This window comes from Dermatophagoides farinae, unplaced genomic scaffold (assembly GCF_024713945.1).
Source record: "Dermatophagoides farinae isolate YC_2012a unplaced genomic scaffold, ASM2471394v1 contig1, whole genome shotgun sequence".
In the NCBI taxonomy this organism is placed as follows: Eukaryota; Metazoa; Arthropoda; class Arachnida; order Sarcoptiformes; family Pyroglyphidae; genus Dermatophagoides; species Dermatophagoides farinae.
The window spans coordinates 169138-227640 of NW_027461514.1; the positions used below are offsets into that span (position 1 = coordinate 169138).

Sequence of the window (58503 nt, forward strand, 5' to 3'; positions counted from 1 at the left end):
CATACTGGTAACTTTCGTTTGCATTTTTTGTTTCGCATAACTTTTTAATGAAGTAGCATTCTAAGTCAAATGTTTTCTTATTTTCCAATTGCAACGAAAAACTTCCTTTCCAAATGGGGAAAGTATCTCCACAAAGCAACAAAGCTTTATCCACTTCCCAGTTTCCTAGCTCATTCACGTTTCCAACCATGTAGATGGAATTCCCAAATACGGTTGAATCACACGTTAACTTGATCGAAATATTGATGCTTAAAGTATCACTTGACATAATATCTACGTCAACTTTTAGACAAAGAAATCTTAATTGTTTTTATCTTTAAAAACGCATAGTAATAACAATTGCGGGAAGATCCTTAATCTAAATTTTATTTTGTTATTATTTTTAATTAGCTAATATCACACTAATTTATTATTGAGCCTGCGTTGGTAGGCCTTGTAGAGCTTATCGTATTTTTCTTTGGACATCTTGTTGATGTTCTTGTCAATGTAGGACTTAATTATCTTACTCTCCCCTTTGAATTTATCAATGACTGGCTGATAATTAGCTTTAAATCGCTCGACTATTTCTTTCTGATCAGCTACACAGTCAAAACGAGGGTCCACGGGTTTGAAACTATGCTTTGTGTTTTTGTCAGTTATAAACGCAACAGGTTTGTCAGTGGGATAATAATGTCTGAAATTTTTTAATTTTAGAAACTTACTTAGAACTTTTAAAGTTTTTGTCCAGCGGCAATTTATCGTTTACTTTAACATTTAACCTCGATTTTTCGTTTTTTTGATTTACCGTATTTGTCGATTTTTTTTTCTGCAACTTAATTAGTTCTCTCAGTGACACAGGCATTGAAACGACTTATAAATCTTTTATATACAAACAGCAGTCCTATAAATATATTTTATTCAAACTTTATAAGCAACAAAATTTTTAGATAAGAATATTTTTTTATTTGAAAAAATAGACAGTTATGATATCAGCCACTGAGAAAACCAAAACATCTCATTCCAACTAATTACTTCTGCTTCAATTTTGCTTTCCGGGTAATCTGTGTTTATATACGTTCCTTTCGAGCTTTGCAAAAAACCGTGTTCTCTTCTGTGCCTGTTATCTCGAACTTTACAGATTCTGGGCAGGTCTATGATATCGCGCCGATACAGCACGCAGCCCAAAAGTTTATTTATATCGTCATGTCGTCCTAATATATAATTTCCGACGTTGCCGTAAATGCCTGTTATAACACTTTTTTGATGTTCAGCTTGAATAAGCTTGTTTTCCAATTCGAATTTTTTCGCGCTTACACGAGAGTAAAACAGTTCTGCACTCTTTTTCATGGAATGATAGTCTTTTTTAGTTTTATTCGAGTAGTTGTTCAGCATGCTCAAATATTTTTTCCAGTCAGACGAGTTCCAGCCGGGTGGAAACCAATTCTTGTTACCATAACACACCCATTCTGGCCGTATTCCGTTTGGAACAATAAACGAACGTGGATTGATAGGATCAGGTAAAATTCCACCATCGTCAAAATATCTTAGTAAAAACTTCGTCGTTATTGGACACTCATTGCATATGTAGTCGACACAGTCCCAAAGCAAGCTTCGCAAATCGAGGTCCGGTCGAATGGGAAGCGAACTAAGCGAGTGAGCCACGCCGTTGCTTATTTTTATGTCTTTATCGATTATGGCTTTGCCCTCAATCAAAATCAGATCTTCCAATTGCAATTCTGGTTTTTTGTCAAAACTAAACTCAACGTAATATTTCAGATCGGGAGATTCTGGTAGCAGTTTTTCGTTGTCATTAATTATGTCTTGTATCTTGTTCCAGTAGTTTGTGTTAATGTGAGTCACAAACAACTGTGGGCCCTGATTGTTCAATACCCATTGAAGCTTTTGCAAGTCTTTATAATAAAATAACCCGGGAGCACTCATCCATTTCAAAATTTTAACTAATATCTCTCGGTTTTCGGAGCGCGCTAACGCTCTAAAAAAACAGTCTGGTAGTTTCACTGGGCCAATACGCCAATTTTCGTCTTTTATGATAAAGACGGTGACGGGTCCTAACGGTTCAAGCCAGTCATCGAAAAGCTTAGACTTCTGAAGAAGAAAGTATAGCTTTGAGTATTCTGGGTTATTTTGCAAATACTTCAACAATGTTGGAGAGTTATCGTGGAAATCCGGGAAAATTGGCTTATCTAATTTATAAATATATCCTCTTTTACAACTAATAACTTCGATCACTTTAGCTCCGTTAACCCACAGATATTTGTTATCTTCTGGGTATAGACCATATTCACTTTCCGATATTTGCTTTGCAGATAAATCACTGCACGCCTTATCGTTCCATTCCGTGCCAAAGAAAACACAAAGCTTTCGTTGTTTATAGTCGCTCGTAAGTTCAATCATTCCTTTGGCGATAACGGATTCCGGTGAAAGAGCTCGTTTAGTGTATGATCGAATAACCACAGGTTCAAAACTATCCATAATTTTTTCTTTTATCTTGTTACTATCAGATATTAAACCTTCATTTTGAAACAGTAGCTCTGAATGCGTTCTGTTTACATGTATGTTTGTTTGTTTATTTGTCAACTCAGGTATGTCTAAAGGTAGCTTTTCCAATGCTTTGTCTACTGGTACAAAGAGTGTTCCATTGAACGATTTCAGAAATTCGAAACGCTTGCTAGCCTTGAGAAGTTTGGTAAATAAACGTAATGTGGGGTCAGTTTCGACGTACTCAAACGGTCTGAGCAACGGAGATTTATTGTATTTAAATAAGATGTGGCTTTCTACATCGATGCTTGTATCGTATTCAATCTTGACGGATTTGTTCATTTCGACTTCTTCAATTCTCTCAGTCTCGACTAAAATTTCATCAACTACTGAAATCGTCGAATTTTCCCTTTTAGATAGTATTAGTTTTGCGATATTTTTAGTAAATAAACTAGTCTTTTCATCATGTTTAATGTCTTTGTCATTCTCATCAGAATTACCATTTTCAAGATTATAAAACAGCGGTTGGTCGCAATAGTGCATTTTGAAATGGTTTTTTACAGCTCTATGGATTTCACAAAAACCTATATCATAGTAAAAATCTTTCTTTTCAGCTTTATTTGAAGCGTGTTTCTCTGAATAATTCGATGTCTTTATTTCTTTTTTGGGAGCATCGTGATTAATCAACGTGTCTGCAAAATACCCTTTTTCAATTAGTTTGGCAGTTTCGGTTTCCTCAACGGTATCTACATGTTTTTTTAACGATTCATCGCTGATGTTCTCCATAGTTGTTTTACCGGATTTATCTCTAGAAAAAAGCGAATACAGCCAGCTACCAAGATCAGTTGCAAAATAAGACGACTCTAATTGTCGATTCAAAGACGCATTCTGTTCGTTTAAACCTCGACCAGAAAAACTATTTAGCTGGGCATAACAAAATAATGAGCGATTACAAATGAAGTAACAGGCACAGCATAGTCTATAATATTTATTATTGATCATAATAGCATCGAATGTTATCTTTACACATAAAAGTTAATTAGTCAGAGTGAAAACCGGTACGTAAATAAAGAACCATAAAGCTCTGGCAATCTAATCAACGGTATTATACACTACTAGCTTAAATTATTGAAATATATATTTTAGATGATTTTATTTGAATAAAATATTTACTATCGGTTGTTTAAAGCTCTGGAGGCTTCTAACCATAAATCTTGCAGCTTAGACTCGATTTGCATCATTTGTTTAATTCTTTTCAAATAAGGCCAGGATTTTCGCTCACCAGATTTAATAGCGTACAAAATATCGTTGATAGTAGGAGATTTGGTCAACTTCCAAAAATCTGAACTCGATGTAGGCACAATTGTGCAGTGCCCATCAGCAGACTGGAGTAGAAAAGACGAAATATCTTGACCTTTAATTTTTGGAACTATTGATAACAACAGCAAACGAGCATAATGGTAGTGAATATCAAGTTTGATGTAGTCCCAGATATTAATTAATAAATGCGATATATATTTGCATGTTTCCCTTGAGTCTTGCAACTGTTCAATGAACGGAGTCATGTGTGGATTTGCCTGACTAACCAAGAACGATTTGATGTTGAATAATGTTTGTAATTCGTCGTACGGAATGTCTGAAAGTATACTTCCATCAACATATCGCATATTATTGGGCGCGTACGATCTGATGTTTTTTGATATATGTCGATAATACATTGATTCTAAATAAGAATTGCCTATACAGCTTGACTTTATTTCTAATTTGTCCGAAACAATTTCGTTACAACGTTCTACTTCGTTTGCGTTAGAGTTAACGTCAGAAGTCGAACCGCTATTGACTGTGGAATTGTTCAGTTCGTCTTCTGTTTCTTCAACTTTATTTAATAGTGATAGCTTGTTTTCATTATATATATCTTGCTGAGGTTTTTCAGATTCCTCGTTGATATTATTTTGAGCACGAATTCTACTGTATAATTTCTCAAAAACGTTTAAAACGAATATTTTAAAACGCTTCAACAGTGTTAGCAATTTTAAAAAATAGCTAATAAGTCGGTTTTGCTTAGCATTAGTCATAACAAGTTCTTGTGTCAGCTCATCTTTTACTCGATTCGTTGTAGATACTCTGTCTTTGGCAGAATTATAGTCAGTCACGACAGACATAATGCGGTTATCATATTCGTGATGAGCAACATCGTCAGTATTGAAAAATTTGGATTCAGAGTACGATTTGTCGTTGCTGTTGATATTATCCGGGATTATATTTGGATGTGAATTACCAGTATAATTTAAAAAAGGTACATTGTATTTAACATTATTGTTTACCTCGCCTTGATTTTTATTTAGACTAGAAGCTGAATACAAACCGTCTTTGGTTGATTTGGAGTATAACACAGTGGGAGACAATATCAACGGCAAGCTGCACGAAGCGCAAACAGCACTCCAGATCAGCACGTTAGGAGTATTTATAACGTTGCAAACGAGCGGATCGCCACTTGAAGTCACTCCTGCAGGGGTGGTTGTAATATTGACGAATCTTCCAGTCCGATCAAAAGCTGTTGCAAACGTAAAATCTCCAAAAACGTCTTGCATGATATCATGGAACTCCTGCTTAGAGATCATGTAACCGGTTTTAAAAAAATTTCTAAACTGGTCTTCAAAGGGCGGCACAATGTCTTCAAACAATTTGATTTTTTCCGTATTTTGCATGAAATCTAGAAATTCTTCGTTGGTATGTATTGCTAACAGCCCAACTAAAATGCTCCCACCACTGGATCCACTTATGACATTAGGCATGTAGTTATGTTCGATTAACATCTTTATGACACCCAGATGATAAATTGCTAGACCACCACCTCCGCTTAAACATAATGCAGTACGACCTAAAAACAAGCGCAGGTCGTATAAAAAAGCAATATATTTTTCTAGTATCAACCAATTTTCGGTGTTCATATGTGTGTTTAAAACAAACGAATGAATTTCATCGAGTGAGCTGATAGTTTCGTGAATATATTCTTGTACGATATCTTTCGTACGAATAAAAGAATGAAAATACAATAGCGGACTGCGTAACCCACAAAAGTCTCTGTTAAATCCAACACGAAGTAAAAATTCCATCTCGTCAATGTTCTTGGATTCTCGGGCAAATTTCAATTCTTTTATATACTGACGCAGCGTTTTGAAGTCGCATTCACCGGTATCTTCTTCTTTAGCCCATTTATCCGTATTAGTCAGAATGTCGCGTTCTTTTTGTAGTTTGTACCATTCTTCATACGTCTCCGCTCGCTTCGCTTTCCGGTCTATTTGGCGAATTTTGCTGTGTTTTTTGCTAAACAGACTTAGCATCGCCACGACCAAGAAGCCATTGCACAAGCGACTTATAATGTGAATTAAAAATAGTTTTATTATGGCAATCCATATCAAGCTGATTTCAATTATGGCCAGTAGCCCCGAAAAAAGCCTGATAGGATTTATTTCAATGAGTTTTATGGATTTTCGGACATTGCTTATTATCCTCGCTCTATTTTTAAAAGTCGAAATCATTTATAACACCACTATTGCCTAAGCACACGTTAGATTTTTTTATTCATAACCGCAAATAAAAATACAACTATTTGGCAATAAATAACTACATTCTTAAAACACAGATGCAATGTAGTCTCGTAAACTATCATTAAATCTTAGAATATTTAGATTAATATAAGCATGATTTTTTGCATCGATAAATTATTTACTTATTTCGTGATTTTCCTCGTTTTCGATGTCAGATTGAAGGACCTCAAAAATTTCCTCTCCGTCGGATTTTTCTTCGTCCTGACCAGAATTGAAGTCAGCTTCGTTTGAATCGAGCTCTGATAAGTTTAGTTCAGCTTGAATGTCAGCCCAAGTTGGAATCTGATCCAAAACATATTTGAACCTACGTTCGAAAAACAATTTAATGGACATCGAGTCACGGTCGAAATATTCAGGCGCGGCATGGTGACTGGTCTTAAGACACTGTGGAAAATCAATAATCGTGATAGAATTTGCTGATACAACATTTTCTTCGTCAACGATAATGTTGAACTCGTTGTAATCACCATGGACGTAACCGAGTTTGGCTATGTCAATAAGAATCTGATACAAGTTATTTACGAGATGCTCAATTTCGTGCTGTTCGAGCTCTCGAATTTTATTTAACTGAACCCCCTTTGCGAATTCCATCAACACAACATGTCTGTTATGATCGATAGGCTCTGGGATAGGTAGGTTTTCAGTTTTTAGCAGTTTCATGTGTTTAAATTCTTGCTCTGCAGATTTGGCTGACAGATGAATCCAGCCTTGGTGGCGAGAACCCTTGCGCAAATAGTCTCTGTTTTTTCTAACTGATCGGAAACTGGTTCTTCCAAGTCTGTGAATTTTCAGTGCGAGAGACGTTTCGTTGTTATAAACAATGTGAATATCTGCCTCTTTTCCAATGCCTATACGGGGGCCAACCGAAGTAATCAAACCTGCCCCAATAATGTGATGCAAAGCTAAATAGTCAAAGCCCTTCCATGTAAGCCTATAGCCTTGATGCACTTTTACTCCTTCGTAAGTTAACAAGTCGAAGTTCAAAAGATCTCCAAGCAACTGTTTTAAAGGTAGTTTGCGCAATTTGATATTGCTTTGTAGCGCTGATTTAGGCGCAAATTCGTACTTGAGCATAATGTGCTCGATTGATTTCAAAACCAACCAATGACTGTTGGTTACAAATTGGTAAGCAGCGATGTTAAGCTCCATAAACGTCAAACTATATACATCTCTGTCTAAATAAAATTAACACTATGTTTGTTGAAGTACTCTTGAAAATGTAAGGCTGTAGAACAAAAAAAAATTTTTTATTATCGAAAAAAAACTCGGAGACTCAGTACCTTAAAATAATGCAGGCATTTTTCGCTCTACAAGCCATTAAACAGCTCTACGATAATTTTACCAACTATTTTTGTTTAAAACTAAAGCTTGCTCATTATGTGTGGAAAAGTCGTCTCCATCAATTTATATAATTTTGATGCCGGGGGACGCAGGTTGGGTTTGGGGTCCGTCATATCCAAAATGAGTTTCGCCCAAAAACTTAGGTCCTGTGTTAGCATACCTTTTGGTAGTCGTCTGTAAAACTTTAATGAATTTATGATGCTTACGCGTTCTTGGTTTGATTGGAATTTTTTATAAAACAGCTCTAACAAAATGATTCCTAATGCATAGATATCGCTTTTTTGGCTGTAAGAAGGTTGAGGTTCCATATATATAGGCGTGCCGCATTGCACACCCGCAACAGTTAAATCGTCTTCTATAAGCAGCTTACTTAGACCGAAGTCACCAATTTTTGAAACAGACTTTTGAAATAATATGTTTTCGGGTTTTAAGTCTCTGTGAATTATGTTGACTTCATGTATTTCGCAAACACCTTTTAATATCATACCAAACAAACTAATTATGTATTCATATTGACTAGTAGAGTATTGTAATGAGTTTTTAGCATTTTCTTGATTTACTATGCTGATGTGCGTGTCAGAACATTGTTTCGACGGAACTTTCACACTTAATTCTGGAGTATTGACGGTTCTTTCGATAAACTCAACGAGCTGAGTGCTTTCATAGTCGTAAGGTACATTTTGTACATATCGTATTTGTTCGCTCAGTTCATGTTTGTCTGAACTTTCGTCACTGGACGAAGAATCGAAAGCCTCATTTTCCAGTCTTGAAAAAAGCCATTGCCGCAACGTTTCGCCTTCGCAGTATTCCATTTGAATGTACAACTTGATGTTCATCAGTCCGGAATCGATATCTTCATTTGGATTGTTATATATATTTGTCAGGTGACTCGTCAAATCGCTTGATAAGTCACTTGCTGATTGAATCCACCATGTATAATAGCGCACAACGTATTTAGATAGCAAATTTTTACAGGCAGAGATTTCTCGAAAAACAACAGGATCTAAAAATGTAGATGAGTAAACATTTAAAACTGTTTTAATAACTTTAATTGCGTAATAACTCTCGTTCGGTTCGTAACGATGCAACGCTTTGTAGACAGCACCAAAGCCGCCACTTCCAATCAGCTCACATTTTTTGAAGTTTTTTTTAAAGCGATTTTCATCGAAAATCGAAAGTAACGAGTTTATTCGGCTTGAATTATTCATGTAAGCCGATTTCCCCGAGTTGTTTTCTAACTCGACTGGGCTCGGACAAACAGAAGTGTTTAGTTTAGTTCCGTGTAAAGGCTGCTTGCTTCGGCGAACTGTTTTGCCGGAGAGCGTCTTAGATTTGGTTTCATATGTACTTAGTTTTGACTTTATAGCAAACAAAACTGATTTAATTACTTTGTCTTGAATTACTCGACTAATTCCTTTGTACAAACTGTTAACCTTTTTATCATCGAACGAAATTGAATTAACCAGTGGAGGAGCGGAGCCGATGTTACTTTGGCTGTCAAATTTTTTATCATGTTCGTTGGATGAAAACAAAATTTCTTCAGAGTAATACCTCAATTTTTTAGGTGAATCAACATTTTTATATGGCTTATGTAAAAAGCCGTTTGAAACTTGATCCGAGTTGTTGTTTACATACAAAGTCGAGTTGCCTGGGCGATGATTTAAAAGTAAACTTTCGTTGTTAGAGTATGAGAGCGTATTTTGTTTTTCTACTCTCGGAACTGTACTCTTGGCGTCATTATTTTCGTTTTGGCATTTTGAGTATTTAATTCTTGAATAAAAAGGTCTCAGTAAAGCTAATATAAATATAACGCAAATGAAAATAATGTGAAACGTCAAAACGAACCCTTTGTTAGGAGAGGATCTAGTAATGTAACTGGCAAACAGCGGATCTTGAACTATGTCGTGGTAGCAATACGCTTGTGTCGCATTGGAAGGCGCGTTGTCACTTACTAAATCAATTTCATTATCGATATAATGTTGAGTCACAGGCTTGTTGATTAAGTTTTGGCTGGGATTCGGTTTTGGAATAATATCAGTATTTATGTTCAATATAGAACTGAGATTAGTTTCAGGTTTCTGTTTATATTCTTGTCCGTAGAAATATTCTTTCTCGTCAATGGCTGAATAATCATTAAACACAAATTCCAATTTTTTTATCATAGAGTTATTAGCGTTTATATCAAAGAAATTTTTGTATTCTGCTTTCTGTAAAATATTTTCCTGAAAACACGAATACTTTAGCCCGTTAACAAAGTTGACAATTTTATAAACATTGGAATTATAATCAGTAATGTCAATGTTATATCTTTTATCATTTTTTTCATTGTCTGTATCTGGATTGTTGTGAACTATATTTGATTTCATGTAATAGACATTGGTCAGCTTACTTCCAAGCGTGAAAGTCGTGTTGTCGAGCGCTTCAACCGTCCAAGCTGTCAATACAGGTTCATTGAGTAGTTGATATTTCGTTAAAGTACGCATGTTTGTACATTCATTTTTATAAAGTGACGTGATTTCATCAAGTGTAAGTAGCGGTTGGTCCGAGTAGTTGTTTTTGTAAGACTGTTGCATAATCTCAAAAATGTTTTTCACGCTGTTGAACTGAATTATGTTACCGATAATATTGCAAAAATCAACGTACACGCGATTTTGATTGATAGTGATGCTGTCTAGCAAGAACTGAAGCATAACTTTATCAGGTATCAGCGTGTAATTGCCGAACGGCACTTGTTCAACTATATTTAATTTTTTCTGATAGCTTAAACCGTCGAAGTAATTGTTAATGATTCGCCACCGTTCTACGTGATCTACCATGTACTGTAAAGAAGTTTTTTTCAGAGAGATTTTGAATTCAAACACGGTTTTGTTATTGAAAACAGACCCTAAATTGTAGTCTAAATTCAATAAAGAACTTTCTTTCGAAGCTTGCAAATATCCTGGAACTATATATTTATGAGTGATGGGTGCTGTATTGATAGCTTTTTTAAAAGTCAGTCCTTGAATAGGAAGTATGACATTTGTATAATCTGAAAAAACAATGTTTTCTTCGCTGTCAACGAATAAACCGACACTTGCACGTTTAATAGCCGATTCTAAAATTAAGTTTTTAAGTTTTCCTACAAACCCGTCAAACTTATCTTGTAGTGTCGCCAAGATATCCAAGATTGCCCTGGGACACTCAATAGGCGTATTAAGTATGAACCTCTGAAGAAAAAGAGGGGATTTCGTGTTGAACTGAGAGGTCCATTTTATTTCGCCAGAAATCCAGTCAAATTTCAAAACTGATTCGGAATCGGTTAAAATAATAATCTAAAATCGTTTAGATTCGCCTACAACTTACGCTTTGCAGATGTATTGGGAACAAGTAACGAAAAAATGTTTCCAGCAATATATCACTATCTGCATAATTCATCACAAACGATTGTGCATGGTATAGGGTATTAATAAGAAATATTAGTGAGAATGGTAAATAATTCGTTGAAAAATAAAGAAAAATGCAAAATAAATAGCTTAAATAATATGCATCTAAATACAAAAGCGGCTCAGAACTATTGACTTGTGGAAACTTTAAATGACTCAGATATAGACGAAAAACAAAAGATGATCATCAGTCATTTTACGGCTAGAAAGGCTTAAGATATTTAGTGAAAATGCATGTGAACCCGTTTACAATAATCCAGGCCGATGAAAAGAAACGCACGACAAACACAGTAGGGTCTACGGCACTTTCATTAATAGGTCTGCCGATAAAATTAGTTAATATGTTGTCGGAATATTTGGTAAAAAACATATTGAGTGGAAAAGATAAACGTTGGTTGTTGGGCGTCGTACGCCACATCGACTCAGGGAAGATCAAAAGAGGAATAGATGAGAGTTTGTATATGTAGCCAGTCAAATAATGCACACAAACCCACAGCAACAACAAGTGAGCAATTCTAATTGCCCCATCCGGCTTAACAGACAAAGACAAAAAGACGTTTCGGATCTTTGGACTGGACAACAAGCATTTCTCAAAAATGTTTAAAGTCGGATAAAGAGCTTGGAACCATTTGTGACCATGTTCATTTATCTCACACATTATTTTGGAATAACTTTCTACGCTCGTGCAGTGACCTAAAGAAGCTTTTAAATTTGCAATGGAATTCTTGTACTTCTGCGCGGCGACATTAGAAGAACACTTTTTCAAAAACTGCTCGAAGTATTTTCCAATCAAATGAAAAAGTAGAATGAGTAATACTTCAACGATGAATATTTTGTCAAATAACTGCATTAGTCACGGTGATTTCTTCTTCTATTGCGATCAAAGTGAGTTACAATATATTTAATTGTTTTTATATTTCGTTGCATTATAAAATATATTTAATTAAAAATAAAATACATTGTGCCAGCATGTAACACGTTCAATAGCAACAGTCACAGTCAAAAGGACACAAGCGAGTGTTTTTGGATTGGCCCAACTTGAGCTCTTCTTCTGTGTATACTTTCCAACCTTCTTCCGTGTAAGATCTCGGTTGTCCATCCTCGCGTAGATCGCCGAGGCTGAGGTCTGAAATTAAATCAGGTTTTAAAAAAGGCTTAGTTACTTTATTTGAACTTTTCTTTTTACTCGCAGGTTTTGCAGCGACAACGACTTTTTTTTTGTCAGTTTTACTTTTTTTTTTTGGTATTTTTTTTAATAATTCTTGGCAATTTTTTAGCAGCGCTTCTTTGCTTTTTAACGCTGCTTTTTCGGCAGACATTAATTAAACCAAGAAATGTAGGTGCTTGGAACAGACAAATTTTCAAATTAATTTTTAACTTTTATAATAATCCCTAAATTGATTGTTTTGTCTAATTTCTGATTTATACTTCGTTAGCTAATAACAAAACTTACAAAAATGGTAAAGAAAACCTCGAAGAAAAACGAAACTAACACTACCCAAAAGCTGAAGCTCGTTATGAGTTCTGGTAAATGCGCTCTTGGGTATAAAGAGACTCTTCACGCTCTCAGAACCCAAGCTGCCAAGCTCTTAATCATTTCCAACAACACCCCAGCAATTCGAAGATCAGAACTCGAATACTACGCCATTCTTGCTAGATGCGGAGTGCACGCTTTCCCCGGAAACAATGTAGACCTCGGAACTGCCTGCGGTAAGATGTTTAGAGTCGGTGTTGCCGCTATCATCGATCCAGGTGACTCTGACATCATCAAAATGCACTAAGTTTTTATATAGTAACATTTTTTTCGCATTGCTTTTGGTTTCCAATATAAATAAAATTGATAACACGTATTAATTATGCCTATATAAATGTTTTCCACACAATCTTAAAAATTAAGTCGAAGCCTGGTTTTTATATAAGTTTACGGCTAGCAAATAAAGAATTTTACCTTTATTGAAAAAATTTAAATTGAACGAATCACAAGAAATGGATCTTAAATAAAACTCGTCGCTAACGGCACTGGGCCCTTGGACTATGTTAGAATTTTCATCGAAGATCAGCCGCGCAGACAGACGAGCTGGGACTAGGTTTATTGAATCGGGAATTTCTGTGTCGTCGTTGTTTAGAGAATACATTTCTTTACGAAGCTTGTTTTCTTTCCTGATTCTTTCAAAAAGATCAACGTCTGAATTTGTAATGGTAATCAATATTGGCGTATAATTTTTATAGATATTTTCAACTGGAAAACGCATATCGGTTATTATAGATTTGGTTCGTACCACATCCAAATTGATGGGGAAGATGATGGAGAAAGAAATACCCACAGGTACGTTTGGGTTATAATTTCTGTCAATCGTCTTCAGACGAACAACCTCGACAAAAATCGAATAGTCTCGATATATCTCGTCTTTTTTTATATTTTTAACACAATAAGTGATGGGAAACGGGTTGACAAACTTGTTCAGCTCGATAATTTCGTCAGTATTGTCGGTCGAACTATTATCAATGCCTCCATTCTTCATGAAAAAGTTTTCTTTCAAAAAGAAATCGAGCTATAATAGGATTGCACCTAGCAAATATTTATTTTTTCATTAGTATAATAAGCAGATACGCGTTGTATCTGATTAAATTTTCAAGGAGAAGTATCCTGCGCATCGACCAAACTAATTAGATTTTTTCTGCACATTGGGCATGTGAAGTTATGAATCAGCCATTGGCTGATACATCTACCGTGGAAATAGTGCAGCCTGGGATTACACGGTAGTTGCACAATCAAGTCTGATTCTTCCAATTTGCTAACGCAAATTGCACAAAAGTAACTTTCCGTGTTAGCAGGCTTCGTCGAAGGCTTAATATTGATTTTAATATCTTCGACTTTTTCGTCTGAGACCTGTGAGTCTTTCGGGTTTTGTCCGTCGTCGGGAACAACCGTTTCAACATTTTTTGCAATTTGCTCATTGGATAATCGAGCGGTTGATTCAATTTGGTGAGAATAATTGATGTCCACGTTATTCGGTGTTCTAGAAATTTTTCTACCACCAATGGAAACATTCTCTGCAGACACTTCACGAGAAAAATAGTCGCCAGACCCGTCAATTTCGTTGTTTTCTATCAATGTTTTCAAAGTTGACTTTTTGAGCTTTTTTAGCAATTCTGCATTTCGTAAAACCAAATTTATATCACGAGACCCTACTAGAAGGGGGAACAAACGTTCGCGGATCACTGGAAACCTGAAAAATAACAACAACAAAGGAGCTATGAAAATTATCAGTAAGCACGGGTAGAGGTAGGAGAGTGCCATTTGCATCCAACCAAACAAGCTCCAATAGTAAGCAATAGTGCGGCAATTCTCTTGTTGAACGAAGTCGTTGAAATTGATAAACAAACCATAAATGAAATGAGTTAATAAAATTAGTTGAAACCCTGGGTGTCGGTACATCAAGTTATCCGTTGCAAGTCCGTTTTCAATTGAAAAATTTTTCAAACGATGATAAAATGAATAGGCTTTAGATATTGAAAGAAACGAGGATAGCAATATCCACACAGTACTCCATATCTTGTAGTCTAAGTCACAGGCCTGGTTCCAAGTTGGGAAAAATTGGTACTGCATAACTAAAAATAAACTGATAAATACTATTGAAAGCAGAACTGAAAACACAAACTGAAATTTCAAACCTCTTAGCAGTATCGCAGAGTTTTGTTGTAACTCATCATTTGTAGCTGTGTTGTTCGTTTCATTAGCGGTAACGGGAGGTGCTTCAGGAACTTGATCGTTAGTGATCGGATTTTCACTCATTCTTTTCTCTGTTTTATCAACGTATACTGGGTAGCCTGCAATATACACTCAGCGTACAAAATTTAACAAAACATTATTCAATTAATAATTACAAGATTATTACTTTCAAATACACCGTAAAGTTTTTATAAAACAAATGTGCATGTAACAGAATTAATTTTTTCATTAATAAATAATAAAATAAATTCATAAATAAACATGATTCACAGTTTAACCGCAAATTTGCCTTTTCTTTATTACAAATTTTGTAAACTTTTCAAATTTTTTTTTCAAAAAAATGAAAAAAAGTGATAAATCCAAAAGATTGGCGCGAATCATTTCTAAACCCACAGTGCAGAAACTCCAAAAAAAAGCGGAAATCCGCAAACAACGCCATGAGGCTTTAATTAATAATCTAATTGCAAAAAAAAAACTCTTGACCCATGAAAGCAATGAAAAAAAGTTTGGAAAGTCGCTTGCAAACATAGGCGACATAAAAAACCCGCTCAATGCCATTGAAGCAGAATTCGAAATAGATCAGTTAAAAAAAAAGTATAAAACGCTTGGAAAAGAACTCGGCAAACTTCCCGTATCCACGAAACGGGAACGAGAATTAGAACCTCGCAGTATAAACGACATTTATGACATACTAAACAACCCAGACTTTCAAAAAAATCCATATGAATACACGTTGACTATTATAACAAAATACGCCCAAATGGTAAACAGTAAGAGATTAGAATTCGACGACCTCAAATCAAAGATTTCTTACTCGACAAGAGTTGCGTAAAACTCGTTTTTCAAAAAATATATAAAATATTCGATAATCGCATTTTTTTCTAAATACCTCTTTAAAAAAAATCAAAATTCATTTAATCTATTATTTTTTATCTTAATCGTCAATGTGTTTAGAGTTTACTCAGTAGATCTTGTTTATTGATCTGATAAAATAGTTATATTTTTTCAATGATTTTAAATGCGAAAAATAATAGCAGCTTGGTCGGGACAAAATATAAACTAAAAATCGAGGAAATAGAATTTCACGTAAGTAGAAGATAATTATTTGCTTTTGTATGAAAATTTCTAACATTTTTTAGGCTCATATCGCAACGTTTCCCACAGAGTTCTTATTCACAATTGACAGTTTGCATTTTGATGAATCTAAAAAAGTTGTTCCTTCAATCAGATATTTCAAAAAAGATGATTCAACGATTTTCAAAATAAACACGGCGTCTACAGCCTATATTCCGAAAAATGACCTTACTAAAAATCATTCAGACCCGTTCCGAGCGTTTACGCGTCCTATAGTGATCTATATTCATAGTTTCGCGTTCAAACCATTTAAGTACATAACAAAACTTAACTTATCATCTGAAACTCTTTGTAAACACACAGACCCTTACACGAAAGAAAAGTATTATGAAGTTCGGATCCCCATATATATTTTATATACTAATCATATTGTTGGTAGCATTAACGTGTCTTTATCGATGGAAGATGTCAGCCTTGAAAACATTGATAGGAACAAATTGTTTTTCGCGAACTTGCAAAATTTAGACGAACAAATTTTGTCTCAAGACATTATTTACAATGACAGTTTCCATCATAACAAAATTGACTGTGAAAAGTTTGGGAATACTTGTTTCGACTACGAGAAGAATAAGAAGTATATCAAATCTGATTCATTGCATCAATCCGTGGACGTCACCGAACCAGCGTCTCCTGATCACGCGATAAATGACATCTACTCTAGCCAATCATCCAAATTAAAAAACAACTTAGTCAAATATAATAGTTCAATTCCACCCCATAATTCAGACAGTCTAAATTACATCACTGACTCAATTTCAAACATCAACCAAATTAACTGCGACATTACTCAAACGCTGTGCCTTTTACAAAAAATTCCTTATGATTTTGTATTTTACGATGAACATCTTAACACTTATCGCTCCAAGTCCGAATGCATTAACCAATTACTCACTAACAAAAGTAGTAACGAAGGCATTATCAGAAAATATATATCTTATATTATAAAAGAATATATTTCGATGAACTCTAAGAAGAATATTGTAAAATCTTCAAAACACGCTTTAACTCTTTCAAAAAACAACATAATATCAGATTCTAAGCCATCATCATTTTTCATCTCTTAACAAAAAGACAGCTTTCAAAACCAATATACAATACTTATTAATGATATGAAATACGAATAAAGTTCTGCGCAAATATATATAACCGCATATATGTGCTACATTGGCAAATTAGCACTGACTTTAATTACTTTATTTTTTTCAGTTGCTTCTAAAGTGCTTTCATTGTTTGCGTCTTCCAGGACATAAGAAACACGACGTTTCAATAATTCAGTACATTTTTTGTCTTTCTCAAGATCTAGATCATTAAAATAAATTTCAAATAACTCGTATGCTGTCAATTCCGGCTGGAGAAATAAAAGCTTGTATACTTGCAACTTACAAACAGAATAATCTTTAATTATTTTTGGTACATCGGCCTGACCCTGCTCAGTCTCTTTAATAACTTTATTATTGTACTCGAGGTAAACATTTTCAATATGATTTAAGTTATTTTTCATCTGTAAACTAATAGTAGATAATTTAAAATAATTGTTAAAATTTTCAAACTCATTGACTGGTAGCTCGGTGAATATGAAATCAACGAATTTAGTATCTTTATTCACACCCATCTGCTGACTACAATAATCCAACACCAATATCCAAACCATTTTCAGTTGTTTTATAAATGATAAATCAATTTTGTTCAGTCCATGTCTAGCTACCTTTCCGCTGGAAAAATTGATAATTAACTCATCAATTGTAAATCTAGACTTAAAAAAATTCTGAAATGTAAATAACTGTTTTTCTAGTTTAGCTTTATTCAAATATCTAGCTACTATTTTCACGTTTCTCACGTCTAGTGTTTCATTAAACTTTTTTCGCCTTACCTGAAGATCATTTATGTACTCGAGAAACATTTTGTACAAACTGTTATAGCCGTAGCAAAAAAATTCATTTGGTATATCCAAAGAAACTATCGACAAACGCGCTAAAAAGCTGTGAAAATCTTGCTCATCAAAATCCTCATAAATTTTGTCTAAATACTCAAAAAGTTTTTGTTTAATTTCAAACTTGCCTGCCTCATTATGTTCCATTAATAATTTAACATGGTTATTTACATAAGAATTAAAAATGTTAGACTTATCGTACTTCGATATATTATTGAACAAACTGTAACGCGGATCAAACGACAAAGCAACACTGACAGTCTGCCAAGTTAGTAGACAACCGATACGTCGTTTTTCTAAATACTGATAAAACGCGCTTCGTTGCGCGTTGTATGAAGCTAAATTCAACTGAAATTCGCTTTGGTCAAACTCTTTGTTTGCTTTAATTATTTCTTCAACACACATTGGTGTTTCCTCGCATTTTTCGCCCGTTTGTACATTAAAGTAAAAATTTGTACCGTTGTCTGTCTCTTTTATCCAGTGACAGTTTGATGCAATTATAATTTCAATTGCAGGTCGCAAGATAACAGGTTTAAACCAGGTTGCAGTCTGTTTGGGCGTTTCTACAATCCAATAAGTATTGCCGTTAGACTCACACTCTTTCACTGTATGATGGTTATTGACAAACTTATTATACCATGACATTGTAACTATTATTATCGCTTATTATTGAATTTAGATAAAGAACAAAAAATTGATGAAAATTTGTATTTACGCTGCAGAAAAAAATTTATATTTATATAAATCTATATAAGTTTGCATTGCTACTCAATGTCTAGAAGCGTTTTATAATTTATTAACACGTTGATTTTCGCAGTTTCATAATTGCAATTCGGTAACAAGGGTATACAACACAGTCCAGGCACGCCATTTAGCAGATCGAGATAACAATGTGCAACATCTATAAATCCCATTTCGAGCTCGTACCCAAACTGAATTTTTATAATAGCAATATTATTATATGTGATATCAAATGCAAATGACTTTTCAAATTTAGGATTATAAATTGAATATATTGCTGATGTAGACTCTAATTTTTGTGGTTCGTTAAGATCGTAGACGCTGATCTTTGCTTTTACAAACAGATCCATGTCGTTTCCATAATTCTGAATAAACTTCTTCAATGTCTTGCTTGCAGCTAAATTCAAGATAGAGTCGATGCTAAATTCCACACGCTTTTTTCGATGTTGTTGATTAGATATTGGAACCAGAACGGAATTTTTCACTATATTATTGAAAAATATTGTGTACATTTGTGTATCCACAAGAAACATGTTCCACCCACTAGAAATCAGTTTTACAATGTCATTGATATCCGCTGGTATAACTGGGTTGGACAAATACATGATCATATTGTTGAGAAGTTTGTTGGATTTTGGGGTTTCCTTAGAGTGAGATGAAACAGACATTTCTTCTTGCTTAGCTAAAGACCGTTTCACATCTTCCAATGCTGTCACTATATTATTATGTTTTACCGCTTGTACAGTATTTACATCTATGATAAAATTGTTCAATTGACCTACATTAAGAATTTTTTGCGTTTCAGTGTTTTTATCCAGCAGGAAACTAAACAAAACTTTCTTATAGCTGTCTTTAACCGTTAAACATGAATCTGATTCTAAGCATTTAAGAAGTCGTTCGTTGAACACTTGTTCTAAAAGAGTACTACACTTTATCATTATTTTACTCACAATTATACTGTTATTGGGATATGTTCGTAAATCAAATAATAAGAAAAAAGGTAAGAATGAGTATTTAAATAAATAAGCTGAAATTGTAATTAAAACTGTTTCAAGCTCAAGTCTATATTTATCTACATTAACCAGTGCTTGATAAGCTTCCACGTTTGTCTCAAATTTAGTATTGTTTTCGCAGCAAAAAACTTGATCAAGTTTTTCACTGTATATCAAGGTAAAACACATAGAACGAATATTTTTGGAAAGTAGATTTTGGAACTTATCACTAATTGAACTTTTGTCATTCTCGCACGTTTTGCGTGGGTTTATTGCTAGCTCAGTTTGGTTTATAAATGGAATACAAAGCGAGTTAATCGACGTATTTTCAAATTTTTCGATTACTAAAAAATTAGAACTGGTCAGATCATAGTTGGTACTAGTTAACAGGGTGTACATGCCAAACAGCGTTAATTTTTCATCGATAACTAAAGGACTTTGCCAATTAAAAATTTTACTCGTAGTGTCTATTGCAGCCTGCTCAGGGTAACATTTATATTTAGTCAAAAAAGCTTTTATATTTGCAAAACGAGCAAGTTCTTCGTTTTTTAAATTAAAAAAAAAATTTAGTTTTGGCATGTTTAATACTATTAGTAAAATGAAGTAAAAGTGAAAATAATTGATTCGATCACTATGGCCTACGTTAATTAAATTGAAGATTTCTTCTAAATAAGACAAACTAACGCAAATTTTAAAATCTTCAAATAAAAGCTGGCATTCTTCAACAGATATTTCAACATTCTTAAAGCGCTTTGTCCAGAAAGGAATAATTATAGAATATGGATATTTTAGCAAATTTTTAGTGGATTTTGTATTTAACAAACTTCTTGTGTAATCAATCACTATTAAGAACGATTGTAAATCTTTTTCTGAATCAAAACACAATTTTATTGTAGATTTATTTGTCAATTTAACGTGGGCTTCGTAGCTTTTAGTGTCCTCGATAGAAACATCTGTTATGTCTTTGCAGCAAATTTCATTTGATATAAATACTCCATTGGTCCAGTAAAAAGCCGATAAATTTGCTTTAAGTTTGACTAAATGCTGCGAATATCTAGATCTCCATGACTTCGTACAGATTCTAATTTGTACACCGGCTATCCATTTGTCAATCGAATTTTTCAATGTATCCAGTCTTAGTGGTGAATAAAATTTGTTTTTTAGTCCTACGTAATACAAAATCTGATCCCACTCGATTCCATTATACATATAAAATATTTTTCTATGTAGTATTATTGTGTTTCGAAGCTTAATACACTGTTTATGATGTGTTCATAAAGAATAAAATTTTTTTTAACAAATTAACAAAATAGATTGAACAAAAAAAGTTTTGTGTCCAATCCATGAATTAATAAATTTGCCTAGTTAAAATTTTGATTAAATTACAGATATTAAAATGTTTGAACATAGAAAACATCTATGTCATCAGATTTTTTGCAATATGGGAAACTGGAATGATTATTTTATTAGATCTATAACGCATGTTGCTTATAAAAAGTGCCATTTATAATTGGACTTCATCTAAAGCAAATAGACTCGTTTGTCTAAGTTTTTTATCTCAAATTCATAATTTTTTTTACAAAATAATACTATGATCACATTACATAATACTCTGACCTTACTTTTAATCTATTACTTAATTAAATGTGAAGACGGATGTCTCACATATTTATCCAACTGCTGATAATTAATTTATACGTTTAATTCTGCCTACATTTAAAAGGAGCTGGCTGTATTCTAAATATTTATAAAACTATGCGTGGTTTTTAATAAGCTCTAAAATTGTTCGGTCCGAAATATTGCTAGTTTCTATTCGATCAACAGTCGCAATATTCAAGTTTAATAATAAGTTAAGCATATCATAGTTTACATTTTCAATTGCTACATCAATTAATTTATAAATGTTTATTTTCTTTTGCGAATAGTGAGGCAACAGAAGTTGTGTGATGCAAGGTACACCGACATGAACTGATAAAACTAGTGGGTCTAGTCCTGTTGCATTTTTGATGTTTAAAATTTTCTTATCAGCAATCTTTATAATCATGTCAACGATTTTAGCATTACTTTTATTAATTGCGATATGCAAAGCAGTGTTCAAACTGCAATCGGTTCGTAATGTAGGGTCCGCGTTGTATGATAGTAAAACGTGCACCAAATCAATATAACATGAAGCTGTAGCTATATGTAAAGGAGTCCATGATAACTCATCACGTGGATCGACAGAAAAACCGTGCATCAATAACGCAAGAAGTCGTATTTTATCGTTATTGCTGACACACCAATGAACAACACACCTGTTATCAAAATCAGTTTGATTCATCAACTGAATTTTTTTTTCAGTGATAAACTCATCTAACTTATCTAATTCACAACTAAAGAATTCTTCTTGAAGTTTGTGATACAGCTCATAATCAGTTGATATTTGATCAGAGCAGGGAGAAGTACATTCCATAATTTACAGCTGTAGTTTGTATTTATATTAGATTTATAATTATCAAAATTAAAATTAATAATCATAAATTTTATACTTAATTTAATTATACAGAAAAATAAAAATTTGAGAGCATAAATCATAACATAAAATGTTAAAACTCAGCAGGTTAAATCAAATAAGATGTTAATTTAAAGTTCGTTGTTTGCATCTTGGACAAGACCACATTCTTCTATCTTAATAACAGAAGTTGGTCTACCGCTGCTTGATCCGACTTTTTCGATCTCATCTAAAACTTCAAATCCTTTAACAAGACGTCCGAATACGACGTGTTTTCCATCTAAATGTGGAGTTTTTACGAAAGTTATGAAAAATTGAGAACCATTGGTGTTAGGACCGGCGTTTGCCATGGATAAAAGTCCTCTTTGATCATGCTTGATAGTAAAGTTTTCATCAGCAAATCGAGCCCCGTAGATCGAACGACCACCAGTTCCATTACCATTCTCAAAATCTCCTCCTTGAGCCATGAAATCAGGAATGATTCGGTGAAAATGACTTTTGGCGTAACCTATAGTCTTTCCAATCTGAGAATCTTTGTAGCCAATGCAGAGTTTGCGGAAATTCTCAGCTGTTCTTGGAACAACATTCTTAAAAAGTTCGAATTGAAGTTCACCTAGAGTTTGTCCGTCCTTAGTTAATTTAAAATATACGTCACTGGTCATATAAACTAAATAATCGATTTTAGAGTACAATGAAATTTAATTGACGTTTTGTCTTTTATATTTTTTTAATAATTTTTTTATTTGAGTAACATAAACAACAGCAACTTCATTTCATTTAATGATGACAACAGTGTACCCACATTCGCAGTGTTTCATGAAGTGGCTTAAGCAACCACGCTATTGAATGTAAATTTACACCCTTAGATGTCTGAAAATACTATAAACTTTTCGTTATAAAAGATGATATATAATTGGTCTGTGTTTCTTAATGGTTCACTTGAACCATAACTGCTGACTCGTTAAATAAATCTGATATTCCCATTTAATTCATGAGATATTATTGCCACAGAATTTTATTACCTGATAATAATCAGTTCTGCCAAATATCTCGAAAAATAACTTAAAGGCTATAGGAACCAGTTTAGATTATTCTAAATTTGGGCTAAGTCGCTTAAACAATTCTTTTAATTTATTTATATTTGGGTGCAAACCCCTTTTTCTGATTTTTTGCTGTTTTTACAAGCAAACGTTTAGTAAAATATATCACAAATGAATTTTTCTTCAACTACATATTCAGCAATAAACGAAGCACTTTCCTTAGGTTGGACTAAAACCGGTAGTGATCTTTATGATGTTTTGATTGCTGTGGGATGCAATGTTACTTTGGAACAAGTTGAAGGTTTAAAAAAAACTTTAAAAATAGAAACAATTGATAATTTAACAGTAGAGAACGTAATAAATGCCATTGAGACTTTGCCTAGTAATCTAAGACCAGATGAGATCCTTAATTCCCTGTGCGAAAAGTTGCCAACTTACGAAGATGGGCTAATTAATGTAATTGATTTTGCAAACATTCTTTCGAATATTTGTGATATGTCAAACGATGAGATTACAGCCGTTGTTAACGAATTAGACCCTAACTTTGTAAATAAAATTTATTTAGACACTTTTTTGCTACAGTGGTCTGAAAAGACTTTAAATAATAAAACTTAAAAATTTTAAAGTCGCAAAAAATACTTTGTAATTAATCGAAAATTCTTGTCAAATATGGTTCGATATTATCAGCCTTTGCACAACATAGATGAAAACAATGTAAAAAATAAATTATCCAACCAGACTTTCTTAGTACGTTTTTACGGCGAAAATGAAAGCTTCAAAAGTTCTGAACTGGAAGTAGAAGGAAGCATTGACAAGAACGCTTTGTTATCGCTCCTCAAAGAATTTTTGCCCGAAGACCTTGCGTCAGATTTATATCGCCTAACAATTTTTGATAACAAGTATGAAATTACATCCACTTTATCAGATTGTATAGAAAAGGCGATTAAAGAAAATGTAAATTTTACTAGTGAAGGAACGCTAGATATTAACTTTTATTCGATGTGTAGTTTTAGAATTTCACCCGTATCGCAGTTATCTGGATCTTTAAAAGGGCACATAGGGGTTATTCTTTGTTTGAAAATAGCTGCAAACTCCAGATTTATGGTTACAGGTTCGTCAGATTGTACCGTGAAAATATGGGACCTTTTAACGGTAACGCCTATTACTACTTTCAAACGCCATATCAAACCTATAACATCAATTGCTATTAGCCCTTGCTGCAGATACGTAGCCTCCGGAGCAAACGATAATTTAATATATATTTGGGACGTTTCCAATTTAAAATCTTCAAGCACAGTGGAACCACTAACTAAAATTCAGCTCCATAAGCAACCAATAACGGCTTTAGAGTTTTTGCCAGCACATCTTCACAAATTTTGGATTAACAAAACTCCACTACTGGCAAGTGCTTCGCAAGATGGATCAATAAGAATTTCCAACATTATATCAGGCCAATCTGTAGCTAACTTTGACGGACATACTAAAATGGTAACGTGCCTACGCTGGAGTGGAAATCAAAGTATTTTTGATGAAGGAAAAGAATATTTTGGTCCAATATTATATAGTTCTTCGAGAGATACAATGATTAAAATTTGGAGTCTCCCTCATAAACAAATGATCAAGTCAGTCAAAGCCCATGCACACTGGATTAATGGTATTTCCTTAAATACATCGTATCTGATGAATTGTTCAGCGTTTTTTCCAAGTTCTAATTTCACTTACACAGGTTCGATTGATGCATATTTTCAAGCATCAGAAGAAATATGGAATAAACAAACTAAAAATATCAGAAGTGAATTATTAGTGTCGTCTAGCGACGATAACACACTAGTGCTTTGGGATTTTAATAACGAATCCAAAAAAATTGCTCAATTACTCGGTCATCAACAACCGGTATGCGGCGTTTCATTTTCACCTGATGCAAGATATATCTGTTCAGCTAGCTTTGACTCATCACTGAGATTATGGTGTGGTACTACTGGTAAATATTTACATGTTTTTAGAGGTCATGTGGCTGCGGTTTATCAACTAGCTTGGTCTTCAGACAGTCGACTAGTCGTATCTTGTGGAAAAGATTCAACAATAAAAACGTGGGATGTTCAATCCAAAAAATTAAGAAAAGATCTACCAGGTGCTGCTGACGAATTGTACTGTATTGACTGGGCCATAAACGGTCAATATATTGGTTCAGGTGGCAAAGATAAAATTGTTCGTATATGGTCTAGATAAATAACGTCAATTAATCAGGCAACATACATTTTGCCTAAACATGGATTAGATTATCAGATAAATTAAAATTTATTTAATTTATTATTTTTATTATATGATCAATCTCTGTAATATAGGTAATTTTATTTTTATTTGCAGAATTTCAATTATACATGTTTTCTAAGAAACTAGATAAGTCTACTGCCGTAACTGACGGCACTGCCTGGGAGCTAACAAGGATTCCAGTAATAGATTCTGATCAGCTTTTAAGCATTAAGTTCAACAGTTCCAAAACTGATGATTCTTCTTGTATCGCATTTTTAATATTGTCACATGAAAATGAATTAATAGATTCTTCGATTCCTATATGTGAATCACTTAAAGAATATGTGTTGAAAACTAAAAATGAAAAAAAAGATTCAATATTCGAATGCGATTTACATAAACTGTATTGGGCGTGGACTGACGAAAAATCAATATGTGATAACAATAATTTGATGGAACTTGCATACAAATTTTCAGCATATCTCAGAAAACACGAAGCCAAAGTGGAGTCACTAAGTGTATTTATTGATTTAGTAACATCGAGTGCGCCTTTCATGACATTTTTATCAAGGCTATTCTTTGAATCCTACATTTCTACATTATATAAGTCTGAGCAGAAAGAAGTCAATTTTCCGAAAATTATATCGTTTAGTGCTTCCAGACTAACTATATCTGAAAAAGATAGCATCGAAATATTAGAAACTGCAAAAAAATTAGCTCTTGCTAGTATTCGAATGAAGAACTTAGTTGAAGCTCCTCCTAACGTATGTCATTGTGAAAAATTTTTGGACTACGTAAAAAAAGAAGTTCCCAAATATAAAAATCTTTATTTAACCTACTGTGACGAGAATCAGTGTTTAGACGCTGGCATGGGAGCTTTTTACAGCGTAAGTCGAGCTTCCGAGCATGGTGGGCGGCTAATTCATATAACGTACAAATCAGGGAATCCTACAACCAAAATTGGACTTGTTGGAAAAGGTATTACGATGGACACAGGTGGTTATAGTCTTAAGTCCTGTGAATCTATAATGACGATGAAATACGATATGACTGGAGCGGCTTTAGTAACTTCTACTATATTGGCCATTGCGTCGCTTGAGATAAAAGACATTGAAGTTCACGCCGTTGCACTATTGACAGCGAACGCTATAAACGAGAAAGCAACTTTCCCTGGAAGTATTGTCAAAGCATATAATGGAAAAACAATAGAAATATTAAATACAGACGCTGAAGGAAGATTAGTTCTCGCAGACGGACTTACATACTTATCGAATGTTTTTGAAAATTCGCCCAACTCGTACATTATAGACGTTGCAACTTTGACCGGTGCCATGGCAATTTGTCTGGGTACCGAAATTGCGGGTCTATTTACTAACAGTGATAAGTTAACTTCTTTCCTTTACCAAGCTTCAAAAGATAGCGGAGAAAACATTTTCAGAATGCCACTTCACGAAAAATACAAGTCTCTAATCAAATCAAAAATAGCTGACTTATCAAATATTGCAAATTCTAAACCAAACGCTTCAAGTATGACAGCTGCTCTATTCCTTCAAGAGTTCGTCGGAGATAAAATCCATTGGGCGCATTTAGATATTGCAGGAGTTTCATGGAGAGGTTCCAAAGCTGAAGCCAAAGCCTGGGGTATTTTACTATTGTACAAAGCTGTGTTGGAACTGTCCGGAACTAAACAATGACCATTTGAAAATATTATTCACAAACGAAATTCTCTTTATATTATAACTTGATTTTTTAAATAAGTATATTTTTTACAATTAAATACAACTAATGTAATAGCATTAATTCTATAATTCTAAATTATATTATAGAGTGCGAACAAAAATCTATTCTTCATAATTTATTTTAATAGATTAGAATAATATTTAAATATGGTAACGGTTCGAAACTTTGAAGCGGATATAGCTGATATATTAGACTCAGATTATTCAACAAAAAATCCTTTTGTTCTCAAGGCAAATCAGAAGTCACAAATTGGAAACTACACAATAAAAAGTGCTGCTGATATCAGTAACTCGACCCAAGGCCAACTTGCTATAGAAACTTCTAATAATCATTATAAACTTAGTGTCGGGCAAGCTACAAATGGAAATATATCTTTTAATGCGCAAACCAATTTTTTAAAAAAGTATAATGTAACATCATGGGCTAAAGCAAATGGTAGTTTTAAAACTTCATTCAAATCGTCGATCGGTGTCGATTATTCGAGTGCTCAAAACGATAGTTCATTTTTATTAGATTTTATGACTAATTCTTTCAAATTTACTTCTATTCATAAAAAAGAAACTGTATTAGGGAATGTGCAAGCAATAACCGAAATCATCAAGAACAAAGACAACGTGTGTCATATATCTACATTTGGTCTAAAAAATTCATTTACTGAACCCTCTAGCAAAAAAACTTTTGAAGCCGGAATTCTTTTAGGACTTGATAATAAGTATAAGATAACTAAACAAAGTTTATTGATTAGTTTTCTAAATGATCGTACAAAGATAGTGGCTAGATACAACATAAAGGACCAATTTCAAAATCCACCTTTAACTGTTGGAGCCGCTGTAAACATAGACCGAAAAACTAAAATACAGGGTAAAATAGACTCAACAGGAAACACTAAATTTTCATATTTCAAGTGTTTAAATGATTCTGTCAAAGCAACTATTTATGCAGGAGTAAGTTAATTTTTAAACAACATGTTAATTTAGTATAATTTTTCTAACTTTCAAAAAGAGGGAATTTCAATTTTTGGAGCAAAAGTTGATTGTAATCTTTAAACAAATTATAAAAAACTACCACCCTCTTTCGATAGTTGACTTTAAAGTATAAATCTAAATGTTAAAGTAACCCAACAGAATTTATGTCTTTGTACATCGACTCATTTGGGGGGTTGCCAAAAGGAATCATCTAAATATAAATAACTGTTTTATAAACTTACCCAAAGAATTTGCGAATTATTAATTAACATCTGATTTAATTTTTTTGAGTGCAATATTAAAATATCGTTCGACGTTTCGTGATACCATTCATACTCAATTACATCGAAAAGCACAACATTGAGATTTTCGTCAAATCCTTTCAAGACTCCTTCTATTTCTAAGTTTTCTTTTAGGATAATAAGTATTTTTTTGCCAATACACGCATCCAACGTTTTGTATACGGTTATTTGACTAGCAGCACGACTGGTTTTGTCCATAAAAGTTTTCTAGAGATTAATTAGTAATTTAATTTCATTTTTAAATATATAAACGATTATTATTGGCGCTTTTATCGTGCTGATTAGGTTATATAGAACTTTGTAGTCTTACAAGTGTTATCAAGCATGCTTTTAGGGAAATTTGTATATTTTTAGATGTAAGAAACCATCTAATATATCGTAAGGTGTATATGAATAATAAAAATGACTCAAGCATAATACCTCCTAGAAAAAATAATGAGTCCACAAATAGATTAAGTCGGTCCTATGTGACTGTTTTGTTCCCAGTTCAAATTGATCTTAACGCGTATGTCAAATATTCTTGCAATTCGCAGAATGTGTGCTGTGCCTGTTTACTGGATTTAGATGAACCGGGCATTTCTGAGTTTGGTTTGCTGTCATGTTGTTATCACATTTATCACTCTATTTGCTTGAAAGCGTGGACCGAAATAGAAAATACTTGTTGCATTTGCAAGACTAGCTTCGAGATGTACGCAGTGTATAACAAAGCTGGTGAGAGATTAAAGGTGGTGAAGGCTATACAAAAAAAACAATTAAAAAATTGTGTGAATCAGTCGTTATATCGGTGCTATATATGCAATGAGCAAGGTACTGCGCAAAACACGATTATGTGTTCTCATTGCAACAGAGTTGTGCACTATCAATGCACAAAGTTTAAGGAGTACTCAAGAGTGTGGCTCTGTGATGAACACGCACGAAACCAGATAAGTAAACACAAAAATGACCTTTGCAATGCTTTATATCAAGCCAGACAAGTGACGCTTAACGAAGAGTCGTTAGTATTACTAGCCAGTTTTAAATCTAAATATTCTGCAATTAATCTAGAGGACACGAAACAAGAACTGCTCGAGCCCTCCTTAACGCCGAAGGTTAAAGATCCCACTCAACACGATAAACAGAACACTGCCTTAAAATCTAATTTTATAATTCAGATGATCATTGGAAAACAAAGATTTTTAAAAACTGGATCAGAAATGAATCCAATTCTGAAGGAGTATTATGTATCCTATTACAAAAAAAAAATTATCAGGTTGTTTGAAAAACATTACAAAATTCTACATTCGACAGAAAAACAATTTCTTTACGAATCAAGCGTTTTTTTTCCATCTTTTATTATCAAAAAACTTGCTGACATGTAGGTTTGTTGCTAGAACATTGTATTATTTAAGAAAAAATCTTATTCCTTCGAGTAATCAACTTTAAAATACCAAATCCTTAAAGCAAACTGAACTAATCTTAGCAACAGAGCAAACATTGAGCAAATGCGCTCTGGAATTTATTATTAAATAATTTTAATTCTAAACATGTATTTCTGTTAATTTAAGGATTTTATTATTCATTTAATTGAATTTAAAAAATAGGATATTGGAAAAAGTTTAGATTAACGCCCTTGCAAAATAAAATTTATGTTCTGGAACAAAAATAAGGTTGAAAGAGTTCCTCGAAACTTCAAACTTCTCGAAGAGCTAGAGAAGGGAGAGAAGGGTGAAATGTCGAATGGATGCAGCTGGGGGTTACAAGTGCACGATGATATATATATGCGCTGCTGGACTTGTGCTATACTTGGGCCTATGAACACACCGTACGAAAACAACATTTACTCGCTAGAGGTGTACTGCGGTGATAACTACCCGGTAGAAAGACCTACAGTTAAGTTTACTTCTGAAATCGTTATGCACGGCGTCAACAACAAAGGAGAAGTGGATCCAAAAGAGTTTCCAGTGCTTGCCAAATGGCAGATGAACTACTCGATCGAAAAAGTTTTAGTTTGCATCCGTGAAGTTATGTGTTCCAATAAAAATCGCTTAATCGGGAAATAACGTCAAAGTAACCGTTAAAACAAGTTAATGATTAATCATTTTAATTCAATTAACACGTTGATTGGATTAAATATTAAATTAATTTTTATGCAAACTAAATAATCATAAAATGAGTTCTGTCCGAACTAAGCGGATAAAGTGTGTTTTAGTACGTATCATGATATTTAAATTTTTTAGATGGTAGAACGGGTTTTACAAAAGTCTGGGAGAAATTGGAATAAAAATTTAATTTGCCAAATGATTTCTTTGTTAGAAAACGGCGTTGACCCGAATTCGCTCACCGCAATAATTTTATATGTAGAGTCTAAATTATTATGTAATGTATCCTGATCTTGCAAGAATTATCCACGAAAAAATAATTTTTGCTAAATCATTATTTATTTTTCAAGGATCTAGTAATATCATAATTTTATTTTATATCATAGATGTTTATTAATTGGGTTAAAAATACATTAGGCTTCTCTGATGATTCCACTGAAGCTAATACAGTTTTGGAAGAAAAGCCAGTCGAGAAGGTTTCACAAAAACAGTCTTTTAGCAAGAATAAACCCGTGAGCAAGCCTAAAGCAAAGTCTGATAAAGTTTTATCTGCCACTGATAAAATAATTAACGATATTCTTGGACATCCAGAAAAGCCAAAAGAAAAAAAGAATTACTCTAAAGCCAATATTTTGGTTATACCTGAAGAGCTTAAAACTAGGGGCATTTGTTCGACCGAAAAACAGGATAACTCAAAAACAGTAGACTCGGAAGACGCTTCGGTTGAAAAAAAAAACTCAAACGCTAGCGAAACGGCGACAGAGCCGAAAAAAAACCAAAAACGTAATAACAGATCGGAGCGAATTAAACAAATAAAGGAGGCCTCGATTTTAAAAAACGGTATAACTGATGAGTTAGAAGAAACGCGTTCACTGTTTTTTAATACAATAGAAAAAAAACTGTATCACCTAATGAATCCTTCTGCAAAACAAAATGAAAATCTCATCGATATTATTACCAATAACATTGTTCTGACGACGAACTTAAATAATGAAATTGAAGTAGAGAAGAAACGTATTGCTAGACTTGTTCCTTTCTCTGAAGCTTTTAAAAAAGGAGTCAAAGAAGAATCTTTGATAAAAAAAATTGAAGATTTAGAGTTGAAAGGTGAAAGTCCAGATGTCATTAGACAGATTTATAATACGTTGTGCAAATTACGTACCGCTAATAACAATGTAAAATTTCACGATAAAGTTGCGGACTTAGTTGTTCGTGTACAAAAATGCAAGATAAAGTTACAGGATCAACTTGCTGCTGAAAAAGAAAAAGTACAAATTAACCAAGCATTTGAAAAGTTACGACAGCTAGTGCCTGACATTAAAAAAGATAATTTCATTTCAATGGAGATTCCCAGCACAATAAACTTGAAAAAGTTTCAGGGCATTTTGAAAAAACTGGCTTTGAAGTTTAAAATTATCATAATGTCCATAAAATCAAACAACAAAATTTATGGACATGAAAATAACATCAAAGCTTGTTTAGACTGGATGGCTGGTTGCGAATTCATTCCGGACGCAAATTACGTATTAGATTCTGCCATGGCTAGCATAGTAAATCGCAAAAACAATTCAATGCTCGCCGATTTGGAAGAAAAGACTGATACTTTGATATCTGTGTCTAATTCTACTTTAATGATGGTGTTCGGTAAAGCCGACCAAATACGAAAAGTAATTGACTTGCTGTCCGCATTGAAACTAGAAAAAGAAAATAGTTCAGCCAAGTTTATACTTAATATTCCAAAACACTTTAAAAAATTCATTCAGATGCACTTTGAAGCTAGAATTGAAAAATTGATGGAAGAATACAAAGCAAAGATACTTTTAACCCACAACTTCAATCAAAACGAAGATTTAATTGTTGTTAAATGCAATGAAAACGTCGAAGAAAAGTTAAGGGCTATTATTGTTAACGAATTTATCGAGCCTTTTGTTTTAGTTCAATCGTCTTGTTCAATGAAAGCTTTTAATAGGCTCAACAAAAGCTCAACTTCAAAGATTGCCCATAAACTTCATGAAGCTTTTGTTGACACTAAAAAAAAGTATAATTTGTTTGTAAACTATAATAAAACTGACGAATACTCCGGATCGCTCGACTATATTGTAAAGAAAGAGCACAAAAACATTGTTCAAGCTTTTATTGATGAATTAATCTCAAAAGCTGATTACTTCGTAGTTTCGATCGACTTGGAGGATTACGCCCTAGGCAATTTTAAATCTGAGTTCAAAAAGAAACTTGAAGACGATTATGATTGTGAAATTTCAATTCTCCAAAAAGATAACAAAATGTTAATAATGCACTACAAAGATAATATTGAGGAAATTACCGAGTTGATTAAACAACATCTAGTAGAAATTAGCTTTTACAAAACTTTTGATATCTCTTCTCAAAAGCTAGTTGCCGAGTTATTAAGAGAAAAAGCTAATTATTTGAAAAAACTCGAAGACGATTTCGGCGTTTCTATCTACATCGACAGGGACGAAAACCTGGTTCAAGTTTCTGGTACTGAAGGCTCAATTGAAAAAGTATTTGAAGAATTTGATAATTTGTTAATATCTTTAAACGAAATTATTGAAGTGAGCGCAGAAATTCCTAATAACAAAAACTTGTTAACATTAAAAGACCAATTCATGAGTTATCTCGGAGTTAGGTCATTTGATATTAATATTGATGAAAATGATGTTGAAAAATGTTACGTTGTTCTGAAGGGTGTTAAAGCCCTTGTTCTTGAGTTTGAAAAGCGACTTTACATTTTAAATCAATTTATAGAAAATGAAAATAACATCGACCTTTTGAACAAAAATGGATCTACATTAAACAACTTTGTTGAAGAAAATTTTCCATCTTTAGCATAATTTATGAGGCTTTATTTACAATCTTATTATATAAGTTATAAACGTTATCAATATTTCATAGTTTCAATACCGTGTTTGAAATAAATAAATCTTGGTGATTCCTCTTCTCCCGCCCAGTATGCGTAGATGGGATGACACTTATTAATGTCTTCACATTCAGCTGCACCTGCAGCAAAATATATCGAAGCGTTACTAAATTCTTTGACCATTTTCTTGTAAAGAGCTTCAGCAGCGGGTTTGAAAGTAGCCATTTTGTCTTCCGGCACTGTAGGCATCAAAACGGTTTTGAGGTAAGAGGCGAAATAAGATTTGAAAAAAGCTTTGTCGGCTGGGTATTCTTGCAGATTAAAGCTTTGCACGATATCAATTGTACGAACTTTCTCTTCTCCGCCTTGTTCTGCTGGTCCTTCAGCATCTTCATCGGCATTCATGGATATACCGTAGTCTTCTCCCCCACTCGTGATCATACGGGAAACTAATTCGAAAGCAACAGGCTCGAAAGTGCTGTGTCCGAAAGGATGAGCGCGAGGGTATCCATCACTACCAATCTCGCTGTTGCAGGCTTTGTCGACGTATACTTCTACCATTTGAATTAGTTAAAAAAACTATAATAAGTCCAAATAAATGAAATTATTATCAATAAATAATAAAATTTCGAAAAAATAAAATTTCTTATAAATTTCTTGTTATAGATTTTTAATAAAAATTAAATCTTTTTATAAATTAATTTCATCTCGGGCGAATTTCATGTTGATCTATTTTCGGCAGATAAGCAAGACGGTTGACTTACAATAAGCTAGTTTACATGTCAATAATTGTCACGTCAGTAATATTGTTGTTAAATCAGTGAAATTGCGGTTTTTTGTGTTGAGTTATTGCGATTTAAATTTTTAATAAACTAGATTTATCTTTATTCTCTTTGCATGACTAGCGATAGATCTTATGAAAGAACAAATATCTTATTGGATTTGCTAAATTTATATAGTTGTTTAAATTTAAACCCCGTAAATACTTTAATAACAAACAGTGGATGCTACTTAGAGTAAGTTACTTACCCAATGGAATATCCTTATAGCGTTTTAGAAACTCCGTTGTCAAGATTAACAGATGAACTAATTGAAATTGTAAATTATAACTACGTAAGCCAGTCTTCTAGAGAAGCTCAAATTAAAGACTTTAATAAAGACCTTACTAAATATAATTCTATCTATTTTCAGTCTGGAAAAACGTCGGCTGTTGTCAATATCTTAAATAGTTATGTCAAAAGTTTCTGGCTACACGCTGCATATGTTTTAGAATCATCCAAAACAACTTTGGAATACAATTTCCAAAACAAATCGCGCACTGATAGTTACGCTGTCTATAATAAGAAAATTAGAAAAACCGTGACTGTTAGAACATCTCAATTCTATCCTCTCGAAAAAGAGACTTCTTTTTTTTTTTTATTAGGTACTAATGAATTCTCGATAAACTACGACGCTTTATTTGTCCGAGGCGATATCGAAACGCCCATATTGGAGGATTGTTTCGAATTTTTTTTGTCAGATTGCGTTCGACCTATCGAAGCTATTGAGTGTACACCTGCTCTATTTTTGAAATTCAGATCTGCCGTTGTTAGTCTTCACAGAAATAATTCTAAAAATTTGGAAGAACCATGTCTTTCTCTTGATTCTTTAATTAAGATTCCCACTGTCATCGGCGATAATTCCCGTGTTTCTTATATTCGCTACATTCCAAAATGTTTACATCATTATTCTGATGAAACAGCCTACGAATTGTATAAAAGTACCACAGCCGACGCAATTCCTCGTCTGGGGTTTAACGTTAGTTCTGCTGTGAGGTACGCTTCACATTGTTTTAAACGTGATAGTCACGATAATGAATTAGTTTTAGCGCACCATTTATCACTTGACGAATTGCAAGGATACAATATAGAATTATCTAGCCAAATTATGGAACTAAGATCTAGAAAAATTCGAAAACAAACAACTAGAGTTTTTTATTCAAATTTGTTGTGCGAATCAAGACTTGAGTCGCGTGATTTTCATTTACTTTCTTTGCTCTTGTTGAATAACATTTTTATTACGCCAGATGTAATAATTGCTTTGTCAGTTTTGCATTGCTATCATTCAATACAAAATTTTGCATATAAACTAGATGATAAATCTCATAAAATAATTGCTGAAACTCTTTCTAGAAATTTTAAAAACGGTGACAGTAACAATTTCTTGTCTGTTCAGGAATGTGAATCGATATTACAGAAAATTCAACTTAGTCCTCGTCATTATTATAATTACTTCTTATCAATTTTGTCGAAAATAGATGAGCAGAGCTTGCCAACTTCTTTAATAACACACGACAAGAATGATTTGGTTTACGTTAACAATAAGATTTATACTCTCAGTACGTATCTAAATCTTTGTAGAGAGACACCCAGTGATCTTATCTGTGTATTTCCAGAAAAATTTTTCAATCTCGACATTTGGCGACTCTCTAGACCTGAATGCATAGAAAATGCTGAAGAAATTCCGAAAACAACAGTTAGAAAGAAAAGAACGCGTTATTCAAATTTAGAGTCTTTTACTGTCAATTCAAATTCATTATGCTCATGGTCAATTACGTCAGATATTAAGGAACAATGTAATCCTTCATATCTACTAATCTTTTATACATCGCTGTTCATCGCTACGCAACGCTGGATGTATTGGTTTAAATACTATGGATATTTGGGCAACAAAACAGTTAATGTTCTTAGAGATTTCAATATAAATCAAAAGTTTCACTTTGCCACTGATTTACTCACCGAAGACTTAGCAAACGTGCCTGAATGCGTCATGGTCGTTGTCAATCCAAATTCGTATTGCTTAAGTACATTTTATAGTGGAAAAACCAAAGAAAGTATGCCTTTAGAAATTTTTTGGTCACCGTTAGAGGAATATCAAATTTGGCTGCTACTTAAAAAAGACTTCTTCTTTAATTTCAACGATTTGAATGACATTAGCGGAGGTTTGATCAACTTTTGGGAAGTTTCAGGTTATGATTTAAATGATTCAGTCAATTTTTTAGAAGCGATCAAGTTTTGCTACAAGGAATTCGAGCTTAGAACAATGTGGGTTTCTTGGGAAAATATAAAAGAGTACATCAAACTTGTTTTACACATTTCCGTAAGCGCAAAACCCGCCGTTGCGTATAAAATAAAGTTCTTTTCCATGTTGATAGAGCATTTCATTTTAAATTGGGAGCTGACGCAGAAATCAGAAATAGCTAACAACGACAGCTCCTATTATCTTTTGGAAAGTAATAGTCTAAATTCAGATACTGTCAACTTAGAGTCTTCTGGTTTTGGAATCATGGCAGATGTCGTGAACGTTTCCTTCGAAAATGAAGATGACCTGTTTAGCGGATACACTATGGCAGGTGAGTTTAAATGTAGTGAGCCTAAGCCTGAACCCGACGTTGTTGAAGAAACCAACTTAGATTTTGGCCTAACCATGCATATAGACAACTCTGTTTTTGAAATTTTACCCTTCCTGAACTACTGTGAATACGATTGCATGATTAATTTTGACATGAGTATTTTGTCTAACTCTTTAGTGAAGTATAGAGATAAACTATTGATCGGTTCTGAAGGAAATTGTACTATGGTTAAAAAAGTTTTAGATGATATAAGACAGCAAAACCAAGAAAATTTAATTGGATATAAATTACAGCGCGAGGAACTTGCTAAGTTGTTGTCTCTCCTGCTACTTTACGAGTTTAACATTAAGACAAACAATGATGTCAACTTCGTCAACAATATCATTAAAAACGCTACTGTCAGTTCCTACTACAATTCTTACTCAAATAATTCCAGCTTAGTACAACGAATTTTGTACAATAAAGTTCAAAACAAAGGCTTCCAATATCCTAATGAAGAATTCTTGTTTACAAACTTATTGACACAAAATAAGTACAATTTAATGTATAATGATGAAGTGCTCCAATCTCTCGTATTTTTTTCAGTGAATATGAACACAAACTACCTACGACTTATTGTACCTTCCACTATGAGTTGTAGAGTTTCCTTAAACGACTCTAGATATTTCAAATACATGCAAATACAGGAAAACTCTACGTTTTATTACGCAATCATCAGACTCGCGTGTATTTTGAAGTCTAAATATGTCAATGTAAACACTTGCGTCAACGCTTTTCTTGAAATTAAATTAACTAAGTCCGAGTTATTTGCTAAAATATTGTTTGGAACTCAATTGTGTATTTATCCTCAACCCGTTAAATATAACAATTATATTTGTTATCCTACCTTGATACCGCTAACAAACACTTTTGCCAAGCCTTTGGACAATTCTTTCAACACGAAAGTCAAAAACAAATGGAATACCTTAGTCGACGAAAAACAAAACATATATCCGTCAGGTTGTGTTCCTTCCAATTCCCCCAATGAGTTTTATAGCAGATCTTCCAATTTCGGAGGCAAAACGAATTCATACATACCTCCTCTAAACGGTAATTTTAATAAAACAACTATGGAATACATTGGAAATCCGGGTAACAACTTTCAAGGTAATACTCAATTTGAAAATTACTATAATCCTGTGTACCCCGTTTACATGCCTCCGAAACATTTGATACCTAAAGGACAATATGAAGTGCCTGACGCTTTAATGTACCCATACAATAATAACCTTTCCGAAAACAATTTATCGTTTCGCAATAATAAGCATAACGCAAGTAAAAGCATGCATTTCCCGCCAAACGTCTCTTCTCCCAATCTAGCTCCGGTTAATGTAGACTATCAACACAATATGATTCCGCCTAAAAATTATTCTATGTATATGGACCAGTCTGCTATGTTACGGCCTCATATGATCCCGTATTATAATAAAACTACTTATATGAATAATGGAATGAATCAAAAATTTGAAAATCCGGTTGATAACAATGTATGCGAGTACGCTGCACAGCCTGATAAAACCAGGGGGGTTAATTTTGCATATAAAAAACCCTATAAGTAACAATATGCTCATTAGTTATCAAAATTCTTGTAGTTTTGTTAGTTCTCATTTAAGAGTAAAGAGTTAAATAAGGTTATAGATTAAAATTTATACAGAATAAATGCTGTTCAGATACATTCAGTCTTGGCCCAAGCTTTATTTCCTTGAATCCAAGTTTCATCCACGGTGTATGAGCCAGTTTCGGAATCTTGTGACACAATAATAAAATCGGCATCAGCACCAGACGATAAAGTGCCTTTGACGTTCTTGAGTCCTAGAAGTTCTGCCGGATGGGACGTTGCGCACTCAATGATCTCGTGCACAGGCACGTGTTTGTTTGTTTTGATCATGTAAAGTAAACAGCCAAACAAATTCTGGACAGAGCCAGCGAGGGTCGTAGTGTTCACGATGTACGCAGCAGGTATTTCTGCATCAATGATGTTTATATTGAGGTCTCCTAGAGTTGTATTTTTTTCTTTGGACGACATTGCTTTAATAGCGTCGGACACTAGCACACAACCTTTGGGGTAACACTTATAAAGAAGCTTCAGGTTGATGTCAGAAACGTGCAGGCCATCAGAAATTAATCCGTAAAAAAAGGGCATCGGCTGTTCAATAATTACTTCTTGGTCACATCTAAAGTAATTCAATAAACGTCTGTAGTTTCTTGGCGTTTTTGGGGTTTTTTCATCATGATCAAACACCACTCCGACAACACTCGTTGAGCGAGCTGTTATAGGGTTGTTTGCGTTCATCAAGTGAGTCAGGTACGTTGCTCCTTCGTCTATGGCTCGCGAAATTTGTTTAGTGGTCGCTGTTGTATGTCCTATACTAACTATTATGCCATGTCTTTGTAAATTTTTCAGAAGGTGTAAAAAAGAATCATTGGACGCGTCAAGTGTGACGATGCTGATCTGAGACCAGTCTAACCCGTAGACTAATTTTAATAAGTCTAATGCCTCTTTCTGCTCTTCTCCTTTTTTAAAAGATGGAATGGGAGCTATGTTGCTTGCAGAGTGACATCCTTTTTTTTCCGGACTCAAAAACGGTCCTTCGAGATGTAACCCAAGCAATGTTGCGCCTACGTCAGCGTTGCCTTGCTCAATCCAGTTATACTGAAGCAAGCGTTTATAATTTTCGCTTTTCGAACTTATGACAGTTGGCACAATCGACGTGACGCCGTGCTCGAGAATTTTTTTTCGGAAAACACTAATGTCGTCTTGAACATTGATGCTAGAGGTGAAATCTATGCCAAAACCTCCGTTAATTTGAGTGTCAATTAAACCTGGCCAGACGTAACGGGATTTCAAGTCAATGTGTTCTACAGTACATGTATCTTCGTACGAATCTACGAACCGTCCATTTTGAACAATTAAATCTTTTTTAACAAATCCAGAACTCGTATGAACCAATCCGTTGTGAAAAATTTTAACCGTGCACAAAACAACTTTATTCAGTTTAGACATAATCTTTACTTTTGATTTGGTTTCTCAACAACCTTACAATGAGAAAGTGGAACGTAATTGTCTTCCTGTAACAAAATTTTTATACCATTTAAATTATTATTATTATTATTATTTCCTACTGTGGTATTACTTCTTTCGAGTAGTACGGAAAACATTTTTTTTTGAATCATATCTTCAACAACGTGCAGATACAAATAATGCAATGGTGGTGTTACTTTTTTTTGAAGTACGTCCCCAATGTACCATTTAACTAGCAAATGGTTTATGATTGGTTTTTTTTTTAACATAAGCATTTCACTTTTAAGAAGCGCATATTGAACAAATCTGGAATATTCCTCATATAAGATAAACTATAAAAAACTGTTTTTGATATTTAACGTACAAATTCGTTCATTAAAACTCGATTTGAGTGGGTTTTTCTTTTGAAAAATATTTTTCCAAATATTCACATTATTTGTTTGTGTTAAATATTTTTAGTTTGTTGGGTATAGTTTTTGGATTATTAAAAATAGAAAAGGCTTAAATATTCCAATTTTTTCAAGAGCGTTTTATATAACACCACCTGTGATGTAGACTTTTAGAGAAAAGCATGGCTTCAGATGCGATTGAACGTTGGCTGAAGGTCAGAAAGTTTAATGAGGACGGGAGTCCAGTCATTTTTACGTGCCGTTTAGATTCTCACGACTTTCAGTCGTATTGTGAAAGTCTATACACAATAATATCTTTTATTGACCACTTGCCGATATCATTGTGGCCTCCAATCGTGAAAGATACTTTTTTTATTTTTGAGAGAATTCAAGGGTATTCAAAAGCCGCCCAAGAGTCGTTGATGTCTTATGATGTAGAGAGCAGTTTGAACAGAAGCTACGCGTTTGAAGTTGAACTTGTTATGCTAGACCATTTGCTATCAGCTTTAATTTTTATACTACTTGCGATTTTGAAACAGCACCAAGCAGATTCATATTATTATTCCGATCTGAATTATGTTACAATTAATGTATTGTTTAATATTTCCATTTTTTATAATATCCGTTGCCAAAGTTTGGCTAACATTTGCTTTCAGCAAAACGAGCAAAACAAGCCTATAGTTCTGTTGCAAAGACAGCCTTTCATTATACTTCAGCTAATAAACTACTTGCTTAGCAACTTGTTTGTTCATTTGAGAAACAACGAACTGCCAGATGATATTTATATTAACGAAATAATTACAAACTTCTTGTTGCTCGTCTTACTGGATAAGCTCTACAAGTCTTCCAATCCAGAGATGATAACACAACTGGAAGACACGCCGTTTGAGGTAGCTACGATTGCTTCGTGTGTAGAACGTAAGTGGAGCCTTTCACAAATAAAATTTGCTTCTCAAATGGGGATTGTTTCTTTTGATCTAACAAATCAAGAGGACAAAAAACCTACAGACAACCAATACCTCCTTGGCATCATTCTCGCAACTTTGACCAGCATAAAAGTTTTTATTACCAAGTTTTCTAAATACTGCAATGAATACAGTTTATTCATTCCGCAAATATGGTCAAGCGTAGGCCGATCCATGGTCGAACACGTCGTAATTAATTTTAAGTCACTTAATTTTCTGGAGCTTTACGACAAGTTGAATTCTCTTAATTCGCCTGTTGCTAACGTCACCAAATTAGTTTTACTTTCAAATATCATTGCCTTAAAAAATTCTTTTGTTTACGTCAAATCAGACACCATTGTATTATCCAAAAATAACGATATTGATTCTATCAAAGCAATTATTCACTGCTACTTTTTCTTGTTTCTTGAATTTAGTAAGTTAACATTTGAAGTCATTTCAAAGAAATACGTTGAATCGTCATTTATGTCTTTCTTTGTCAAAGAACAAACCATAATATACATACCTATGTACTACTTGGCAAGCTTCGACGCGTTTATTTTTTATTATTTGTCAAACCTCATTGAAACTACTAACAGCTCATTTAACCTCTACTCGTTTGACAAATTAATTCGAAATTTCGAGTTTTGTTCGCTACAGCCCAATAATCTTATCATGACACAGTATTATTGTACATCTATTTATCATTATTTATGCGTCAATAAACTAACTATTTTTGACTGGATTATATCTTACATTTCACTGTGTGAGTTGTCGTTTGATGTTTTAATGTTTAAAAATAATCAAAGTTGTTTCTTCAAACTACTCGATCAAATCATTGCTTTTACCAAATCTCTCAGTCGTAGCGGATATCATGAAGTTTACTTTTGCATGCTGTTCGTTTTGGCAACAATTATTTTGACCTTTTTGAACAATTACGCTAACTACGTAAAATCTCCTTCTTTTTCTGCTAATCAGATCATATTAGACAATCTGTTTGAATACGAAATTGAAGTTGCTGATATTGTCGAAGTACTTCGCAATTTTTCTGATGTTGAATTCTACTTCAAATGTCCAACCATGTTTATTCCAATCTCTCAACTAATGATATTTTACGTAACGCAAGTTATCCGCTTTGCACTGAAGGTTGATAAAAAATATATTCTTTTTGTCGCCGATCATGCTATTGATTGTTGTAATAAGTTTTATTTTTCGTCCAACATTGTTGAATTTTTAAATGCAGAAGCTAACTTTAAAGACTTGACGCCCGTTTCTACTTTTTTTCAAAAGTATACTCTTTTACTTATTGCAGCGCAGTCTTTGAAAAATTATGGCTATTTCATAAATCAAACTGACCAAGCGTTCGATGTTGCTTACCACTTAAAATACGACTCTATTGACGCGTTAAACGATTCTATTCAAGTTTCCATCAGCAATATAATTAACTTTTTTTACTCCGGCAATATTGACTCGCTCAGTTTCCCCATTTCTCTGTTTTGTTTGGAAAAATCGAGTTTGTGGACGATTTTTAAGTATATATGTGCTTTATTTGACAGTTTCAGTGAGTTTATCAAACACTGTAAGCATTATAATCAATATAATTCACTCAACACAACCATAAAACAAATCTTTGAGTCTCTACTATTCTTCCACTTTTTCGACTCAGTTCAAATTTTCAACAATTTGATTTGCTATTATATTGATAAATTGCCTTCCCACCCGTTTTTTTACTTCTGGCTTTTGTTTCGAACAGTTTACTTCATGCCTAAATGCTCGTACAAATGTATCACGTTAATTTTTATTAATGATATGTTTAATATAGGTTTTACAGAATTAATTGAGGACCGGCAAATCGACATTAATGATGTTACGAGTATGGAAGACTTCATGAAACAATATAAGTCAAATTTGGTGAAAAAGACTGAAACTCATGCCACTCTCACCAAAAAAGAAATCGTTTATCTTCAGTCTTTGGTTATTCAAGATGCTCAAGACGATAATTTGTACTTATTCGACATACTTCTCACAATGTTTCCTAAAATCGCTGAGAGTGGTTCTTTTTGTTTATCTAATGTATCTTGTCGGCTATTCTTACTATTTACTATCTTTAAATTCAACAAAACAGAGATGGCTTCGTCAACTTTGAAAGCAGTCATAAATAATAAACAGTTTTTCAAAGTTGATCAATCTGAACAAGCCGCTGCGATAAATGAAAAAAATGTGTCTTGGCTAGGCTCAGCGTGTAACGGTTTTTTTCATATATACAATCAAGATATTAACGAACAGTTTCATTCCTCTTTATTGAGAGGTTACTCCAAACAACCAGCTTTAGCTTGTGTGAATTTCTTAACAATGATATTGTTTAGTTTAGTACTACTTTTATGTGTGTTCCAATCCAAAGAAACTTCTGTTCTAATATCCTCAATAATCTTCGCCGTTTACTCAAACAACGATTCTATTATTGAGTTTGAAAATGGAGCTTTGAATCGACAAATAGCTAATCCTTTGTTGAATCGTATATTAAAAAATATAGTTGCAGATAAGTTCAAGGACGCTAAAATCAAGGACAATAAGTCAGATAATTATGCGGCTTCGAACACTTCGGAGCCTAAAAGTTCAAAAGAATTGATTGAAGAAACTTCTTTCCCCGTTTATTTCGTAGTAGATCCAAGTATAATTCATTTATTAGTGTACGAAGTGTTTCAAAACAACGTTAATAATACACTGAATTCAATTTTGAAATTGTTTATCGAGCATGAATATAAATGTTCTTTTTCTACTTTTATATTGGACTTTGCTCAAGTTTTATTAAACTCAAATCTCCCTGATACAGTGATTTACTATTTAATAATGTGTTTTCCTAAGTCTATTGTTGACAATTCGCTTAACTCAATTATTAATTTGTTAAAAATTTCAATTTACAAACAAGCTCCGCTAACAATTTATTGGTGTTTAAGTTATTTAAATCTTTTGAAGTTTCACGAATTACTGCAAGCTGAAGACTTGTTTACAAGATCTTATTTCGACAGAAATTGGTCTGTTGTTCCTCAACTGTTTATCCAACTTTTTACGTCAGGCGGTACTGAAGTTCGTTTTTACCCAAATACTTTAATATTTTCAGAACTGAAGTGTTTAAGAGAATCTCTACATTATATTAAAAACATGAGTTTTGACGAAAATGGCAACGTGACGAAAAAGTTTCAAATAAACAAGCTAGCTGCGTTGCTTTTAAGTAAGCTAGGAAAAAGTGGGTTTAACACTGTTAAAGAAAAGAAAGTTATTACATTTTTGCCCGACATTGGTATTAACACTTTCATAGTTTCTGAAGAATTCAAGGTAATAATTAGCTGTGATAATTTAAACGATAAGCAAATATTCCGTCTAAATTTGCTTAAAATTATGGCCAACGAACAACTTATTGCAAGTTTGACAGACGATCAATGCTTACATTTGTTTCACTTAAGCTCTAAACATGAACTGCTCGAAGCATTTACCCCGCAATTCAAAGATAAATTGTTTAACAGTTTGTCGAACATGAATCTTCTGAATCTAATCCCCTTGACCATTTGGAAAGACTTCAAATCTATCTGCAAAGACATAAATTACTTATATCGCTATGAAAACACTTTGATGCCACTAGAAGTGATTATTAATTATTTCATGCAAAAAAGCTCAAGTACAGATTTTTGTATCGGCACAGAAAACGAATATCATTACTTTTTATTGGTATTGTCTCAGTCTTTGTTTCACTATTCTTTATTATTGAATTTAATTAAATCAAACTTGAAAATTCACATGTTCATCGTCACTAATCTTTTAGCTTGCGACGTGAACAAAATAAAGTTGATTTTCTTGAAGTTTAATACTAATATTCCTTTACTATTTCAGATCCTTGTGCAAAAAAAGCATACTTTAGACTTGCCGTCGCAAAATCTTAGTGTGTTCTTAAACTATTTGATCGACAATTTTGTCGTTCAAGTCGAATCAATCGAAGTCAATACTACTCAAAACTTATTTTCTTCAATATTAACTACACTTTCGATATTTTTTAACTTGTGTGAGCTATTTAAGTTCGAACCTAAAAACGCTAAATACATCGGTTCCAACAAACATGTCGTAGGAGAAGAAAATTCTATTTGGATAAACGCATTTGCATGTGTTGTTTCAAGTTTCACCCCATGGGTCAATCTTGGAATTCGACTGTTGCTGATCATATTACTTTCGATCAACAACCAACGCTGTGAAGCCCGAAATAATAAAAATATTATTCTCGGTGATAACAAATCTGAAGAGCTGTTTGGCAGAATTCTTTTGGAAGAAAAAATTTTGTTAAAACTATTTAACGTCGTTAACGAACTACAACCGATTATCTTTTTGATATCCTGCGAAAACTTTTTTGCAAAAGAAGGATTTACAAAGGATCAGTTCAACCATCCACTTTTATGTTATTTACACAATAATAACGACTCTAATTTGTTGACAAAATATTTCCAGTCATTGCTAACCAAGTGGCTTTATTGCTCTTTCTACGACAAACAAGAGGTGTATGAGTTTCTCAAATATTTGAATTCGTTGGCTATGCTGATGAATAAAAACACCGGAACTACAACCCCACAAGATGCGTCCGACGAATTTGTTTTATCTGGCAGCTATTTAGCTAGAGAGTTACTAGTAAATGGCCATGTTCATCAAAAAGTATGCAAAGAACTACTTTGCCAGTTTATAGTTCACTTAAACTCCAACACGATAAATATCGGAATACACAGCGCAATTTGCAAGGCTATTTTGCTCTTTCCTCATTTTTTGAAAATAGGAACGCTTTACGAGAATTTAATTCCGTTTCTTTCTAACTTACATGTTTCGAATTTCAGAACATTACACATTCAAAATTCGCATTTTAACTTGAGCAAGAAACTTCCCTGGATGAGCAAAGTACTTCAGTATCACAAAACGGCTGATTATTTTTTGTTTAACATTGAACTGATTAAATCAATTTACACAACTATAATTCACTGTATAGACGCCTCAAACCAAATCAGATCTTATGAGAAAATTACTTTCTTGCTCGTTTTTATTTTTCCGGTTTTGTCTATTATTTCAGGTTTTACTACTATATTGAACTACTGGCATGAGTACTTAGTCGTCAGTTTGATTGAATGTTATAATTCGTATTTGTTGATTGGCGATGTTGAACCTCAGCGAAGCTCGTACACGTTGATGTGCGATGTGATGAATACCTCCATTACTGAGTATCTGGAATCCTACCCACTCTACGATCAACAAGGAAATTATAAATTAAATAGAAAACTATTCTCTTCAGTTTCGAAAGCTACGCTTAACGAAGTGTCGTTTTTATCTTTTGATGATGCGGATTATAACTCTAAAACACCGAAAGATTTCGAATATTGGCTCGTTAATAATTCGTTACCCATTGCATTTACTTCCACTCACATTTGCCAAGTTATATCATTTCTCATAAAAAGGACTAACGATGATTCACTGCTCGAACTTTACAGAACTAAGATCAAAAATTACACGGTTCTATTCAACGATATAATGAATACAAGTATGCATTTAATACCTGTTGGCTTCTTGATTTTTGTTTATTGCTACTTAGGCATCGCCAAAGCAGTTAAGTTGGAAATTTCAATTAATAATCTTTTGTTCGTTAGGTTAATGTACAAGTATATTATTCCAAAAGAAAGTCTTACAAGTGAATGCAACCGGCAGTTAAATCAGAGCGATTTTTATACGCTTGAAGAACTATATATTTTGAGAAAAAAGCTGTTCAAAGAAGTAGCAAATGCAGAACTTAGTCAAGAAAACTTGGCGAATTATAATGACACCATGATTGCTGAATTTTTAAAAGAGAAGTACAATGATTTCTTTGAAAAAAACAAATTAGTTGAAAAAGAGGTCTTTTCTCTTTGTACTTTAGCGTGTGATTTGTATTATAGAAATTTGGTGACATATGACTCTAAACTGGACATGAGCTTTTTCTTTAAATTTTTATATTGCCCAAGTTACTGTTGCCAGTTACTCTATTACAAATTGTTGAAAAAGTCAGCTCTCGTTTATAATGAAGTTAGATACTTGTTCGACCACTGTAACAAATCTTCAAGAGTTTTTATTTTAGTCAAACTAATTAAAGAGTACAAAGAATGCTTTTCAGTGTTGTATGAGTGTTCATTTTCATTATCAACGGTCAGAAAAAATTTATTTACAGATTTAAAGTCTGTTATTAGTTTCCTTTCTTATTGTCACGAAAAAATCATACTTGACTTCGATTTGCATTCTTTCAATAAACTGTACGTGAACAATCAATACTTGTACATAGTGGCTTTCCAAGCGCTTTGTGATTACAAAACGTTCAATATTGATCAAGAACGAAAAATAATGGAACTAGTGTCAGGGTTGATCGATGTTTTTATCAAATATAAATGTGTTGACAAATTATGTGTCATTATTGGCCACCTAATTCAAAACTATAATTTAAACTCTGATTCGATTATCGATCTTGCAAAATACCCGGTTGTGTTGATTTTGCTTACAATTTTAATAGATTCTTTACTTGTTTCCGCGTCCCAGGCATCTATTGAAACGCTATCTGCCATCGGTTCAAACTTATGTCGAATGGTTTCTCTAGCAGCGGAAAACGAAAATGATATTGAATACATATTTTGGTCTGTGTTTACTAATTTGATCAGTGACATATCCAAATTTTTGTTTGAAGAAAACTCGATCATAGACAATCCTATCGAACAAATTTGTGGAAAGTTCACATCTGTACTACCTAAGCACATTTTATCTAGTCTAAAACTTTTACCATCTTATTTATTTTTGTTAGATGTCCAAAATCAAGCCACAACTTATAACCTGTACTGCTGTTCAACGATACTTATAAAGACAATACTTGAAAAAAGTAATATTTTGAACGGAGGGTCTGTTAATGAACTGAAGATCACAAAAATAGCAACAACATTTATTAAACAAAGTTTTAGATCGCATCATTTTTTGTCGGTGCAAAAAGAATATTTCAACCTTCTTTCCAAAGCCTCTAAATTATACAGTTTAAATTACGATTCCAAGATCAATGTAGTCATGCAAAAATTTAGGTATAAAGTTCCTACCGTTCCTTGCTGTATAGAATACAGGTTTAACAATACTAGATTTATCGATGGAAATGACTCTTTTTTCACTATTATTCCTCTAGATAATAGTTATAGACTCTTATTTGCAATTTGGCAAATCCATCTCATTAATTTCTATGCAAACATTAAAATAGGCAATTATCAAGAAGCCAAAACGAACTACAACAAAATCGTTTATTTAGCTTTGGGCAATTTATTGGCGTTCGAAAAAATTCTTTCCGTGATCTATTCATTGCTTGACGAACTCATTTCAGCTAAAAAGAACATTGAAATATATGATTTCACAACCAATGAACTGTTCGAGCAAATCGACATTCCTTTTTACGTAAAAATAATTGAAAACGTGCGAGACGTATGTTTCCTTACAAATTCGTATCCGAAAACTATATGTATGCTTTTACGAAACATATCTCTGATTTTGATTAGATTTATCATCAAAGCATCGGTAAAAGTTGATGACATTTCTCTTTTCGAATATCCTGACTGTTACAAGTACCATAACTGTTGTGACTTCAATCTGTTGAAAGATTACTTTGGTGAGACTATTTTGGACTTATGGCTTGTTTACATATTTGCAACAACTGAAGTGCACGATCAATCCACGTGGGATTTGTATTTTTCGTACATTACTGAAAAGAAAGACTTTGTGCTACATTTGCTAAGTAAATTGGTATCTTCAGTTACGTTTTTACTTTATAGAAAATTTTTTTTCGTTCTTGCTGTGATTAAATTGCATTATTTACTTAGTTCGGAAAATGAAAACTTTATAATTTACACCAGAGAGGATAAAATAAAAGCTTTTTCTACTATCTCATTTTTTGAGTTAGTAGAATCTCTTTATTGTGAAAACACAGAGAATTTGCTAGAATATTGTTTGAGAATATCAACACCGGCTACTTGCAAACCATTGTGTGCTGCACATGAATTAATGAGCAATATTTTTTCAGAGGAACTCAACGAAGTACTCACCAAGTTTTTAGTGTCAAAATTCTTTTCGATCGAACCGACCGAAACTGATTCAGAGGCTAACACCAACACTGTTTTGACTAGTTTTAACGTATGTGACGTAATTCTTAATAATACCCTTACTGCATGTAATCAAATATCAGGCGCAGTCAAATATGTTCATGGAATGTTGAATAAAACACTCGAAGCGGCTCAACAGCTATCTTACTACATAGATTTCAAATGCAGATTACTTATACGACTAAAAAACTCGACTTTGCTAGTAAACAACGTACCTCTTACTTGCTATTATAAATTAGCGGATAATTTTGGATATAAACCAAAACTAAAAGAAGTAATAGATATCATAGAAGATTCAATACTTTCCGCGACGTCGTTAACTGTGCCAGTGATTTCCAACCTGTTTACTATGTTTTATTATTATGAGCACAGAATAACTGACTTGAGCAACATAACATTTTTTTGTAATCTTATCATAAAGTTGATGAATTCAAATATACTAAAAAATAAACAAGAACAACAGCATATTAACATTTTTAAAGCATTCATATTAAAGGATTACCAAAAAGTTCTAAATTACAACACAGAAAATTTGGATTATATTGTGGACCTGAAGGTTGACTTATCAGCTATAGACAAGAATCTATGTAATGCTACCGAAATGTGCAAGAAATTTATCACACTTCTCGTTTCGACTTGCAATTTCTACGCTGCCATAATGCTTGGACTCGACATTCAATCATGCCTAACTCATCTGTCAGCTGAGCAGGTTTCATTGATCATAACCTCGAATTTGGATTATCACGGATTCGAGCGTTTATGTTCTTTTTATCACTATCAAGACAGTTTAACCAATTTTTATTTGTTTCAGTGTCTTAGCAAATTAAACTCAGTAATGTCTGTTGCAAATATGGTAAATAGTTTGACAGTAGATAACATGAATGAAATAATCAATACACAAGAGGAATTAGATGCGGAAGAAACGATTGGATTGTACTGTTATAATAGCACATTCATGTTTTTAGAAGTTTTCAATAAGTCCGTGTACGAAGAAATTTTCGAGTTATATTTCAATTTTATTGAATACCGAAACAGAATTGTTGCTAAATACTGTGTCATGGATACAAGTTACTGCAACGTGCTGAACGAAGCTTGGCAAAATAAACTATTTCACATACAGGAATCCACAGAGTATTTTATGGAGTTTGTGTACCTGCTCTACGAATTGTATTTTGAGTACTCGCTAGCGGCTAAGAGAAAGAGCATGACAAATAATAATTTGAACTTCTATCAGCTAGGCAAGAAGTTTGATGAACTGAAGAGCGAAACTCGCGCAATCTACTTGTATAAATATAATTCTCAATCGGATAGCTTTAGTATCTTATCAGCCTACCTCCTTAAAGTTTTTTTCTACAAGTTCTTATCGGTTTACTTCCAGCAACTACCTAAAAATTTGTTCTGCAAGCAAAATGATATGAATTTCCTTAACATTATATGTTCTAGAGTTCAAGATGCAGTTTGGCATACTTTATACTACGAGAAATGGCTTTCACTATTCACCAACATACAGGTCAGTGGTTTTAGCGCGAAAAATACCTTGATGCAAAGTTTCTGCAAGCCTACTAACCTAGTGACTGACTTAAACCACAAAATTAATCTGCGAATCAAATACAACAAGGCCAATCTAAAACAGTGGATCGTGAGTTTGAATAATCTTCTTACGATGAACTTACAAGACTGCCTGAACGGACAAAAACGTCCGGATGCAATATTCAAGAAAACGTTCTTGGAACCATTGGTCCAGGCTTTCCAATTCAACCGTTCCAACTTGAAAACCGAGTTGATGATGCTCATGAAAGCTTTCAGCGTACTGACCCCGCAACACGTTGCCTCAATCATTGAAGTGAAGAAAATCAAACTTATCGCGTGTTTTACAGTGGAGTTGGCACAAAGTGTGGCAAAAAACTTGTTAATGCAAACAAACAACGAAATTTTTCAAGATGTGTTCATCACGCTGAACAATAAAACTGAAATATCGTTAAGCGACTACGTCGTCTGCAACCAAGCCAACTTACTAAACTATCATTGCAATTTGATCTTCTACCCTTTAAAGCCTCAAATCATCACTCAGTTTATTGTATCAGCATGTTACAAGGCTATACTGTTAAACCCGCTTAATGCGCATGCCTGGTTTATCTTGGGCCACAACAGCATCGCAAGCTACGCCATCGTATCGCTTCTAATTTGCTGTTACTTGGACATCTCTAAGTATTTGATTTATGTCATCCTTTGGCTATTTTCGTTTACCGATCAACAGGCCGTCACGCATAGCTTGTCTTTGTTGTACCACAGTGAGATTAAGCTGCTTATGAGCTATTTACGTACTTTCGAAGAAAATCCAGAACTCAAAACACTTGAAGTGATGTACCTAAAAATGTTCAATACTTGTAGATTTTTGAAATCTAGCAACTATGCTGACAACTTAGTTATCAAAGCGAAAAATAGTATGAAGCAAGACTTTTGTAATTTTATTGACCACTTGGCGTCTTATAAATGTGCTTCCTCGAAAAACTTTTTTCACTACTTCGAAACACTTAAGCTGGATATCATTCACACAGCTCACTACTCCGTGCTGGACATTCTGAAAGTTTGGAAGGATAACGACCAAATCACTATTCACACAAGCAACAACGTCACGTTGCTCGTCTATCCCGTAGCAATCGCTAATAATGTCAAGGTTTCTGAAACGTTACTGAACGTTTTTGCAATTTATGCTGCCACTGCTTCGTATTTCTTGTTAAAGCAAGAGTCATACGTCATTTTTTTGACAGCGGACTCGAAAAAAATTTATTTACTTATTAGCTATGAAACCTGCAACAACATTTTTGTGCCGATATTACAGCGAATACTTTATGACAAGTTCAAGAATGACGTCTGTATAAACATCCGCACATCTTTTTGTTATGACATTGACGAGCTTTGCGTTAAAAATTTGTTTGGCCTGCGGTATCAAAAACTCAAGTTTATCTCAAACAAACTCAAAATCAGTTGGCCGTTTAATTCATTTTAGTAGTTGATCCTGTGCAGTTGATAATGACTGTTTAGCTAAAATAAACTTTGTACATATACGTAATTAAATAAACTATTCTAATTTAACTCTTTTACCTCTCGGTGGCGAGCTTAATTTTTTGGTTCCTGCGTTCTTTTTTATAAGTTCAGGCTTGTCCTGGTCCGAGTTTGTCTGGAGAATTATCGAGACGGGTTTGATCGAATCGGCTTTACTTTGCGCGCCGAGACTCGATGACTTTTCTGAGGTTACCTCAGAATCCAATAAATTGTTTTCTGTGAACAAAGGCGAGTAGATCAAAGAATCCGCTGAGTTGTCGGTGAAATCTATCACAGAACTATTCAGACTGGTGCGCGTAACGGTTGGACGGTCGTTTTTCAATTTCGGATTGAACCACGTTGCAAACTGCGACTGGCTCGACGAGCCTGAATAATTCTTGGGAGCGTCCGAGTTTTTTGACTTTTCAGTTTCAGTCTGAAGGGCTTCTATAGAAGCTTCAGTGTTCTTTTCAAGCTTGTTCGGCGTGAAGAACGGAATTTCCATGTTTGCGTAACGTTCCAGCAGCGCTCGCAGTCCGTTCGTTTCGTCGATCAACTTGTAAAAAAACTCTTCATCTTTTTTCTGTGTGTTCTCCACAGATAAAAAGTCCAACTCTACGTTGCATTCGCCGCATAAAGGATGATCATTTACTTGGGACGTTACTCCGGAGGCCGCCTCCAAAAAAGTGTACGTCGCCTTGCACTTCGGGCAAGTTAGCAAGTCACTTTGCTTACAGTCAACCATTTTGTTCTGTAGATCGTTGAGCAACGTTTTGTACCTCCAGTTTATTGCAGCAATGGCGTACGGCGCGATGCGCCACAGAAAGGCGGGTCGAGCACTATTTTGATTCGAACTGATTCGCTCCAAAATCATGTGGTTTTCTAATTTTAGTAAAACTTTCATCAAAAGAGCTTCTTTCCAGTTCAAAATACTCAAAATTTCCGCTTCTGAAAACGCTTTCTCGTTCTTCGCCAGAAAATCCAGCAATATTATTGTCGCGTCGTCATAAAAGTATCTACCAACTAGTCCAAAAAATTCATTTATTCCTGAAACTACATAGTTGCTTTTAGACATTGATAGACGAACAATAATACCTAAAAATATATTTTAGTTAAATAATTATGAAACTAATAATATCGTGTGGAAGAAAATAAATAAAAAAACAAGGTTACTACTTAGCCTATTCAATTATTTAATCCAACTGTTTGAGAAGGTATTCGATGGATTTGTCAATGTCACCGTTGCAGGCGTTCAAAGCTTCGTGGTTAGCTTTGTTGTCAAGGAAACCCATGTTTTTTAGTTTGTCAAGTTGATCTTTGTATTTATATATGGTACCGTCTCCGGACGCTGCTTGTTCAGACATGAACTGAGCGTTGTTGTTCTTCATGGTGCCGTTCATTAGGCTGCCTATCTTGGAAATGGTTTCTGGGTTTATGTTTTTCATTGCTTCTTGAATCTGGCTTGGTGAGAACTGATTCATACCTTTGAGGTCTTCAGGGTTCATGTTGCTCACTGTGTCGTACGCTTTCTTTAAAGTTTCTGGGTCGAACATGTTGCTTCCAATGCCACATTCTGCTGTGTTTTTAGCAATCTTATCAAGAAGCGACGGATCTTGGTTGACCAAGTTGTTCAGGGTAGGATGCATATTGACAATTTCTCTTATTGTGTTTGGGTCTTTCATTAATTGACTCATCAAGCCTTGAATTTGAGGGTTGTCCAGCAACTTTTGCATTGTGTTCATGTCTGGCATGAATCCCCCGAATGGCGAGTTTTTCATCATGTTTTCAAACATCGGATTAGACGAGAAATTTGGTTTCTCAGTATTAGCTTCGTTCGCTTGAGCTGGCTTGGACGCTGCCTGAGACGCGTTGGAAGACGCAGAAGGGTTTTTTACAACGTGAATAATAGTGTTGTAGTTCTTTGCGTCTTCAGAAACTTCTTTGGAATCGTCACATACAATACCTATAAAAATTGAAACCTCAGTTAGTATATCTCTTACTTACCGTTCAAGACCAAACGAATGTTGCTGCTGCCAATCAAGTTTAGTTCATTGATTTTTTCCTTCACATCTTTGTAGGTAGAACAAGATGAAATGTCGAGATTTGTTAAGTGCTTCCCAAGGTATTTGAATTCAGTCATGTCGAAGTTATAATAATAGAAATAAAAATTTATATCAATATTTAATTACAAAATGCCGCATAAAGAAAAATCGTTTTTTTCGTTTCCATTTTGTTTTGGTTTATGATATATTAATCTTAAAAACAAACACGATCTTAATATTGAACCTCGTTTGATTCTTCATCTGAGTAGACAATGTCTTCGTCTGAGCTCGAAATCACCAACATAGAGTTGTTCAGTTTGCCCGTCTCTGCGAGTTTTTGACTCAGCGACGGAGAAAAACTTCTCCGATTCGAAGAATTAGAAAACTTGTAGATGTTTTTATTTTCATTATTGATTGAGACCCCGTAATGACTGTATTCGCTAGAAATTTGGGGTGAATATATGCTTTGTATATTTTTCATTGCGTTGTTTGGAGTTTTGTCAACTATTAAGTTTTTTGATTCTTCAAATAACTTGCTTTCGCTTATATTGTTGATATGGTCCAAATCCTCCGCAAGTTCAAGCACTGGTGCTTCAGCATGTCTGTTTTTGTTCATAACAGCATATAAGTTTTTTTGTTGGTTCATCCCCTTTTCAATTTGGTTTTCACTGGCTGTTGTATTCCGTGACTGCTTGATCTCGTGAATTTTTTTGACGAAGTGAATATTCAAAGCACGCAGATCTTTTTTTAAAGCGTTATTTTTAGTTTCCAAAGTTTCAATCTTTTCGATTGACTGAGAATATTTTAGTTCTAATTCTTTATTTTTTTCAGCTAGCTCAGAGTTAAGTCTAGCAAGTTTTTTGTAGTTCTCGTTAGCATTAGTTAGTTCTTCGAGCTTTTGTTTGAGCGCAGAGTTGTCTAACTTTTCGTTGTTTATTTCATCATACAACTCGGTATTCTTCTCTAACAAGCCTTTAATTTTATCTTCTAAAAGCTGATTGTTCTTGGTAATATTTTCGTTCTCTTTTTGCAGCAAGTGCAGATTCTTTACAAATAAATTAACATCGAGCTTCCCATTATTAAAAGAAGACACCACATTATACAGGTTGTTGGACTCGTGTTTTATCAAGTCTTTTTCTTTTTTCAGCGTATTAATTTCCGCTTGTATCGAACCAATTTTAGTTTCTGCCTCCGCTAAACTTTTGTTGGCATCGTAAAAATTCTGGTTAAGTGTTTTCAACTCTTCTTCTTTTCGTTCTAGTTTGCTGTTAAGTGCCGCATTATCGAGCTTCAGATAGTCAACTTGTTTGTTGAGCTCGAAACTCGTTAGCCGCAGTGTCTCGTTCTCCTTTTTTTCGGACTGGTAATAAGCTAGTTTTTTTTCATATTGCTCGTAAGCGTCGTCCAATTGTTTGTTTAAACTAGTAATGCAATCTTCGAAATACTTGGTTTTTTTTTCCATAATGTTGCAAGAATACCTAAAAAGCAACGACAGAGACCTGCACAATATGCAAATAGAACTATACTGCAGCAAGTCATTTCCTTCAGGCGTTAACAATTTCAAAAACTCGATGTGTCTTTTTTTGCGAAACTCGTTTATGATAAGTTGGTGAGATTGGTCGGCGTTAAAAATTATTTTTAAAGAGTAAAGAACGTTCTGGTCATCTGTGTCGTTTCCAGCATTACTGCAAGAACGAATCAAGTCAACAAAGTATTCTGGAAACTCAGCATTGGTCAACTGTAGATCGTATTTATTTTTTAATACAGAAAAATCGTGCTTAGAAACCTCCCACGTTGTGCTATAGTGGGGATTAGATAAAGCAAAAAAGTGAACTATTGTATTGTTATAATCGATTCGAACAACAAGAACGCCGGGCTCGTTTGAAATTTTCGTCATATCTGGTAGCACAATATCTGTGCTGACAAAAAGCGAAACACAAGTGCCTTTCAAAATATTCATATATATTGCAGGAAGTAAGTCAGATGCTTTATTGCAATCTAGCTTAGATAAGTTGTCACAAATATGTTTAAAATTATAGTTTATCATATTAGAGGACAAATACTCAGAAATTTTTTCTAAGGCTATGTATTTCACTTTAGAGTGAACTGCGCTTGTTCTTTCGTAGTTATCATTGTAATAAGAGTGGGTGCTGACCGAATCATGGTTCAATCTTCTTGGTAATTGTTTACTAGAATTTTCGTAAGTGTGGTAATTTAGTTTTGGTGGGGGTGATTGGACTAAGTAAGAGTTATCGAACCAATCACAATTTTTATTAATTTCAGCGTAACGATCATTACTTTGTCGATCGTTTATCATTTATGAAGTTGATCTACCCACAAACATATATGATCATCTTAATAAATAATTTAAACAGTTGTAATACTTGTGTGGTTTCTGGTAAAGCACCGATATTTTTTAAATTTAATTATTGCTTTTATTTTTAATTACCGTGTTTTGAAAGGTTTTTCACCAATTAGAGATATTTTTTTTTTTTTTTTTGAAAATAAATTTCAGTTATTCGGTTTTGTGTATTCATTATGCAAAAAAAACTGAAAGTCAAAGGCAAGGGCAACGCCAGCAATTTCATCAGTCGACGAAAATGTCTGAGTAAGTTGGGGGTCACTCTGTCTCAATTCAGAATGCTATGCATATTGAAGGGTGTCTATCCTAAAGTCCCCAACACGTCGAAACTCGACAAAAACAAAATTTACTACAGTAAAAAAGACATTAAACTACTTAGCAACGATCAACTGATTGATCAACTCAATGGCCAACGCGTTATTGCGAAACGAATCAAAAAATACATAGCTCAGTGTGACTTAACCAAAGCTCGTATCGCTTCAGACTTGAAAGAACCGCTTTCCATTACTCACATTTTAGTTGAACGTTATCCCACGCTCGTTTCAGCTTTGAAAGATTTAGACGACGCTCTTAGTTTCATTGCGTTGTTTTCAATCCTCACTGTCGATGTTGACGCTGGTATCGACGGCGAGACCCTCAACGAATGCAAAAACATAATTAATAATTTTTATTTGTTTGTAAGTAAATCTAAATGTTTAACCAGAACGTTCGTCAGCGTCAAAGGAATTTACTACGAAGTTGAAATCTTAAATCAAAAAATTTTGTGGCTTCACCCGCACGAACTTCCCCAGTCCGTGCCAGAGTTGATTGATATGAGAGTCATGTCTTGTTTCTTGATACTGTACAAAAATCTGGTTAACCATGTATTGGCGAAACTTTGCAAAATGCAAAATTTTGTTTACCCAGCACTTCATAAAATTTCGAAAAATTTCTCTTTCGGCGGTTTCCTTGCTTTGGAGTTTGCCCAGCCTGAACAACAGCCAGAAATCATCACTACACCCGACGGAGATGTTGTCTCTTTGTTGTCGTCTACTCCGGAAGATGAAAAACGAAGAAATCTATTTAGCAACCAAGTTTTCTATATTGGAAGCGAAAATAACATCCATCTGCTCGCTCTCGCCTTACTTGCGTGCGGAGCGAAAGCAATCTCATTCGATGACTCCGTCTGTACCAAGTATAAAAAGCGTCTGTCGCCCATTTCGCAAGACAATGCTTCCATTACCCACCAGATTTGTGATCTGCCCACAAAAGCCTATACCAAATTGATAGAAAAACTAGGTTCAGTCGCCGAGAGCCGTTCATTTGTCCAGCCCCAATGGATCTTTGACTCAATTAACGCAATAGAGTTGCAGCCCGAGTCTAAATACGCTGTTGGTGCAACTTTACCACCCCATCTTTCTCCGTTTGACCAATTTGATTACGAGCCTTCTAAAGATATTATCGATGTCGACGTTGCCCAGTCAGCTTTAAATGAATTGAAAGATGAAATCAAATCTCAGACAGACGATGATGTCGAAGAAGGCGAAAATGATGAGGCAAACAGATCAAAGATGACCTTGTCACGACGCAAGCGTCTGCTGTACGAAAAAATTAAAGAAAAAGAAAACATGGAAAAACAGCTCATAAAAAAGCTTAAACTAAAACGTCAAATAATTAGCCAGTCAGCTAATTCCGGTAAATGTTGTGAATAAATATTATGTAAGAACGCTTATCTTTGGTAGATTTATTATAGTATAACGGTTTTAATCTAGAAAATTTTTTTCTATTAAATATTTTATAATTTATTTTTGCAAATCAGTTATTGTAAAGAAAATCTAGCGTTTATAGACCGGTACGTAGCTTTGATGCATTAATTACATGAATGTTATCAGATTACGATTCTGTATTATACGATGAGTCGTTGTTAAATGCAGAAATCACTCTTTTTCGAATTCAACATTTACAAGTGTATGAACAAGCGTTA

General features: G+C 33.9%; 5 protein-coding genes across 5 annotated transcripts; 2 read left to right on the forward strand and 3 right to left on the reverse strand.

Moving 5' to 3' along the window:
* Positions 1-6203: 6203 nt before the first annotated feature.
* LOC142597877 (serine/threonine-protein kinase RIO2-like) lies at positions 6204-7163 on the reverse strand. Its single transcript, XM_075734894.1, has 2 exons — positions 6909-7163; positions 6204-6593 (listed from the first exon to the last, which is right to left on the reverse strand). The coding sequence occupies exons 1-2, from the start codon at positions 7161-7163 to the stop codon at positions 6204-6206; spliced, it is 645 nt and encodes a 214-aa protein (XP_075591009.1).
* Positions 7164-7264: 101 nt separating this feature from the next.
* LOC142597878 (uncharacterized) lies at positions 7265-8638 on the reverse strand. Its single transcript, XM_075734895.1, has 2 exons — positions 7801-8638; positions 7265-7314 (listed from the first exon to the last, which is right to left on the reverse strand). Exons 1-2 carry the CDS (start codon positions 8636-8638, stop codon positions 7265-7267), a joined length of 888 nt encoding a protein of 295 aa, XP_075591010.1.
* Positions 8639-21987: 13349 nt separating this feature from the next.
* On the reverse strand, positions 21988-22535 carry LOC142597910 (uncharacterized). Its single transcript, XM_075734922.1, has one exon. It carries the CDS (start codon positions 22533-22535, stop codon positions 22005-22007), a length of 531 nt encoding a protein of 176 aa, XP_075591037.1. The 3' UTR covers positions 21988-22004.
* Positions 22536-24014: 1479 nt separating this feature from the next.
* LOC142597879 (uncharacterized) lies at positions 24015-25142 on the forward strand. The gene has a single exon (XM_075734896.1). The coding sequence runs from the start codon at positions 24015-24017 to the stop codon at positions 25140-25142; it is 1128 nt and encodes a 375-aa protein (XP_075591011.1).
* Positions 25143-25294: 152 nt separating this feature from the next.
* Positions 25295-26860, forward strand: LOC142597880 (putative cytosol aminopeptidase). Its single transcript, XM_075734897.1, has one exon. The coding sequence runs from the start codon at positions 25295-25297 to the stop codon at positions 26858-26860; it is 1566 nt and encodes a 521-aa protein (XP_075591012.1).
* The last annotated feature ends 31643 nt before the right edge of the window (positions 26861-58503 follow it).

Bases quoted from the DNA above. Each gene is read 5' to 3' on its own strand.
- LOC142597880 (XM_075734897.1), top strand. From the start codon at position 25,295: ATGTTTTCTAAGAAACTAGATAAGTCTACTGCCGTAACTGACGGCACT.
- LOC142597877 (XM_075734894.1), bottom strand. From the start codon at position 7,163: ATGCTCAAGTACGAATTTGCGCCTAAATCAGCGCTACAAAGCAATATC. The intron at 6,594-6,908 runs GTTTATAACAAC...AACTTGTATCAG, and splicing joins AAGAGGCAGATATTCACATT to ATTCTTATTGACATAGCCAA.
- LOC142597879 (XM_075734896.1), top strand. From the start codon at position 24,015: ATGGTTACAGGTTCGTCAGATTGTACCGTGAAAATATGGGACCTTTTA.
- LOC142597910 (XM_075734922.1), bottom strand. From the start codon at position 22,535: ATGACCAGTGACGTATATTTTAAATTAACTAAGGACGGACAAACTCTA.
- LOC142597878 (XM_075734895.1), bottom strand. From the start codon at position 8,638: ATGAATAATTCAAGCCGAATAAACTCGTTACTTTCGATTTTCGATGAA. The intron at 7,315-7,800 runs GTAAGCTGCTTA...TTTGTTCTACAG, and splicing joins AATTGGTGACTTCGGTCTAA to CCTTACATTTTCAAGAGTAC.